The sequence below is a fragment of the Pinus tabuliformis genome, chromosome Q, assembly GCF_031772625.1.
Source record: "Pinus tabuliformis cultivar Carrire ecotype Pingquan chromosome Q, CPIR1, whole genome shotgun sequence".
NCBI lineage: Eukaryota > Viridiplantae > Streptophyta > Pinopsida > Pinales > Pinaceae > Pinus > Pinus tabuliformis.
In genome coordinates, this window is record NC_142296.1 from 1,115,658,803 (window position 1) to 1,115,730,891 (window position 72,089).

The following is a 72,089-nucleotide window of genomic DNA, read 5'->3' on the forward strand; positions in this document are numbered from 1 at the left end:
CAATGCAAATTCTGTAAATACCTTTGTACAACATTACTTGTAAATATCAACACTCAGTTTTTATGTTTGTATAAACAAGCCGATTGTCTAAAGAATGGCAGTAAATTCGGTGAGGACTCAGCCGATGTAAATTTTCCAGTCTCAAGAGTATCAAAACAGAGCAAAAATTTTCAGTTCATATCAGCACCTTGCTCTAAGCAAAAGCAAGGCAAGCACAGCAGTTTGATCCTGTTCCTAAACTGTTTTAAAGGGCATGTTCCAGCAGCATTGTGCATAATTATCAAGCACGCAGAAGAAAGCAGGCGATGCTGTACCATTCACAGAGAGCTCAGGTGAGGAGAGAGTTGTTCATAGTTCAAAGTTTCATATTTTTAACAGCCAGAACAAATGTTTCCAGTCTACAACAACAACAGAAGCTCAAGGCAGTCTGACCTGCTGTTCTTGGCTTTTCACAAGGAAAAGCCATCCCCAAGTGGAGCCACTCTTAGCCTCCTGTTGCAACAGGGTATCATCTTTCATAATTGACATTTTTACATGCCAAATATGTCATACTTTGCAAGCTGCAGTGTTCCATATTTCCAGATGAGACCAAAGAAGAAAGCCATGAAGTGTGCTGGTCCGAATGCCATTGCTGATTCCATTTTTGAGGAGTTGTCCCAGTTTTGAAGAGTTTTCATTTAAGGGAGGTCCAAATAGTCTAATCTTGGTCTCCCTAGGTTTCAATTTCCTGTTGTCGAATATAGAGAATGCATCTGTCCAAACAGTTTAACCTTGGCAGATTTTGTAGATAGGTAGAGAATCAAAGGGACCCAACTGTTTAATCTGGGCCCTGGCAGAAATAAGTGCAGATTTAGATAGAAAACATTCAAAAGAAAAATTGTAATTCTGGGTCTACAATTCTAAGTGCACCCTAATCAGAAAAAAAGAAAATATGTTAGGAAAGTAGGATGGGTAGGTAGCTGTGGTTGCAGAAAGCTGATTCATGATCAATTTTGTGTTTCAAACTGTGTTTTGTCTTTACAGATCACATTGCAGGCATTTTTCATTCAGAAAGAGATCAAAGCTGGACATCACTAACTTCCCCTCCTTCTAATTCCCCAAGTCACTTACTAACTCCCCAAAGAGGACGAGATCTGCTTGAGCCTCTTAGTTTCATCATCATCCATATCAGTTGCCTTGGTGAAGATCTGCTTCACTCAAGGACTTCATCTCTTTGCAAATTCTTTTCCCCAAAATTTAGCCTAAGGTCCCTGAACTTAGCGCTTACCGGTCACTTTCATATTAACTATTAACAGTTTTATATAAACTCCCTAGCAGTTTTCCCCTTCCCCTATTAAAACTATGTACATAAAACTCCCCTATGTAAATATCCCCTCCCTGGCAATATAGCCATATTTTTCTAAGTCTGGGGAAAAATAGTCCATCTGGGGCTGTTTTTAGCCCATCCGAGTCATAACAGGGATTAATCTGACACCTGGTCAGACTAATAACCTCTCCCCTAGCCCTAAAACCCTCAAGAACCCCCTAATTCACCCCCAAACCAAAGTTTTGTGCATAAAATATTAATCCCGCTCGTTTCAAAACCCCAAACTCACTTTCCCTAAGTCATAACCCACCCGCGCGCATATATTAAAAACAGAATATTCCTGCCCTAACTACCCGCCGCCTCGCGTCTGCCGCCAACCGTTGGATTGCCCGCCCCACAGATCAACAGTGGGCGGGCCGCCCCATCCCCGACCTGCCCGAAGGTTAGCGTCCGGGAGATGGGCGGTATTACCGCCGTACCTCCTGCCACACGTCACCTTCTGGGCTGTGGCAGAGGCCCCCCTCACGAAACCACCATCTCCAAAAAGCGGTGCGCCACAATACCGCTTACCACCCCCTGCAAAGTCGTCGCTTACATAACCCCCTTGCCCAGTCACCGCGACACGTCAACCGCCTGCGTGGCCTCCTGCCACCATGTCGCCAAGTCATCTGCCTGCGTGGCCCCTTGCCACGTGTCATGCCACGTCACCGTCCGTACATGATGACGTCATGCTGACGTCATCCTGCCACGTCATCATGCTGACGTCATCGCTGACGTCACCCGCCGTACAACGTCACATCATGCTAACGTCATGTTGACGTCATCAGCACTTTTTTTAGCGCGAAGGAGCAAAAGTCGCACTTCAGAGCCCCGGAATCCAATTCTCATCGCAGGATTTTTTAGGCCGAAATGGAGAATCTTCAGGGAATCTTTTCATCATACGGCCCCAGGAAGCCCAAAAGGCGCAAAAATGACCCGTTTTCTTCGCAGAGCATACCGAAAGGAGCAGAAGACAGTTCCAGAGGATACAAAGGCCGAACAACGACCATTAACTTGTGATTAGACCCGCAGCAAAGAAGAAAAGCAACGCAGTTCATCTGTCAGAGAGTATCAGAGGAAAGAGAAGCAACAAAGTGTACCATTTAAATTGTTTAATGGAAACCTTCAGTTCCCAAAGCACGTTAACATTGAATGGCCACCAATTAAGTCAAATCAAGCGGCGAAAGCCCATCCTTACCTTCAAATCACAATTAAGGCATTCAAAGCCACAGGACAGCAAAGAAGCAGAAACCCATGCACATTTATTTCAGAAGCACCTGCACCAAGCCACCAAGGACTACATAAGTTATTCAGTTTTGATACGGCCGCCCCAGCGCAGCCTGAGATATTTTCATGCATTTATTTCAGATAGGAGTAGGTAAATTAATTATTCTTTATGACCCGATTAGGTCAAGATGTAATAAAGAACTCTGTGGATAGAAAGTTTTGCCCTATATATACCACCCTCTGTATAGTTTTAAGGGTTGGTCGATTGAGAATTTTCACTAGAGACTCGCACTGTATACCTGATTGTTTCTATAATCAAAGATTGCTGAAAGCTTGGAGAGCAAACTGTCTGTTGTGAATGAATGTTTATGGAGATATGAAGATGGAATTCTTGTGCTGCAGCCTGAAGCAATAAGTGCATCTTACCTCTGTTTTATTGTTATCACTATCTAAATAGCAGAAAGAAAGAATAGCCTAGAATTAGTTTAAATACTCTCTATGCTCAATTTCTGCTATTTCTTTATGTTTTCCTCTGATTGAATTGGTTATGAATATGAATTCCTTCTGGCTCATGTTTACCCCGATTCACCTGTGTTTGCCAATTATCTAGGGATTCTTAACTGCCCCTAGGTAGCGCCTTGTCATTTTCCCTTGTTAAGCATAATTGAGAGATTCTTAACTGCCTCTCATTACTTAGCACTTCTTTCCATCCCTTAAACCTGAAATATTGTTTCATGCTCAGTTATCTTGCTCCATTTTCCCTCACTATTACTAAGGAAAAGCACCATCAGTTTTTCTCCTTGACTCCATGCCCAATGGTTTGAAACTTCCAGACTATGCATTGCCTCTCTGTCTGAGAACATCAATTCTCCCACCAAAAACAAAACAAAAACCCTCTTAACTCGAGACCTAGCCTAAAATCCTTTTCAAACAAAGCTAAATCTAAAAGAGAGAGCCCTCTCTGATTGCAGGTTGGCTAGAACCTGCAGTCCAAAGTTGGTCTGTGGTTACCTCGGTCGTATCCTTTCTGGAGCTTAAGGACAACCTGAGTGATAACAAATACAATATATATATATATATATATATATATATATATATATATATATATATATATATATATAAAGACCTATATGTCAACCGTATAATTTAGGTATGAACAATTCCAATCTAGTAATATTCAGCTGGTATGAGTAAACTTGTATTTTAGGATAGCTGGGAAAGTTGTAAAATAATGAATCTACCTCCATGAAAGTCTTTTCATCAAGGGAGTCACCAAAAATTGGTTACAATAGTAGAATAATTGGTGCAAACCACCCACATGGAGGGTTACCAAAGTCAAATAATTGGGAACATGTTCTTGTTTAAAACCAGCGAAATGAAGGTAAATAGTGATAATCTATCATAGTAACTTGTGATGGAATGAAGATTAGTCTCAGAATAGTGAAGTGAGTAGCATATTTGAGATTTTAAGTTGAAAATGACATAATAATAATGTTTTAGTTACCTCAAGGTACTGAATAAACATAAAAGCACCTCAAAATAGTGTTGTTGATACTTAGAAAGATATCAAATTTACATCAAATTTAGTAAATAAGTGAAAGATATCAAATTTACATCAAATTTAGTAAATAAGTATAAAATAAGCAAGATTATAGCCATTTTCAAGGATATGGGGATCTACTAGGAAGTAAATGCAATTTACCCAAAATGGAAAGGAATTTATATAGCTTTCAAATTCCATGTACCTACTAGATGTAGGGCTCAATATTTGTTGTGAGTTACATACGCGTGATACCAAATCGTTTAATAATTTGCTAATTGGTTTATTTTATAACCGCCTCACGATCATAAAGGTTAAATCTGATCGAAATCAACGTGACAAAAGAATTATGATTAATTGAAATAACTATTAATTGTGCTTCCGATAACTAAAGATTTGATCTGAGTTGGTACAACAAGATAAAGAGGAATAAATGTACGCTAGAGTCCATGAGTAATCTGGTCGAACTGTAGAAAATATATGTGTAAGCTAAGGCCAAATGATACAGTCATAAGCTACAAGAGAAACTTAACACAATCATTATTGGTTTGATGATTTCTCTTTAAAGTTTTGAGATATAGCATAAGTTGGAGAAGGACAACATAGGAAATATACTTGATAACATACACATAACAATGAATGTGTACATTTAATACTCTAAAAAGTTTGTGTCCTAATGTGAATTAAAAAAAATATGGGGATACATGGGGGCTTCACTCAATGAACCTCTTGCATATCACGTGCATTTGTGGCATACTAAACAATACCCCTAATTTGACGACATATTGGAAAATACCTCTAAAAACCACATTATTTAACCCCCTACCAATATGAACCCAATATACCTTCCCAATTTAAAAAACCTCTACTTTCATTAGATATTGTAGGTATCAATTTTTTCATTAACATTTTTTATACCCTTTTATATTTTTTGTTAACATTGAGCTCCATTTTTTATACATGTCAATATAAAAACCCTTTACCCCGTATATATCCCCCAATATATTATCATTTTTCCTCAATATATATCCCCCAATATGAACCCACATGGTATGGTATTGCTCCCCTAGTGAAGCCCCTATGTGGGGATATAGGTAAAAACAAAAAATTGTGAGTAGAAACAGGTAGATAGTTGAGTAAGGTAACTAAGAAAATGTAGCATATAACTTTAAGTAAGATTTAAAGTTGTAGTAAAGAGAATGTTGGTAGCATATTGGCACAAGTTTTACTTATTATTGTTGACGTGTGAAGTTCCAACATGGAAAGTGCAGCATGCTACCAGTCAATGGTACCCTAGATAAGTACCTTGAATAACTTCAAATGACTTTTATAGACACAAATGAAGTCTCATTAAAGAAATAATTAGAATGAACATATGCTTACCAAATCATTATGTTAAGATCATCCACACTAACATGATGTGCTGAGGTAGCTGATAGGCACGAAAGATGCAAAGGGAAAGGGACCCCATGTAACCTCCAGATACCTTAATCAATAATTTATAGAATAGAAAGGGATGTAAACCCCAAGAAAAGATTTGAGATAAACTCATGGGTGAGGTGTGTTGGAATATTGTTGTAAGATTGGTGAAGTAAATTTCTTGCAATCTTTTTTTTTTAAGTATGCTCATACTACTCCGCGTTGTGCCCTTGAATAGTCACAATGGTTCCTTTTAATATTACCTTGTGCTTTTAGCCTCGATGGTCTGTTGGGGAAAGATAAAAAGGAAAAGAATAAGATAAAGAAAACCAACTGAACTAAACAACCGACAGATAATTAATGTGGACAAAAATTGTGTCCACTTAAATAAAGGGAAAATATAATATCTATCATGAAGGTGGTGAGTTGAAGTAATTGGTAATGTTTAGTTGTGGCTTATTTGCTATCATGAAAGTATGATGGTTCCTAAAGGGCAAATCATTGGTTGTGAACCATTATAGGGACTACGTAAGGAAATTTTCTTTGAAATTAAAAAAAAAATGGTGATAACAAGTATGATTACTATGTGAATGGTATAATAAGACAATTACTTATTATCATATTAGGATAAAATTGTTGACAACGAGATATTATAGGCCAAAGGTAGTAAAATAACCTACTATTGAATGAAGTGAGTAACATGTTGTGAACTAATATAGAAAAAAATATATATGCTAGAGTAACATAGAGAGTGTGAGTTAGTCAATACGATTACGAGCGCAAAAGGGAGAAATTTTATAACTGCCCATGGAATCAAAATTACGTATTACTTTCATTAATAACCTATAATGAAAGATGAAAAGGGCCAATATTAAAGGAATGTTGCAAAGTGGACTCGTGGTTTTGCGTTAAAAGAAAAAAAGAAAGCAACCCAATATGGGCCTAATTGAGTTAATTTGGATAAATAGACAACAATGTATTCGCCTTGAACAAGGTAGGCAAAAGGAAGATATCCTAAACTTACTTATGCATGACGAATGCATATGTGACATTTTAAATCAAAATGGAAACATAATAATGCTACCAAGCATGACAATACACTAGTTGCAATTTATTATAAGAGAAAAGAACAGTAAATGGTTTCTGAAATATTATTACCTTTATGTGAATAGTGCAAATGGAATTGGTACTTTGATGGTCCAAAATTGACAATAGAACCACACGATGGGATTCTTTTTTATTGACATCATCATTGAGTAAGTAAAAAGGATTTATTGCTATTGTTGATAAGCTTACAATGACGCTGCTAAATCTCATGGAGCGCAGGTTGCTAACCCTTGTTGCGTTGTGATGCATGTTGATGACCCTTGTTGGGTACATAAATAACTGATGTTGCATGTAATAAAGTGTGAAATGACTATGTATATGCTCCTTAAATAATGATTTATGGATAACTAATTACAACTTTGATGATTGTGAATATAGGTCAAACCGAATGGAGAGTTCTTGGGCGAACCTCTAAGTATTCTCAAATGGAGAGAAAAAATGTTACAAAAGAAAGATATCACCTAGGTTAAAGTGTAGAAGAAGCACATTAGGAGGAAAAGGCTACCTAGGAGGATGATAATTGTATGTTTGAAGCATATCTCAAGTTGTTATAGAGGCTAGAAAACACTGAGGACGGTGTTTCACTTGGGGGGGGGGATGTAATACCCCTTGGTAAAAATGTAAATATTTGAATTACCTTTCTGAGTTACTTGGAAGACTATGGGCCATGTTAAAGGGTCTAATGTGAATAAGTTATGAACATGAATGTTCATTTTTATTAATAAAAGTAGTTTAAATAGTCAGCCATAAATTCATGGGGAAAGTAATTCTATAGTGGGTTTTATATTCCAAAACAGTTGAAGAGAATTATGAGTAGAGGTAATTGCATGCCCAAACTCCTCTCCCTAGAGATAAAACATCTCATAAGGGAAAAGGAATCCAAGAGGCGAGAGGGAAGAAAAACCTGAGGCAGCCTTGAGAAGAAGAGACTGTAAGACTAAACCCTCTGGCAGGATGTTGCAGAAAGAGGAAGGACACTTCCAGGACATATATTTCTTGAACTAGTTGGTCAGTGGAACCCTATATGAAGCCTAAGTTCTCAGACTAAAGGTGTTAGATTGTAGCTGGTTGGGGCTAGGTGGTATTGGGTGAACTTGTGAAGGTTCTTGATCTGAAATTGTTATGGATATGAAGCTAGATCGAGGGAAGTTTCAGTAGAGGTATTGATTCTCATGGTTGGGAGGAGCATTCTAAGCCCTATAGTTTGTTGGATGGCTAATCTAATTGAAAGGAACAAAACAAATAAGTGAAGTTACTGTTCTGAAATGTTATTTACTTTGAATTTTTTCTCTATGAGTTTTGTATGTTATATGGTGGATAGTTGTGAAATGTAATTCTATGAAAAGTAAGTACCTTAAGGTCTATTGAAGACCTAGTAATTTCTATCTTATTACATCTAAATATCAAATTAAAATTGTGCATCATGTTTAGTTCCAGGCCAGAGTCGTCTAGGGCCAACTAGCCTATAATAGTCCTCATCATGTTATTTCAACCAGTGAGAGTAGTTTTAGGATGGAGATGGTTGGGTGAGTGAGCCTAGAACATGTCATTTTTAATCTTATTTCTTAAAAAAAAATCCTAAAAAGGAAGGTTATGAAGTATGGATCCCGCAAGCCCAGATATTAAACTCAGTTTAAAGGCAAGAAATGAAGTAACGTAATTTAGTACTATAACTAAATCATGGAAGCATTTCTCTTTTTAAAAATTAAATAATTGATATAATCATTGCACAAAGATCCAATTTATAAAATAGAGTAAGAGTCCCTTTATAATCATCGAGTCTTGGAGATACATAAAGGAAACATTATACTACAGAAATAACTTGACACTGTCTATATACATTGACATAACGTTTATGCTCACAACGTCAAATGATAGCTAACAGAAAGAGATAAGAGGAAAATTCAGAATCCAATCATTGGATCGATTATAGTATTAGCCCTTTATCATGTGCTAGCAACATTTTAAGAATATGTTATCTGGAAACTAGCGTATATGTGTGTTTGTATTGAAATAGAAAGTACAAAAAGGAAGTGTAGGTTCCAAACCCTGGAACAACATAGTTATTGCAGAAAAGAAACCAAGGGATTAACCAAGCTTTTAAAGGAATAATATCTCTCTCTCTCTCTCTCTCTCTCTCTCTCTCTCTATATATATATATATATATATATATATATATATATATATATATATACAAACTAAAAAAAGGGTCTTACATTCATGGGATATAAAATATAAGTTATAGCTATAAATAAACTGACAAATTGAACCTATTCTTGATGGAATGCTTAGGGTGTTTTGTAATACACCCATGATTACTCAAATTCAAATTAAACCCTATCTACAGAATTGTAAGGTAATAGGCCATAAACCATAAGAATTTTTTCGTAAAGAATAGCAACAAATGATGACTCAAATGAAGAATGATAAGTGTTGAGAACCTAGGTAGGGTTTTCTTGCAACTCAGGAACTGAGAATGAATTCATGAGAATCGACCAGATTTAAGGAAGAAATAGGTCACATGCCATGGAAGAATGGAAACAAGGGGAAAATTTGCAACAAAGAGTTGAAGTAGGGTTAGAGAAAATGTTACAGTCATTGAGAAAAACATATGTAAAATGAAAACAAGATGGAGGCACCCAAATGTTACATGTAATAACTTCATAATTTCATGAAATCTTGTAAGAACTCCAAAAGAAAACCCACTGGTTAAACCCAAAGAACTTCATATGACATTTCTACGTATTTATTAATATTTTGAAGAGGAGAAAAACTCAAAGTGACCTGTATTCACCGAAATTAAACTTGCCATTTGTTACACAGTATTTTTTCATACCTCATGTTCACTTCCCGTTCCATATCCCGAAGTGCCAAAACATTGACTACTGTGCAACATATCCATCATGATATACAAACCAAAGCCTCCCTAAATAATCAAAGGAAAACTTCCCTAAATCCATTATGAAGAAGGTTGCCTAAAAACCCAATTTTTGGCATCAACGCATTTTTCTCAACTGTCTACCTGTGATGATGGCAGGTTGCACAATTATACACTAGCATGAACCTCTTCTTGCAAGTTTTCCTAAACTGGAGGAGAAGCTTTGTACACTAGAACCTTAAGGAACAAGGAGATGGATATTGGTTGTTGTTGATATGGTCGAGCTCTCCCATTTTGACCTCTTAATCTTATCATCATGGGCTTTCCCCTTGAGATGTGGACCTTCCTCCCTCTTTTCTGGATCCCTAACTCCCTCTCCCTTCCTATAAATTCACTCCTTTCCATCCCCAAATGGTTGGTCATTTATTGCTACATCCCTATGCTGAGATTATGCTTACATGCTACCCATTATAGCTTGGAGGAGGAGTGCTTGAAGAGTCTTTTCTCGGACTTGGACATCCACCAAAAGGAGGTATCCAACATCAAGGCATAGGTTGTATGCTTCCATTTTTAGCTTATTAATATATACATCTCATGTTCACTTTCCATAATTGTGTAAATGTTTATGCTATTAACTTAATGTTCCTTGATCTACTAAGTAGTTTATGTTTGATGTATGCCATAGATGCTCTTGTATCTTGCATAGCTCTTTGATCTTCGTTGCAGGTACTCAGATGTGAAGAATAAGGAGCGAGGCCTGGAGAGAAATATTCAAAGTCATCTTCAAAGGATTGAGTGATTAGCATCAAAATGAGGTAGGTTTCTCCTCCTCTCTGCATATGTTAAACATAAACTAGGAAAGTGTATGTTAGGTTGTTTAGTTTGTTACTAGACCCACTCATTGGGCTAGAGGGGTCGCCTTTGTCCATAGAGGGTATTTTCCTTCACAACAACATTGCCTCAGAGATGGTGTTGAGACCTCTAGCTAATTCACCTCCATACCTAGAACTCCCTAGTAGTAGAAAAACTCCCCATGTAAAGAAACTTGAAAAGAGTTAACAAGAAGAAAAAAATTGCAAAAACTGATCAAGATTTAAAGATTTAAATATTCAAAGTTAGTTATCTATGGATATATTCGTATGTAAAATCCTACCAAAAATTGTTGCACGACTGCAACCCTCGTGGAAGAATACCTGAATTGCAGAGCAAGTTTTCCAACATGAAAAGTCGCAAATGGCCTACGGTGATGCTAAAGGGAGAGAGAGGTAGTTACCATGGTAAATCCTCCTTCCATCATAAACATCTGATCTCAACCCTAGGAGATCAACCGTTAGATTTTCCAATGCGTGGGACAAGGATAGTACCACCATTAACCCTTTTGTTAAAGTGGACAACTAGAGTTTAAGAGGGTTCGAAGGATCCACACCTTCAATATTAAGGATTATAACAAGTAATTCAAATATTATTTACCAAGAGACTAAAAAAAATAACATTATATCAAATCTAACTATATAATGGCATGAATCAAAAGTAAGTCAAAACATTGAGTTCATATTCCATAGTTTAATAACTTTATAATTCAAATGTTTGGATACCTTTGATGAAAAAGAAATAAGGGGCATAAACTAACATAGTTAGATATGACATAAGATTTTACTGCATGTTCAGTTAGAAACTATATTGAGATCAAAATAATGATGGTGTTAACTCCAATTAACTATAATGCAAAAGTTAAAAAAAAAATTACATTGGTAAGTTGAGATTAGGGAGATGTTATACTTAACAAAAACCAGAATTTACAAAGCATCAAATAACTACATTAAACCATGAGGAATTATTCCTCTGCTTTTCTTTCTAAGTCTCTTGATTAATCATTAAGGAAAGAGGACATGCCCCTTTTTCAACTACCACTAAAGTTCACCTTGATTTAGCCTTAGCCCCAAATAAGCCATGTGACCAACCTTGGAGCTATTTGATATAAGGATGTGGAGACATTTCCTCTTGGGGATAGACTAATACAACAAAGTAATATTTGTTCTTGAAAATATGACTTAAATTTATATCTGAGAGGAGAGATCTTGAATATAAATGGTGAATTATATTCAAGGAATCACCAAAAACAATCACCTCGTAAATTCTTAGATTCACAATTTTCCTCAAACCCAGATATAAGGCATAGGCTTTAGGAACGGTATTGGAAGTGTGACTTAAACCCAAAGCATACATATGTTTTTCTTGATTCTCAAAAAAAAAAAAATCCTCCCTCTTCCTGATTCGGTGATCAAATTTTAGCTCAAAAATGAAAGTGCATATAATGTCTTGAAACTGGCGTCAAGTCAAAGTGTTCATCATTCTGAATCCAATGACGATCGTTTCACATCAATTTGACATCATATGATCAATTTATTTTGTTTTGATAATTTGGCCCAACAACTAAAAAAAATAGCAGGCTTGCTAACTGGGTAATTGACTAGGCTATCGTACTGCTAACATCATCAAGCCCATTACGCAGGTACCGACCAATGATAGCATTACAAGTGGCAACCTCATATTGGTTGAAATGTCACAGTTTGATTGGGTCATGCTTTATGTGGTGGACCAATTAGGGTGTGCCACGTGGCCCAACTAGAGGATTCCACGTGGCACCCCATGGTTGGCCAAAATTATGGTTATGGTCGAACAACTTGGGAAAGATTTGAACCTGTGATCTCGCATCCAATAGCCAAGCTCCTCGCCAATGTGCCAAGCAGGTAGTTCTTACCCCTTATGGCTCTCGGTGCCTTTTATGTTTTAATAAGCGTGCATATGGGAGGAGGGGCTAGGATTCCAACCCCAGCCCCCAATCACCACGAAATCATACATCCAAAACACAAAGGGTTGGGGCCTGGGGACCAACCCCGACCCTTGGTTGCGAACCTCCCACATGACCCATGACATTGGAGTGAAGCACCAGTAGAGAGGGCACCTAGGATGGCCCTATCCCTCGACCATTCGAGCCTACATAGGACTGAGGCCCAAGTGTTTTGGAGTCGATAGGTTAGGGGCCTTGGGTGTAGCCCTAGCCCTAGGCATATGGGTTCCACTGAACCTTGGCAAAGTCCTTGGGCAGAGAGTGTGGTGATAAGCCTTGGGCCTATAGCATATGAATCGTGACATGACCCTGGGCGTGTAAACGAGGGGGTTTTGATGGAAAGGGTGGGCCGTTGGCCCAACCCTCGATCCCATGGATATTAATTTGACCACAACTTGGAGGTTAAGGGACCAAGGTCGGCGGGGGCGTGTGGTTAGCCCTGACGCCTGCATGGCCCATGTGGCCATAGTTTCTAAACTTAAGGGTTATTGGAAAAATAATGTTCCAACATATTACACCTTCAATGGGAAAAAATTTCACCTCTGCAGCAGAAAACGGAGAGGATTTGTCGCTCAGTGAGACTGTTAGTCCGATTTGTAGGACAAATTATAGAGGAGTAGATATATTATGTTGGAGCCATAACTTAGAGAGTATTTGGCCTTTTGGAGCTCAAGAAGAGTCTATCTAGGGGTTTTTGGACATTATGGATCCAATGGTGACCTCTATTTTCTGATTTGATCACAAATGAAGAGACTCTTTTCAGGTTCAAGTCCATGGGTGTATGGATCAATCAGTGTTTTGGAGCAGTTCTTGAAGGTGTTTGAGCATGGAGAAGGCCTTGTAGGGGTTTTCTTACCTTAATATGTTTACTACAACATTTGTTACTTGTAGGTTTCAACGCATTTATTCTTTTCTCACTATGTCTTGTTGAGGAAAGCTTTCTTTTGTATTTCAATGTGGAATTGAAGTACTTGTATGCTCATGTATGCTCATTTTCACATGGAGTATTGAGTCTTTGTAGGAGACACATTTTATTTCTGATGGTTTTATGAATAACTTTCGGTTGTCATGTTGTTTATAGTGAGAGTTATTTGCAGGAGAACGTTTCCTTGAAGGGGAAACTAGCCACTTGTTTTATCAACAAATTTTATGTACTCTCTCACTGAATATATGGAGAGGTCTAGTTATGTTGGTAGGCCCGAACATGTAGCCCAGGAGGGGTGAACTCTATCACCAATTTTTTTCTTGTTCCTCGTCATGAATTCTTGTATGAGTTAAATTATGATATGTTGCTTATGTTTTAAGTTTACATGAAAAACTAACTCATAGTCGTTGAAGAGACCTTTCAAAATTTGTTTTATAATAAGACCCATTTTTCCTTGCAAAGCATCAAGAGAACAATAACTTTTTAGGAAGGAGAAGCTATCCTCCAATTTCAAATCAAATTGGTATCAGATCAAGGCTTGACCAAGTTTCAAGAATGGGAAATAAGATTTTCCAAGATCTTGAGGAGATGAATTTGTCTTTTTGAATGGAGAACATTGAATTAAGAAGAATGCTTGAAATTGCTGAAGAGGCGAAGAAACATATGCGTCTTTAGTTCTAGCATGTGCTTGAGGAACAAGTTGTTGAAAGTTCCACTCCCATGAAAGTAAAGGAAACCTCCAAAGTGAAGCTAATATGGGAGCATGGTTCAAACAGAGGTTATGGACCTTCTAAGGAAAATTATGTATGTGCATTTTTTAAGCATCTCATGGATTCTCATCATATGTTGGTTGGTAAGAGTGGGTGCATAGGGTCATCTATAAATTCATCATCATCATCTGAAGTAGAAAAGTTGGATGGCAAGTTCAAGGAGGTAATAAGCATCTCAAGTTCAAATCCTTCTATTTATGTTCATAATAACTCTTTTGCAGCATTTGAATAACATACTAGAGGCATTAGTATGAAGTTGCTATCTAAAATGGATTATGAAGGAGGAGGCCTTGACATCAATGACCAAGGGATCACCAATCCAATCATGGTACAGGAGAGACCAAAATACCAAGGACTCAGATATGGTCAAAAAGAGTTTGGAGAATGCTCTAAACAGTTTGAGGCAAATTAGTCATCAAAGGAAGATATGTCACACCAAGATGTTGGTGACAATGTTCATTTGTCTCCTAAGAGAGATGAATTCTTTAAAGGATGTTGCATGTCATTGTTCAGTCTATGTCATCAAAGATGCAACCCAAGGGATGGGTATAAATCTCATGGGTGTTTTCCAAATGATGGTAATTTTGACTATTTGTGGAACATGTATCCTTGCACTTTCTGTGATGCATTTGACCATTGTGTGGTTTCTTGTGAGAAATGCATGGTAATGGTCAAAGGAATGGATCAGATTCTTGGCATCAAGCATGATGAATCTCCTTTACATTTGAGGACTTCCTTGTCGACAAGCAAGAGAAAGTACTTTTGTATCCATTGCAAGATGCATGGGCCTGGGAATGATCAATGTTGGAAACTACATCCAAAGCTTCATTCGAAGAAGGGAAAAGAAATTATGCAAACCAATGCAAGGGAAGCAAGAGGTAGAAAAGAGGACTCACAATGTTCCTAAAGCAACCTTCAAAGCAACTTTGATGCAAAAAGAGAACCCATAAGCCTAGGAGAGGCAAATATTGTGTAGACTATTTGTATCGTTTGTTTTTGCTTTGTAAATTGTAAATACTTGTTGTTGTTTACTTTTTTTGTGTGCCTTTGTAAAGTGAACAAGAATAATCACTATGAACAACAATTATGTTTTTTCATTGACATATTATGTAGTTGGCTTGTTTATAAGTCCAAATGTTTGAGGACTTTTAGAATGTATGATGTTTGTCGTCCAAGTTTGTCTATAGTTTGTCATGTACTCACCAATGCAAGTGTTCAAGATGAAACTTGTTGTGAATAGAATATTTGTTTAAGATTGTACAAGATTACGTTTTTGTAGGTAAAGCCAATGGTGTCAATGAAATTTTGCAATAGTGTACTTTTGTGTACAAGCTTAGTTTGAGGACAATAAATCAAGTTTAAATCAGTGCATGATAGGAATTGTATTGCTTTTGATTTCCAAGATGGAAAGTCAAGTTTGTATTCAACAAAAGAACTTCAAGATGAAGTTGTTTGAGTTGTGAAATATGGGTTTAAAGAGAATGTTCAGATTCCAATCATTAGTGTTTTTGTTCCTGCATCAACAATAAGAATTTTGGCTCAATTCTTAACAGGACAGTAGGTATTCACGAACAAGATAGGTGAAGTGCCTTGATTGGAGCTTTAAGGGCACCAATTGAAAACAGAGAAATATGGATTGAGTTTTTGGGAAATTTTGAGTTTCAACCTCATTTTATTTACTAGGAGATGTAAAATTCTGGAGTCCAAAAGTTCCTAGTGGGGAGGTATGATCTAGTGATCAAATTTTAGCTCAAAAATGAAATTGCCCATAATATTTTGAAACCAACGTTAAGACAAATTGTTCATTGTCCTAAATCTAACAACATTCATTTCACCTCAATATGACGTCATATGCTCAAGTTATCGTGTTCTGATCATTTGTCCCAATAGTTAAAAAAATTAAAAGGCAACTGACTCGGCGATTGATTGAGCTACCATACTACTGACATCATTAGGGCCATTGTGCAGGTATGGACCAATGAGAGAATGGTAAGTGGAAACCTCGTATTGGTCAAAATGTCGCAGTTTGATAGGGTCATGTTTTATGTTGTGGACCAATTAAGGTGTTCCACATGGCCCAACCAAAGGCTTCAACTTGGTGCCCCACGGTTGGCCAAAATTGTGGTTATGGTCAAACAACTTGGGCAGGATTCGAACTTGTGACCTCGCATCCAACAACCAAGTTCCTTGCTAATGTTCCAAGAGGGTGGTTCTTACCGCTTATGGATCTCGACGCCTTTTATGTTTTAATAGGAGCACATATGAAAGGAGAGGTCAGGCTACCATTCCTGGCCCTTAGTCACCATGACACCATACACCACAACATAAAGGGTTGGGGCCTAGCGACTAACCCAACTAGAGGCCACCAAAAAGGACCAATGAGAGCATCCTAAGTGAGAGAATGGGTCATATTTTATGTGGTGGACCAATTGAGGTGTGCCACGTGGCCCAACTAAAGGCCCCCACATGGCACCCCACGGTTGGCCAAAATTATGGTTATAGTCAAATAACTTGGGTAGGATTCGAACCTGTGACCTCGCATCCAATAGCCAAACTCCTTTCCAATGTGCCAAGCAGGTGGTTCTTACCCGTTATGGCTCTCGACGCCTTTTATGTTTTAAACAATGTAAACTTTGAAACGGAAACTAATACTGTTACCCGTTTCGTAGAGATAGCAAAAAAGTGAAATGATTTTGAAAATGGGTGATACAGAACACACATATTTTTTTTAGAGCATAGTTTTTAGCACTTCAATTTTTTTTATGTACATTGCATTTTAGAATGGTAGTGATTTTCATGCCGATTTAAAAAAGTGGTAATTTTGCATCAGACCTTTTTTTTAAAAGCCCTATTTTTTGACTTTAAATTTTCTAATGTATGAAATGTAAATAATTATTTTGTAAATTTAATAATTTTTGAAGTGGTCGTTTTCTTCATATTTTTTTGTTTTTATTTTAATTTTAATTTTTTTGTAGTGGTGTTTTTATTGTTTTGCATTTTTAAATTAGAAGGTCGATATTTTGAATTTTCGATATTTTACATATTTATACATCCTTAATTAATTTTTCAATCCACATGAAATAATTGTTTCTAAAAAACAATATTTTTTAACAATGGACATAAAAATAACCATTTTTAACATAAATATAACTAAAAAACTACACGTTTTGATAATTTTTTGCTAGAATTGACATGTCAAAATCACAATTTTTATACGAAAATTTTAACTAAAAATGGGTAAATAATAGTTTCTTTTATGAATTTCATGTCAAAAAAATAATAATAATCACTTTTTTTCAAAAAAAATGATTAACTTAAAAATTAATGCGAAAATCACATATTACAAAAATTGAAAGCGTAACAGCATCAATTCTCGTAATCAGAATCGAATAATTTTTTCAAAAAAACATTAAAATTAAAAAAAGTTAAATATATTTTTGATATTTTTTAAAATAAAATTTAAAATATTTAAAATATATATATTTTAAAAATATATATAAAATTTTAAAAAGCATTTAAAATATATATATATATATATGTAAGTAACAAAATTTATTTTTTATTTAAAAAAAAAAACAATTTTATCGGCCACCGCCCTCATGGGCAGCCGGGTGGTGGCTATTCGATTCTGAGAATCGAATAGCCACTCCCCGCCACCCCCACGGGCGGTTGGGCGATGGCTATCCGATTCTCGGAATCGGATAGCCACCACTCAGCCGCCTATAGGGGTGGTCGGGTGGTGGTTATCTGATTCTCAGAATCAGATATCCACCTCAAGGGCAGTTAGGGGGTGGTTATCTGATTCCGAGAATCAGATAGCCACCTCCTGCCGCCGGTGGGGGTGGTTATCTGATTCTCGGAATCGAATAGCCATCACTTGACTGCCCTTGGGGGTGGCTATCCAATTCTCTGAATCGAAGAGCCATTGCCCGGATGCCCGTGGGGGTGGCTATCCAATTTCAGAATCGAATAACCATTGCCCGATTTCCCATGGGCTTGGCCGGGCGGTGGCTATCTGATTCTCAGAATCGGATAGCCACCGCCTAGCCACCCGTGGGGGTGGCCAGGCGGTGGTTCTTCGATTCTCGAAATCGGATAGCCATTGACCACCCGTGGGGGTGGCTATCCGATTCTCGGAATCGAATAGCCATTGCCCGGATACCCGTGGGGGTGGCTATCCAATTCTCGGATTGGAATAACCATTGCCTGGTTGTCGATAGGGGGTGGTCGGGCGGTGGCTATCTCATTCTCAGAATCGGATAGCCACCGCCTAGCCACTCGTGGGGGTGGCCGGGCGGTGGTTCTCCGATTCTCGGAATCAGAGAGCCACTGCCCAACCACCCGTGGGGGTGATCGGGCAGTGTCTCTCTGATTCTAAGAATCAGATAGCCATTGCCCAGCCACCCCCATGGGCAACCGGGCAATGGTTATTTGATTTTGAGAATTGCATAGCCACCCCCACGGGCATCCGGGCAATGGCTATTCGATTCCAAGAATCGGATAGCCACCCCCACAAGCGGTCAAGTGATGGCTATTCGATTCCGAGAATCAGATAACCACCCCCACCGGCGGCAGGAGGTGGCTATCTGATTCTCAGAATTGGATAACCACCTTCTAACCGCCCTTGAGGTGGAAATCTGATTCTGACAATCAGATAACCATCACTCGGCCACCCCTACAGGGGGCTGAGTGGTGGCTATCTGATTCCGAGAATCGGATAGCCACTACCCAACCGCCCGCGGGGGTGGCCGGGAAGTGGACCACCCGGCTGCCCATGGGGGCGGTGGCCGATAAAATTGTTTTTTTTTAATAAAAAATAAATTTTGTTAAATATGTTTATTGTATATATATATATATATATATATATATATATATATAAATTTTAAATGATTTTTTAAATTTTACATATATTTGTAAAATATACATATTTTAAATATTTTAAATGTTATTTTAAAAAATATCAAAAATATATTTAGCTTTTTCTAATTCTTATGTTTTTTTGAAAATGATGTTTAATTTGAAAATATGTATTTTTTTAAAAAATTAATTGTTTTTCGGGTTTTTATTTTATTTTTAATTTCAGCATATTTTTGTTTTTTAGTGTTTTTTGAAAATGTTTTTAATCTTAAATTTTGTAGTTTTTTAATTTTTTCTCGTTTTTTTTTTAATTTTTCTATTTTTTTAATCTAGTTTGTTTTTAATTTAATTTAATTTTTTTAGTTTTTCTTAATGCTTTTTTAAAATTTCCTATTTTTACTTAATTTTATAGTTTTTTTTTAATTTATGTTTTTGTTTTCCAAATTTTTTTATGGTTTACCACATTAAAAAAAATGTTTTTTTTTTTATTTATTTCTTTAAATTTTTTAAATTCTTAAATTCTTATATTTTATAGGTTAATTTTGTTTTTTTTTTCTTTTTTTTTTACATTTTAATGATTGATTTTTTTTTTGATTTTATGTTTTGTTTTTAATATATATTTTTATTTACGTTTTGGTATTTTTTTTTAACTTTTTTTTTGTGGTTTTTTCATTGTTTTTATTTTTTGTTTTTATTTTTAATTTTATGTTTTCATTATTTTTTTGAAATTTTAATGTTTTTCGGAGTCATAACAAAATCTTTTACACCATTATTTAAAATGTTGAAATTTTACCAAAAAAAAAAAAGTGTTATTCGAATATCAACACTTTTCGTTTTGAGGGTGTTTTTGGCACAATTTTTGCACATAAAAATTTGGTTCTACTAGAATTTTTTTTAAATGTTGAAAATTAATCCTATAAAAAATCCATCGTTCCATTATTAGCACTTTTCATTTTCAGGCTGATTTTTGCATAATTTTTGCACAAAAAATTCGTTCTCACTGCCATTTTTAAAACATATTCAAAATTGACCCTAAAAAAAAACCATCGTTCTAATATACACACTTTTCGTTTTTAGCACTGTTTTTCATGTTTTTTGGGGTTTTTTGGGAAGAGTTCTCGTTTTGAGTTTATAATTCTCGTTTCAAAGTTTACATTGTTTCTAATAGGCGTGCATATGGGAGAATGGGCTAGGATGTCAACCCTGACCTTCGGTCACCACGACACCATACGTCCACAACACTAAGGGTTAGGGTCCGGGGACCAGCTCTGACCCTTGGTCGGGAACCTCCCACATGACCGATAACACTGGAGCGGAGCGTCAGTAGAGAGGGGGCTTAGGGTGGCCCTAGCCCTCGATCATTTGAGTCTGCACATGACTGAGGCCCAAGTGTTTTGGAGCCAACATGTTAGGGGGCTTGGGTACAGCCCTAGCCCTAAGCGTATGGGTGCCGCAAAACCTTGTTGAAGTCTTTCGGTAGAGAGCGTAGCGATAAGCCCTAGGCTTAGAGCATATGAACAATGACATGACCCTGGGTGTCTAGACGACGGAGCTCTAACGGAAAGGGTGGGTCGTTGGCCAGAGCCTCGATCTCATGGATATTAATCTAACCACAACTTAGAGGTTAAGGGGGCAAGACTGAAAAGGGCAGACGGTTAGCCCCGACCCTTGACTGCATTGCCCATGTGGCCATAGTTTTCGCACTTAAGGGTTATTGGACGAATAATGGTCCAACAAATTGCACCTTCAACACGTAAATTTTTCACCTCCACAATGGAAAACAAGGAATATTTGTCGCTCAGTTATACTGTTAGTCCGATTTGTAGGGCGGATTACAAAGGAGTAGACAAAGTTTGTTGGAGCCATAAATTGGAGAGTTTTTGGCCTTTTAGAGCTCAAGAAGAGTCTATCTAGGGGTTTTTGGACATTTTGGATCCAATGGTGACCTCTATTTTCTTATTTGAGCATATTTGAAGAGAATTTTTGCAGGTTCAATTCCATGGGTGTATGGATCAATCAGTGTTTTGGAGCAGTTCTTGAAGGTGTTTGAGCATGGAAAATGCCTTTTAGGGGTTTTGTTACCTTCAGATGTTTACTGCAATAGGTGTTACTTGTAGGGTTCAACTCATTTATTCTTTTCTCACTATCTCTTGTTGAGGAAATCTTTATTTTGTATTTCAATGTGGAATTAAAGTACTTGTATGCTCATGCATTCTCATTTTCAGATGGAGTATTGGGTCTTTGTAGGAGACACCTTTTATTGTTGATGGTTTCATGACTAACTATAGGTTGTCATGCTATTTATAGTGAGAGTTCTTTGTAGGAGAACGTTTCTTTGCAGGGGAAACTAGCCACTTATTTTATTAAGAAACTTTATGTATTCTTTTTCACTGAATATATGGAGTTGTCTAGCTATGTTTGCAGGCTCGGAGATGTAGCCCAAGAGGGGTGAACTCCATCACCAAATTCTTTGTTGTTTCTCTTCATGAATGCTTGTATGAGTTAAATGATGAGATATTTCTTATGTTTTAAGTTTACATGAAAAACTAACTCATAGTCCTTGAAGAGACCTTTAAAAACTTATTTTGCCACAAGATCCATTTTTCCTTACAAAGCGTCAAGAGAATGATCATTTTTTAAGAAAAAAAAATTCCACTGCAATTTCATATCACTTCCAATCTTTCCACCCTTTTTTTATATAATTTTAGTTTCAAAATAAATGAAAATAATAATAATAATAAAATTTAGATAAAAATATTTCTTATTAAATATATATTATAAAACTAAAATCCTAAAAGAAAATATAAATTTAAAATTTAAATAAATTTATAAAGTGGATACAAAGTTAACATCCAATTCATGATATAAAGTACATCAAACCATAATAAAATTATTTATTTAATTTATAACATTGAATAATATCAACCCACCTTTAGCATAATAAAAATTATTAAATATTATTAAATAAATTATACAATTTTCAATATGAAATATTATAAAAACTAAATTAAAATGTAATAATAAAAAAGCACAAATATAGAAAATTTTAATAAATTGTATTGTATTTATTGAAAATTATTATATACTTGTTCATAGCATTGAGAATAGTGAGTGATAAAATGTAATATTAACTTCAAAACATATTAAAATTATTTATTTAATTTATATCGGTTGAATAATATTAACAGGCCTTCAGCACAATAAAAATTATTAAATAATATTAAAATATTATTAAATAGATTACATAAATTAATTATTTATATATATATTTTTTTTTTAATTAGAAAAAAACACAAATATAGAAAAGCTTAATTAATCGTATTGAAATAGCACTAAGAATAGTGAGTACTTGGGAATATGCTTGGTGGTAAAAAAATGTGTGGAGATTGAAGTGTCTTACAAAAACTTGTTTGTTCGAATGGTGTTTGCTAGGAAAAAAAATTTCCAATTAGAGAATCTCATGAAAATATCTAGTGTAAGCTTATTTTGATGTCCTATATGTAAACTTGTGGAAGAGTCTGTAAATCATCTTCTTTCTAAAATGCATTTGGTTTGAAGTCTTCGCAAGGGGAGTCTTACAGTGAGGCATGGCAGTCTTGGTGGATCTCGGCTTCACTCAAAAAATTTAGCAACATTCCCCCTCTCATTAGTTGGGGCATCTGGTTGGGTCGCAACAAGATTATGTTCCTGGAGAAGGAAATCAATCTATATGGCTATACAGCTCAGGTTATTGTTTTATATGAACTAATGGGTAGTTGTAAGTCTTGGGCTTATTTTGATGGATCTTCTTAAAAGAAGGAAATTATGGAGGAGAAGTAATTTTTTAGCTATTAGAAAATCATTCATTCCAATTAAAAAGTAGATTGGGTGAAGGATCCAACAATTATGTTGAATTGTAGAGTCTCAAGCTCTTTTATTTTGCATTAGAGAAAGGGTACCAGCAGCTGCAGGGTTTTCAGGATTCACAAATAGTGGTGGATTGGTTCAATCAAGTTTCTGTTTGTTACATGCACACACTCAGGCCCATATTGGAAGAAATTTTGAGAATCAAAGGACAATTTGATTTTATTACTTGTCATCACATTTACAAGGAAATGAACTACATTTCCAATGGCCTTTCCAAAGAAGATGTGCATCAGGAACAAGGTATATGGTAGATTTTAGAGCAACATGGGAATGAACATTACCAGTACTATCATAGAATTTTTGGAAAGGTAGCAAAAAAGACACTTGAGGGCCTTCCTGGCTAACATACAATGGATATATCATATTGCAGTGCATGGGGCAGCAATGCATGATATATTTCTTGTTTTTTATTTTGCAGATACATATTATATTTTGATCTATACATACTATTGTACTTGGAATAGTTGATAACAACATAGTATATTGATTAGTTTTTTATGTGTTTATGCACCATACAACATGTAATTTTCATTCTCTAATATGGAAATTGTGATTTTTCCTGTCAAGAAAAAAAACAATAGTGAATCATAAAATGTAATATTAAGATACTCTTGTTTAAGGCTTGCTACTTCAAACCTCCTATATGTATAATTATTTTTAAAAAAAATATATTTAAAATCTTTATATATATATATATATATATATGAAAATCAAAACTTTATACACACAAGCAACCTTATCATATATATTTACATTTACGTAATTTTCCTCCTTGGCTTCAATGAATAATACTATTGTATTGAAGGAATATGGAAATAGATAAAAGATACCATTGCATTGAAGAAATATGGAAATAGATAAAACCAGTTTAGATCCATTTAACACTAGATCTATCATGTGTCGAGAGAGAGATCAAATCCCTCGAGGTGCAAACCTTATTTTTGTTGTGTAGAAGTTGAGAAAAGGTTTGCACCTCGAGGGATTTGATCACTTTGGGTGCATGACAGATCCGGTGTTAGTTGGATCTAAGCTGGTTCCAGTTGAGAGAAACAATATCACATTTTTAGATTATCATTATTATGTATATGTTTGAGATAAAATTTAAAATTCACATTAAATTTTCTTTGCTTGACATGACCATATCATTCTCTTCTTTATTTTGGTTTGTGTTGTGTTCCTTGAATGGTTTGTACGTCTATGTTTGGATGCTTTGAGTGGTTTGTATATTTATGTGTTTGGATTTGGATGGTAATGTTTGTGAATGTTATAGTTGTTGTGTCATATTTTTATATGTGTATGTAATTTTTTATTAGTAATTAATTGGTGATGAAGAATGGAGACAATGTTGTCAATAGTTTGCAAGAAGATTGATATTGCACATTTATTTCATTTAATTTTAGGTATCACAACTTTTGACAATTAAATAATTCTAAACAATATTCCTCCAAATATTGCAAAATATATCTTGAAGAGTAGTTTTAATAATTTATGTTTGAAATCATTTATTTCCTTCAAGAATATTTTGATGATTTTTTTTTATCTATAGTCTATTTTGCAAAGTCAAGAAATAATGTATTTTTTATTTATTTTTAATAAGTGGCCAAATTTATAAAATATTTACATTCTTTTCTTCTCCAAACAATTATCACATATCCTTCTATAATAGCTTGATATGTTTTGATGTTTATAAATATACATTTTCCTCTCATAAATATTTTGAATACATTGTTGTATGCAACTACTTTATTAGTAAGTTTGAATATATGTAATTGTCTATTAGTAATTAGTTTGTGATGAAGAAGGGAGACGATCTTGTTGAGGATTGATTTGCACTTTATTGAATTTGCACATATTTTTCATTTTAATTCTAGGTATGGCAACTTTTGATAGCTAATTATTTCTTAATAGTCTTCCTCTACCTATTACTAAATATATCTTGAAAAATATTTTTTAAAATAATCTATAGCCTCAATATTAACATCTAAGACATCTAATGCAAACAATCAAATAGGATTAGAAAACGACATCTACTCTGAAATCAATGCATCTAATGCAAACAATCAAATGAGATTAGAAATCAACATCTACACTGAAATCAATGCATCTCATGCAAGAAATCAAATATGATTTGAAATCCACGTGTACATTGAAATCCATGCATGTAGTGCAAGCAATCAAATAGGATTAGAAATCGACATCTACATTGAAATCGATGCATCTAGTGTAAACAATAAAATAGTATTAGAAATCCACATCTACATTAAAATCAATGCATCTATTGCAAGCAATCAAATATAATTATAAATCAACATCTACACTAAAAGCAATGCATCTAGTGCAAGCAATCAAATAGGATTAGAAATCATCATCTACACTAAAATCAACTAATCCAGTGTAATAAATTTTCTTCCCTCTCTCCCCCATCCATCTAATCTTGAAAAATATTTTTTATAATTTACAGTCTCAAGGTTAACAACATCCAATCCATCTAATGCAAGAAATCAAATATGATTAGAGGACAACATCTACACTGAAATCAATGCATATAATGCAAGCAATCAAATAATATTAGAAACCAACATCTACATTGAAATCAATGCATCTAGTGCAAGTAATCAAATATAATAGAAATCAACATCTGCACTGAAATTAATGCATCTAGTGCAAGAAATCAAATAGGATTAGAAATCATCATCTACATTGAAATCAATGCATATGGTACAAGAAATATTCTTCCTTCTTTCCCCCTCCATATATATATATATATATATATATATATCCCTCCATCTCTCCGTCTTTGTCGCTCTATCTCACCCCCTACAAAACACACACACTCTCTATCCATAACTATATATCTCTCTCTCCCTCTATCTATCTCTCTCTTCTTCCCTCTCTTCACCTCCCATTTATATCTCTGTCCCCCTCCACCTCTCCTTTGTCTCTTTATATCACCCCAAAAACATACACACTCTTTCTCCATATCTATATATCTCTCCCTCCTTCTTCCTATCCCTCTCTCTTCCCCTTCACCCTCTCTCTCTCCCTTCTATCTCTCTTCCCTCCTGCTCTCCTCTCTCCCTCTCTCTCTATCTCCCTTATCACTCACTCTCTTTCTCTCTCTCCACATTTCTCTCTCTACGTACTTCTTCTTACCTCCCTCTCTCTTTCCCTCCAACTATATCTCTCTCTCCCTCCCTCTCTCCTCTCTCTGGCATTATCTCTCTCTTCCTTCCTCTCTCTCCCTTTCTCTCTCACCTCCCTCTATCTCTCTCCCCCTGCTCTCTCTCTCTATTCACCCTCCAACTTTATCACTATCTCCCACCCTATCTCCTTCTATCTCCTTCTCTTCCCCCTTCCTTCCATCTCTCCTTCTTTGTCTCTCTATCTCACCCAAAAACATACACACTCTCTCCATCTCTCCCTTGTCACTCCCTCCCTCTCTCTCTCCACTTTTCTCTCTCTATTTATTTCTTCTCCACTCCCTCACTCCCCCCTTCAACTCCATCTCTTTCTCCCTCCATCTTCGTCCTTACCTCTCCCCCCTTCTCTCTCAATTCCTCTCTCTAGTCCTTCTCCTCTCCCTTTTTCTCTCCCCCCATCTCTCTCGCTCTCTCTCTCTCTCTCTCTCTCTCTCTCTCTTCATTCCTCCTCTCCCCTCTCCTTCATTTGATCTCCACCTCTACCTTGTCACCCTGCTATCTCTCCACCTCTATCACTTTATGTATTTGTTCTTCCCTCCATATATATATATATAGAGTTCATATATATCATGAAATATTAATATATATTATAATATAACAAATTTAATATCATATTAAATTTAATATTGTATTAATCCAAAATTATTAAATTTAATAATATTAATATTAGATTTAATAATAACTTTTATGGCATGATAACAAAATTTATAATAAAACTACATCAAATTAATATTTTTAAATATTATAACTTTGATGTGGAAATATATATGTCTTTAAAGACTTTCATATATCCATAGGATATGGTTTTTCTCTTTAAAGATTCATTTTACAAATATTTAATTAAAATAAATATTAAAACATTCTGATTCTTTGTGTTGAATTAACCGTTTTCCTTTGATTTAATAGATGTTATTGGCTTTAGTAAATGTGAGTAAAGATGTTTAATATTTTACCTATTTGGAGTTTTAATGGGGCAATTTTTTTTGTTAAACCTAAATTTATCGTCCATTGAAATTCACATATATGATAAAAGGAACTATTAAACAAATGCAATAACTTATTATCCATTCAAATTATATATAATAATACATAGTTGTATTTCAATAATTAATCTTAATCCATTAATAAGATTAAAAAGTGATATACAATCTAAAGATTCAAGTTATATATAATTTAAGATTCAAGCTAATGTTTTTGGCCAACATTAATAAAAATTATTTTTATTATTTTTGGAGGATGTGACATACTTACACATAGCGGTCATACTCGGCTTTAAAAAGGGCTTATGAGTGCAACAATAAGCTATCTATGTTGACATGAAGGTATATTTTAAGAGAATCATATTTTGATGCGAGCAAAATTTCTTCTTCATAAAACAATGTCATGTTTGTTGGGAGAATCCTTAAAGAAGAATGGGGTTATTTATAATACTAATCCAATCTTATAAATTAAATAGTTGGAAAATGCTTATAGACATTAATCTATAATAAGCATCAAAACACTTATTTAATAATACATTTCAAATTGTTAAAATTTAAAAAATCATAAAAACTAACTAAATTATAATTTTATTTTAAATTAATATTAATTATAAAAAGATTAATACATAAGTTAAACATATATATTTTTCAAAAAAAACCATAAAAAAAATTGTAAAATGACAATTTGTTAACTTATAATAATAATAACAGTTTAATTGAAATTTTTTTGTGATTTTTAATTTTTGCCTTAATAAACATTATCTTTTTGGAAAAGTGTGGAAATAGATAAAATAAACTTTCTATATTTCCCTGAGGTACATTTTAAGGTAATCACACTTTGTGTTGGTTTTCTCTCATAGGGCAATGCCATATGGCTAGGGAGAATGAGAAATACCATATGGCTTGGAAGAATCACTAAAGAAGATGAGACTAGTTATAATATTATTAGTGAATTGTTGGGGCCCTCCATTATAAGTAGGTGTAAACTAATGACAAAGTCTGCTAAGATGTTAGTGGCAATATAAACATAGAAACAAAACAATTTGTTAACTTAGAGTAGTATTATTAATGAGAAATTTTATGGGATTTTTATCATTTACTTTTAGATCCCATTTAGTTGGAGAAATATGAAAATAGATAAAAATAAGGTAGCCATATAAATTAAACGGTTGGTAAATGTCTATAAAAATTAATTCATAGTAAAGATCAAAACACTTCATTATAAATTTCAAGTTGCTAACATTAAAAAAATCATAAGAATTAACTAAACTATAACTTTATTGAAAATAATAATATTACTATTAATAAACACGATTAATATATAAGTTAAACATATATACATTTGAAAAAATGTAACAAGATTCTTAACCATGGAGATTTACCCTATTTTATCATGGAGATCCCTAATTTGTAAATAGGATCTATTACAATACCATGGGCCAATAACATGACTTATCAATACCACATGCCCAAAAAACCATAACTCATTTCATATGACATTGTTCATATGACATTTTTTAAATTAATGAATTTAATTAAAATGAAAATAAGACATAACTAGTTTGGAAATCAATTTATTCTTTGATTTGTGTAAACTATTAAGAATATTATATGGAGGTTAAATTCTTACCATTCATCTCATAAATTGATAATTAAATTAAAATTGAGGAAATCCTATTCCAAAATAAACATGTATCTTGGCATAATAAGTCCTCTGTGTTGGCATGGAGGATGAGGCTAAGGCTAGATATAATATTAGTAGTTGAATTCTCGGAGTGCTCCGCCCTTCTACTTCTAGAAGGGTGAAAACTAAAACTAATGATGGTCTCTCATTGCATGTTAGTGGCAATGAAAATTGAAAAAATAACAATTTGTTAATTTAGAGGGATTATTCAAAGTATTTCCACATTGAAATAAGAAAATGTAGGAAAATGAATAAGATTTATGAATATATTATTTTACATAAAAGGGTCTCAACATTACCAAATTTTTCTTTTACTTTTTTCAATTGTATATTTTAGGTTGTAGTAGTGCACCATATAGCTCATTTTAACTATTTTAAGAATAGTTAAGTTTAAAAAAGTATAGTGGAAATAAAAGAGGTGCATATAATAATATTTTGATATATGTCTAAGACAAAAATATATAAAAGATTGAAACATTTTTTTTAACTATATATTTAAAAATATGTATAGTCAACTCTATATGCATTTATAGTTTCATTAACAATGAGTTTGTTTAATCTATAAAAAAAATTACATCAAAATAAAGATATTGAGAGGTATTCAATAAAAATGGAAGTTTCAATGTATCTGTAGCCCAAACCATTGGGTTTGTCTTCCCATACATATATGTGAAGCAACTAACTTAAAAAAAAAACGTATGCTAGAATCATCACTCCTTCAAATGTGAATGGGAAAAAATGCACATGTGTTTTAAGAAAACACATGCATTCCAAGAGTGTGTGCACATTATTAAGAATATGCAACCTTTCATGGAATGCGTGAATATTATTAAGAGTGCACATGCATTCCAAATCATATTTAAGCTTTAAACATTTGAATACCCTCTCTCCCCCTTTGCCCCTTTCCGTGCTTCCCTCTCTCTCTCCTACTATTTTTCTATATGTATATCTCTCCCCTCTTTACTGCTTTCTCTCTCTCCCCCTCACCTCTCTCCCCATATCCCTCATTGTCTCTCTCCCTCTTCTCTTGCCCCCACTCTCTCTCCTTCTCCCTTCCTCTCTCAGTCCCTAGCTTCCTCCTACCCTCCCTTTATCCATCTCTCCCTTTGTCCCTATCACTCCCCCTTCTCTCCCCCCCCCCATCTCTCTCTCTCTCTCTTCCCGCACCCTCCTCTTTCTCTCTTTCCCCCTCTATCTCACTCTCTCCCTACCACCCTCCCTCTTACTTTATTTTCCTTTCACTCTCACTATACACTACCGATCCCACTATCACCCTCACCCTCCCATTTTCTCCTTCTCTCTCTTCCCGACAATTCTCTCTCTCTTTACATCCCAATTTCTTCCCCCCTCTCTATCTAAATCTAACACTCTATTGTCCCACCCCCATTTCTATCCCCAATCCTCCCCCCTCTTTGTCTCTCTCATGGTCATGTGCACACTCATTTTCTCAATCTCTCCCCGTCTTTGTCTCCCTCCTTTGTCATTGTCTCTACCCCTCCCCCTCTTTCCCCTTCTTTCTCTATGAATATCCCCCTTCTCGCTTTACGTCTTTCTCTCTCTCACTAGCCCTCCTCTCTCATTCTCTTCCCCCTTTCTCTCCACCTCTTGTTCAATATCTCTCTCTTTCCTATCTTCCTCCCTCCTTTTGTCCCCCTTTCTCTCACTCTCCCCCTATTTGTTTTTTTTTGTTGTAATCTAAAAATTTGTCTATTAGTGCTACTAGTAGTCCATTACACAAAAAAATATAACAATATACTTTACACAAGCACACGCATAAATGTAGTAATGAGACATCCCTTCCCACATCTTCCTCATCTTAAATCCTTCGTTGCAAAAATTCTTATACACATAGGTGTAGTAGTGAGACATCCCTTCCAACATCTTCCTCATCTTAAATCCTTCTTTTTCCGGAAGAAGAAGAAGATTTGGACTTACCAATACAAAATAAAAAAGAACTTGGTTGAAAAAAACCTTATAAAAAAATCATGAAGTCCGAGAATGTAGTGCCTAATGGTTTTTTTTGTTTGATGAGCTTTTGTCAATGTTGATAAGTTCTTCTCTTAATGGTGTTACTAGTTGTTTCACTAATTTTTGTCAATGTTAATAAGATCTTCTCTTAATAGTGTTACTTGTTGAGCTTCATTTGATGCTCGTTGATGTTAAGTTGTATTTGTGTGGGTTGATTGACAAGATCTTTGGGAATAGTTTGTGGCCAAAGATTCAACTAATTGAGGAGCACTTCCTTTTTTGGTACAACGCTGCCATTTCCTATTGGTATCCTTTTGAATGGTCTAATCCATCAACCTTTATTTCTTGAGTTATTGTCAAGGTGATGGTTGTTATTAGAGTGGACTAATAGAAGTTTGATGGATATGAGGTGTAAGGATTAACCTTTATTTCTTGAGTTATTATCAAGGTGATGGTTGTTATTAGAGTGGACTAATAGAAGTTTGATGGATATGAGGTGTAAGTCTTTGCAAGTACTGTTCAAATGTTCTCCATTTGTCAATTGAGTACCAGGCTTGCACACTGAGTGAATTCATTTGAGCTAGGTATTTGAGTTTGTTTGTTACCAGTCCTGGACTCCGACACATTGTTCTCATTATAAGCAAGTACGAATCGTGTATAGTCTATCTTTTTATGAGAACAACAAAAACGGTTCATGTAATTATTCCAATAGCATCTATTCGTCACAATTATTTCAATAGCATCTATTCACCGAAATTTATTCTTTATAAATATTTTAGATTTTCAAATATTCCGTGTAATTTTTTTTACGGCCAGACAGATTCGTTGTATTCCATTTTGCACAGATCATTTCACACTCCCACAAACTGCGTAAACTGTACATATTGCCTATTCATATTTCTTGAAATGATTTCAATAATGCTTATTCATTCATCAAGCTTGTCTTTCAACATTAATTTTAATTTTGAATTATTATTATAGCAACGAGTTGGTGTCTAAAGTTTTGGTATTTGGAATTGATTTACAGGTAGTCCCGTTGGTTGTGATTTTTAATTGGGATTTTTTTAAAATTTATCTGTTTATTTTCGAATCTAATAATTTATGGTGGATTCATTAAAATTACAATTTTTTTTTTTTCAGAGAGAAAATCCACATATGGCCGAAGCCTACAGATATTTTTACAATACGACCGAAGCCAACAGAATACCAGCAGATTAATGGCCGAAGCCAGCAGAATATCGATCAGGGCTGGGGGGTGCGAAAGCCAAAGGCCCCAGCAGTCCTAACATGCACGTCATGTGCCATTAAAATTACAAATTTGACATGTGAACTTTTCACAATGGAAGTGCGTCAGAGATTTCTGAAAATGCTTAATCCATATATACAATTAAAAAAATCAGTTTAATCAACACTAATCAAAATTTAACCACAAACCTTTTTTGGGCCAGATTCCAGACAGAAATCCCTAAAACTTGTAAAATATCACACTTAAAAACTATTCCAATAACTAATAATTATTGAATAATAGCATCGATTCTTCGTAATTCATTCCATTCCATACGAACCATTTTACACTTAATACCTCTGCGTCACAATGCATACGTGATCAGAATTTAAAAAACATCCAATGCTGACTATATTATAGCTGAGTGTAATTGGAATTTAGATTTTGGAATATTTGCGAATTTTGGTAAAACGATCAATCACTGTGTCCATAAATTCTCTCCCTTTCTGCCTTTCTTCTCACAGGTCTCTCCATAAATTCTCTCCCTTTCTGCCTTTCTTCTCACAGGTCTTTCCCGATCTTGTCAGATAGACTCCCCTCCCTATTCTTACAATGCTACTCATCTCGGCGTCTCCGGATCCAGAAAAAGTATGGCAATATGTAGATCTCAAAATGAGGATGGGTAAGAGATTCGGCATTCTGTTGTGTGCTCCAGATCAGCACTATGTGAAGAAAAAATATGGAGGTTATGGTGGTCTCTATAGAAGCTTCTTGGGCGAGGCAGGGGAAACGTGGGATTTTTTTAGAGTTGTAGATGGCCAGTTTCCTGATATGGAGGATCTCTACAGATATGATGGATTTGTGATCACTGGAAGTCGTTATGATGCCTTCGGAAACGATGCATGGATCTCAAAGCTCTGTCATCTGGTGCAGACATTGAATACAATGGGCATTAAAATACTTGGTATTTGCTTCGGTCACCAGGTATTCTAATCCATTTTTCCCTTCTTTATTTTTTTAATTCAATTTTTTTTTTCTTTCTTTATGTTGGATAAGATTATATGTTTTTAAATGGTTCATTGTACCAATCTAATTTCTAATTTCTGATTAGATTAAAAAATATTCTAATCAAATTTTATTTTATTTTTTACATTACAGACAAACGTATCATAACATGAAATTCAAAGAAAACATAGTATCCCACCACATGACCTACACTAACTTGAGTGACAATGTTATATTTATTTACACTAACTTGAGTGACAATGTTATATTTATTTATAGTGGCTTCAACCCTATATTTAATTATTCACAGGTTTCTTGCGCTCTCTCATGTAGATTTTGTGTCGAGCTCTGGGAGGAAACATTGCAAGAAATTCAGCTGGATGGGATATTGGCTCGAGGAAAATTACAGTCTCTGATAACTTGTCCACAAAGTATTCTGGTTTAAAGGTCCCTTCTGTGATTAGTATCATTGAATGCCATCAAGACAAGGTATAGAGAATTTTTTGGCATTTGCAATATGTATGATCAAGTCTTTATCGGTTCTCCAAAGCAAAATGTCATCTTGACAATTATAAATGTCAAGAGGTTGATTGAACTACTATTGAATTCTGGCTAAACAACACTGTTTGAACAGGTGTATGCAGTTCCTTTAGGCGCAGAGATACTGGCTTATTCAGGGAAAACAGAGGTTGAAATGTTTTGTCTGGGTAATAATATACTGGGCATCCAAGGCCATCCGGAATATACCAGTGACATCTTGTTCAGCCTCATAGATGGCCTGTTGGATAAAAATCTTATTCCTGTAAGTAATATTAAGCTGAGCAGTTGTTGATACTTTTGTTACCTCTGATTACTCCTGTTTTTCCTGATTAATTGTAAGATTTATATTAGCACAGAAGAGAAATCTGCAACAAAAACCTTTATGTTAGTCTTGTCACTGGGTCTAGATGAACATAACTGAACAGTTCTCATTTTTTCAGAAAAAGATGAGCGATGAGGCCAAGGCTTCTTTCCGAAAAAGCCAACCTGACTCAAGCTTGTGGCAGAAAATTTGCAAGGCATTTCTGAAGGCATGAGGCAGAGCAAGGAGTATGTGCCAGCACCTAAGGGTGGGATCTGGGTCTTGGGCTTATAGCTGGCACTGTTAAATAAATTGAAACTGAAACTGCTTAGAGTCCGAATCTTTGATGCAGTTTCAAGATAAGAGCTTAAACCCCACATGTAACATAAATAAATATGCCAGGACTCTAACGATATGTTATGTTCCATTCTAGCATATTTCAGAAATTGTTGAAGTTATGTTATGTTGCATTCTGGCATATTTCAGAAATTGTTGAAGGTATTTGCTCTATTTAAAATCAAGATATTATTAGTACTAGATTAACAAACTGTTTCTATTAGTTGTGGTCAAGTGGGAAAATTTACTTTACATTTCTCATGGTCCAAATCCTAGCAAAACTATTTTTTTTCAACAGAAAAAAGCATGATATAATTATATTAAGGTGATATAATTTGTCGAAATACATAAGTTGTCTCCGTGGAGACATAAAACAGAAGGTCGTTCCCCCATGACAGAAAGATTGTTTGCTGTTACAGCATCATACCAATGAGAGCATATGACCTACGATGCTACGCGGAAGTGTGCAGAATACCTGAAATGGTGACCAAAAATAGATTGGAGACAGAAGGCCGTTCCCCCATATCCTAGCAAAACTATATTAAAAAAGTACTACCAAAAATTTACTCGACCATTCATATTGGAGGGAATTTCTCACAAAAGTTCTCCAAAAATATCGAATATCACCTGCAAAATCGACCATTCATATGGGAGGGAATTTCTCACAAAAGTTCTCCAGAAATATCGAATATCACCAGCAAAATTAATCCAAATTTTTGTGTACAACTCGAAGCCGAAACTAATCTAAATGCGAAAGCGAAATTAAAATTATGATAATCACTCTCCAAACTCAAAACAAATATAAATCAAACGTGAAGGCAAAATTATGAAAATTACTGTGCAGAAAGTGCAGCGAAAACTAAAGCTAAGGGCGTAAAATGATATGTGCCCCTCATAATAACTTCGAATATTTTGGTTGTCTTTTTTATTAAGGCTGAAAATTTATTAATAATAACTTCGAATATTTTGGTTGTCTTTTTTATTAAGGCTGAAAATTTATTAAAATTTAGTTGACAAATGGCGAATGCAGTTTGATTTATTATTTTTATTTAATGAAAATTATTTTATTTGGAATGATTTAACTACTCCACTTGATTGGTTGGTGATTTGTAAGAGGATAGACTTTCACTTTTATAAGATATCTAAGGAATAGTATAAATGAAAGATAGAGAGGAAAGGAATAGAGGAAGGGAAGGGTTTGATCAAGGAAAACAAAAACAAAAGCAAAAAAATATCAAATGAGAAATATTAAGTCAAATTTGCTCTTCTTAATCTTCATCTTAATTTTTTCCAAAAACCTAATTTTTGTCCATAGAACCCCTCATAATCTACTGTGGAGTCTACAATCCAAGCATTAAAACAAATTACAAAATCCATTATAACAAATCTCATCAACCACAAATATTAATATGTTTAATATGTTTAATATTAAGTGACTTTTCAAATCTCTATTTGTCTAGACCTATGAAAAGTGTCATTGGACAAGACCTGGTAACATATCTTGCACAGGATCTCGGTGCACCCTTTTGACAATTTATCGGCCTCAACCTTTTGTTCCAGGAATATGTGGGAGACCGAGATCCTAAAAAAAGGCAAAATCAGGGACCTGATCCTATTCAACCAGTGTGAAAGGGATGGAACCTATAAGGTGGGTCGTTGATTTGCCCACTTGAAAATCACCATGGAATCTCCAAACACATCATTCTCAACAATGTCCAGCCACTCCGACAAATAGAGGATATCCCAAAATGCTAGTAACTTTGCTCTCGTATTAGAGTCGTTGCCCTTGCACCATTTAAACATATTGAAAATACCAAACCTCATAACAATCATCATCCCGCTTCCACATCTCCTTGAAGATGATGCCCCGTCAAATAAGCCGACAGAGAACATGTTACAGATATCCTTCATAATAATGCATCTTTTTGGTTCCTTATTTATCACATGGCCCTTCTCTAAAAAGAACGTAGATATCTTAACGCTAGAGACCCTCACGTCTTGCTCCTTTTGGTTAAACATCCTAGCATTTCTTGCTCTCCACATGCCCCATATTATATAAAAGGGAAGAGATCTATATTCCTTGTTCTCCACGAACCACTTTGATAGGAAAGCACCCATCGAGGGTTGATCCCACGTTGCATATATATGGAGAATACCTAGGACCTCCTTCTAGACAACAACCACAAAAGAGCACTTAAGAAATAGGTGGTTTATGTCTTGCCAATATAATTGACATAGAGCACATCTTTTGAGCCCCATAAATCCTCTCTTTAGCAGATTTGTCCGTGTGAGGATTTTATCATGGACCACCAACCAACAAAAACATTTCAACTTTAGTGGGATGTCCTACTTCCATGGTACTTGAAACCAACCAATCTGAGAATCCAATGACTGCTCCTTAGATAAGAATGAGTACATTTCTTTGACTATAAGTTGTCCTTTGACCATATTGTCATTCCATGATAACCAATCTTCCTCCTCAGCTAAAGTAATACCTTTCATCTTAAGGATGAGAATGTATGTGTTCCACTCGTCAGCTAAATCATTAGAGAGACCTATGACTCCTACCTCTCTCCAAGAATTGAGCTATACATCACGACCTCTATCCATGTAAATATCCTTTATTCTGAAATAACCTTTGCAGTGTAAATGGGTCAAAAGGGAAAGTGACAATGTATGATTTATCGGCATAACTTTGTTGGCTTCCAAACTGATCTTTTCCCTCGCTCCATTTCCAATTACCCGTCTTAAGTTACCTAGAAACCATGGATTTGTTTTCATTAAGCTCCTTTAGGACATTGACGCCTCCTTTTTCTTTGAAGCACCTGCCCTTATCGAAGACACCAAAGGCTGGTTCTTCAAGTATTTATCCATGATTAATTAGTGCCAAATGGTGTCACCACTTATGGCCCTCCACAATTTCTTTATCAGTAGTGCGCAGTTGAATCCTTCCAGATCAATGATGCCTCAAATACCTAATGACACTTGTCTGGACAGAGTTTCTAATTTCACAAGGTATATTTTCCTCTTATCCTCTACACTAGCACATAGAAAATTGGCTATGATAGACTTTACTCTCCAAAGGATAGCTTTTGGAAGATTGACAATGTGCATCCACTAAATACCTAGGTTCTGTAGCATTGCCTTAATCATTACTACATGGCCCCCCAATGGCAAACATCTGATTATCCACAATCCTAGCCGCTTCTCGAATTTTTGCACCAACGAATCCCAATCTTTGTTCTCATAATAGTTTGACTTTGTGAAGAAGCCAAGGTATCTAAAGCCTCAATCCAGTGAGTAAGACTTAATCCCAAAGAGGTTTTCAATCTCCTTAATCTAGGCCAATTCCTTGTCTAATGAATACAGAGCAGATTTTCATTTACTCAATATGAGACCCGAAGCTTCCCAAAATCAGATAAGATTTGATAAAATGCCTTCCATTCCAAAATGGCCCCTTGCCCCATCAAAAGAGCATCATCAACAAACATTAAATGAGACAATGTAATATATTTCGATAACTCGCAGCGAAAAATAATCCCCCTGGACCTTGCCTCCCAAATCCTCCTACTAAAATTATCAATCACAATCAGAAACCATAGAGGAGACAGAGCACATCCTTGTCTTAAACCTCTTTTCACCCAGAAGAATTTTTTCGAGAGCCCATTTATGATTATCGCCAAGTGTCCTGATGAGACATATGCCATGATCCAATTTACCATCTGAGATCCAAACCCAATTTTGAGTAGAATCGGCCTAAGGATCTCCCAATCCACACAGTCATAGGATTTGATAAGATCTATCTTCAGTAGACAGTCTCCAAACTAGCTACATTTGATAGAATGTGCACATTCTTGAGCAATAGTGACAATGCCATGGATCTATCTTTATTCCAAGAAGCCAAATTGTTCAGAAGTTGTATGCTTCGATAACACAAGTTTTTTATGGTTAGCTATTAATTCTAAAATCACTTTATATACCAGATATAGGTCGATAGTCAATGAAGGACAAAGGATTTGCAACCTCATAAATGAGAGAAATGAAAGTAGAGTTTATCGATCTTGATACTGTGAAAAAACACCTAGATTCCTTGACAATTGTGTATAAATCCTCAATCATGATGTTCTAAAAGTGTAAGAAGAGCTCCACGAGCCAATCGTTTGGTCCTGGGCTCTTTTCTTTTGCCATAATTTTCATAACCCCCAATACCTCTTCTTTGGTTACTAATACCTCCGCAAGCTCTCTCGCCTCCTCATCAATCATCTGTAGGAAGATATTTACAATAGATATCTAATTGTCAGTAACCTCCCCATCTAGCTCTGTATAGTTGACTGAAATACCAGAGCACCTCCCTTTCAATATCCTCTTGAGTGGATAAGGAATTTTCATCATCATCTCTGATGATCCAAATAATGTTCTTTTTCCTCCTATAGGATGACTAATTATGGAAGAAGCAAGTATTTTTGTCGCCCTCTGTGACCCAAGATGCCTTTCTTTTTACGTGCTAATCTTCTTCTTAGTCCAATAGAATCTTATTATTTCTCCCTTCCAATGCTATAAGCTTATCCTTTGTAGATGTTGATAAGAGATCCAAATTTTTCGGATCAAATAAACGCTTCATTTCCAAGTCCATATCTAATAATTCTTGAATCATTTTCTTTTTATTAACCCTTTCCCAAGGCCTCACTACCCTCTTTAATGTCTTGAGCTTATGACGAATAGATACCATAGTTGAAACCTTGGTCCCTAGATTCAACGAGAGCCAAGTGTTACAAATAAGATCAATGAAAATCATTTCCTTTAACCAGTTATGGTTGAATTTGAAAGAAAGGATCTCCCTTTAATATCTCCCTTCCATTCCAAAAAAATAAGAAAATGAAATCATATCATATAGAGAAGTGTCCATGTTTTCAGATACTCCAGGCAACCTATCAATCCCAATTGCGCAAAAAAAATATATCCAACCTTTTGGAGATCTCGTGCTTCCAGATCTTCCATTACTCCATGTAGGCCCTAGAGAAGCAAGATGAATATACAATAACACCTTTTGGGAGAAAAGATCATTAAGAAAAGTCCCCAAGTGATACTCCTTATTGCTAGTGCCCCCAAGTCTCTTCGTTTTCCAAAGTGAAACTAAAATCCCCAACTACGATCAGAGTGTTAAGATCTAAGCCTCACATACCGAGATTCGCTTCGTGTCCGAATATGGAGCATATATATATTTATAATGTGTATAACCCTCATAACACCTCTCTGATAACCAATCAGTATGTTCCTTGCATCAAAATGAAAAGCTTTTACATTAAGAAAATTTCGGGTTCCACATTGTAGCCACACCTCTTGACAGTCTGGAGGCATTGGTGGCACAAACAACCATTGGGGACATATTTCAATAAAGCATCCCATGCTAATTCCCTAGTAATCATATTTCCCTAAAGAAGAACTATATCTCGGTGGTGAATCTCAATCCAATGTCGGAGGGATCTATGTTTGGAGGCCGATTCGAAACCCCACACATTCAAGGACATAGTAATCATTAAATGGGGTGGTCTTCATCTAGTGTATTGTTGGAATATTAATTCCTACTTGACTTAGTTGTGACATTTTATGTAAAGAGTTTGTTCCTATTCTATACGAGTGGTTTCCCTAGTTTGGTGTGTGGTTGAGATATTCTCTCAACTAACAGATTCTGTGTCCAAGATAGTTTTCCTATAACAATGTAAACTTTGAAACGGAACTGATACTGTTACCCGTTTTGTAGAGGTGGCAAAAAAATGACCCGATTTTCAAAAGTGTTGATGCAGAATACACATGTTTTTTTTAGAACATGGTTTTTGGAACTTTAATTTTTTTCATGTGCATTAAGTTTTAGAATGGTAGTGAATGGTAGTGATTTTCATCCTGATTTTAAAAAGTGAGTATTCTGCATCACACCCTTTTTTTAAAAGACCTATTTTTTGAAAGACCGTTTTTTTAAAAGACCTAATGTCTGAAATGTAAAAAATTATTTTCTAAATTTGATAGTTTTTGAAGTCGTCATTGTATTCATATTTTCTTGTTCTTTATCTTAATTTTTTTTTTTTTTTTAGTGGGGTTTTTATTGTTTTGCGTTTTTAAATTAGAAAGTCGATAGTTTGAATTTTAGATAATCTACATATTTAGACATCCTTAATTAATTTTTCAATCCACATGAAATAATTGTTTCTAAAAAACAAAAATTTTTAACAATGGACATAAAAAATAACCATTTTTAACATAAATATAACAAAAAAACTAAACGTTTTGATAATTTTTTGCTAGAATTAACATGTCAAAATCACAATTTTTATACAAAAATATTAACTAAAAATGGTCAAATAATAGTTTTTTTTATGAATTTCATGTCAAAAAGATAATAATAACTACTTTTTTTTTCAAAAAATAATGATTAACTTAAAAATCAATGCAAAAATCACATATTATCAATATTGAACGTATAACAACCCTAATTGAGTGTTTATTCTTCTCATAAAATGTCAAAGTCAAAACATTGCAAAGCTTGATTTACAAGCATAACTTAAATTTAATCAACAATGTCACGTAATCCAAACTCTTCGTCCTCTAGAGTTTCATCATTGTCCTCTTCCACAATATTTTCTATTTCATTTTGCTCATTTTGCTCATTTTTCTCTTCTAATGGGTCTTTGATGTCTGCAAATCTCCCAATATATGTCTTTCCATACATTCCATGTAATGGTGGTTGGAGTTCCTTTGCCTTTTTTGCCACACGTGATTCACTAAAATCCCCTTTCTTCAACCCAATTTCTTGCATTGCATCTAGAAGAAATTGAAGAGCATTAATTCTTTGCTGAATGAAATTGCATTGTAATGGATCTTTCTCAATTGCAATGCAATTTCTTCCTTTTTGAAGGCAGCATGCTAGTGTTATACCTAATTATCAAGCAAAAAAAAATAATGAAGTAAATTAGTACACCTTGGAGATGTTTCCATTTTCCTAAAAAAAAACACATAAATTAGTAAATAAAAAAACATATTAATATATACCATAAATTTTATATTTGTATAATCAAAATTGCCCTCCCCCCCCCGGGCCGCTCCGCCCCCCTCCCCCTCCGGCCTCCCCCGCCTAGGCCGCGCCGCCCCCTTCCCCCTCCCTCCCCCCCCCCCTGGGCCGCCCCGCCCGACCCGACGGTGGGTCGATTCCAGGAATCATATATCTGATCATATTGAATTACTATATTGCATTTTGTTCACGAGTTAAAAGTGTTTTATAGACTAAGAGTCATTAAGTCAAATATCATGGATTTGAGACTTCTGCGATTTGCAATCTGAGTGGTTGTATCTTCCGGATTCATCGCATTTGTTGTTTTTGTGCATCGACGTTTCGAACCAACCTCTGTGGTTCATCATCAGGATGAGAATAAGCGAAGAAGTCAGAGATGGGAGAGAATGAATAAATAGATGGGGAGAAGGGAAATTGAAGGGTCGACCAGATCTGGAAAAGGTCAATTCATTAGTTTAGGATTGAATTAATTTTATTAGAATTTATTATGATATCATTTTTCTCTTTTATTTTTGTTTTTATTTTTATCATGAATTATTAAATATGCTTAACCTAATCAAGTTCAATTCATTAGTTTAGGATTGAATTAATTTTATTAGAATTTATTATGATATCATTTTTCTCTTTTATTTTTGTTTTTATTTTTATCATGAATTATTAAATATGCTTAACCTAATCAAGTTTTTGGATATGAATTGAAATAATGGTTTATTCTTATATAAATATTTATGTATATTTATATTACTTGTTTTCATATATTAAGTTTTAATATAATATCTATGTAGATTTATATTGTTTGTTTTGATATCATGTATATTTATATTTCTTATTATTTTAATACATTATGTTTTAATATAAATGCCTATGTATTTTTTTTCCTCTATAATATTTATGAATATTTATATGGTTTGTTTTTAATATATTATGTTTTAATATATATAGCCATTTGATTTAGCCACGTAATGATATTTTTTTTTGCTAATTTTGTAATGTACATTGAACAATAGTTATGCTATTGTTTGTTTTTAATATATTATGTTTTAATATATTATGTTTTAATATATATATAGCCATTTGATTTAGCCACGTAATGATATTTTTTTTTGCTAATTTTGTAATGTACACTGAACAATAGTTATGCTTTGGAGAAATTTGGGCAGCCAATTGAGATGGGTGAACACATTTATATTGAAAATACTTTGAATAATTTCTCTCAGTAAATAATTTCTCTCAGTTGGCCCATATGAGCCAAATAAAGTGTTCAATGGACGAAAAGTATAATTTCTCTCAGTTGGCCTATGTGAGCCAAATTAAGTCTTCAACGGACGAAAAAATCAAGAGGAAGCTAAGTACCATGATTTATAAAGGTTGAAAGTTGTCATGTGAAGGCAGCAACTTCTTCTCTGACGATCTCCATATTCCTCTGATTATCGTGCACGTTTTGATTTACAAGTAAAGTAACTGACTTCTACTTGTAGTAAGATTTAGCCACTACTTGTTTTTTTTTATTACTTCACCATCTATTTTGAACTAACACTATTTGTCAATTTTGAATACCTCTTCCAATAGTGAGACAATATCCCTTTCTTTTTTTAATACTCTGCCATCTGTTGTCATTTTTCAAAATTCTGCCTTCTATTTTTGAATATTCTGGCATCTAGTTTAACGATGTTTGTCTTTTTTCTAAATCCTACGGCTATTGGATAATTTTTTTAAAACTCTGTCATATATTTTTGAATTGAACATTGTTTGTCGGCATCATGAATTGTAACAGCTGCTGGGTTTCAACAAAAACCTTTTTTTCTTTAGATCGACTGCTGCATTTTTAGCAGTAACTGTTTCTTGCCATTTCTTGTTCATCTGCAGTGTCTAGATAGGGAAATATAATTGAATAACAAGCACATTGTAAAATATTGGTAGGAGGCGGCCCAGGGGTGGCGCTGCGCCTAAACGATTATGTTAAACATGATATATATCCGAGAAATTTACAATAATGCTTTGTGCAATGAAGAGAACCCGCGTTGGAGCGAAATCGGCGTAAGGGAAGAGAGGTAATGCGACCTATTGAACCTGCAGGATGCGTTAGTGAGGCTGCGAAAAACGTTGATAGCGTACGTTAGAAATTATGGGCCAAAACAACCAGTAGAAGACAATATCTACTCATTTCAAATCCCCAATTCATTACATGTTCCCATCAGAGCTGAGCTTCTTAGGGAATTAGAATCCCTAAATTGTCACATCCACGGAGCAGAGCTGGTACCATGGTGAATTTGAAAGGGATTGAACAAACGATCACAAGATGAACCCGGAAACGAGACCTATTATGTGACCCATGAAAAAATTCGAGGAATAAAGTTGTTTACAGAGACCCATACGACTTACATTGGATTGCACTGTTGTGGGTGATAATAACGACGCAGAATCCGACTCCGATTTGGTCAGAGAACATTTGGTTGTATCGAAAGATCTGCTGCGACTTGCCATGGAGTAACGTAGAAAGGGAGTTATGGAGAGAGAAGTGACTCTGGATTTGTGATGTAAGATGCACTGTAGCCTTTGAATGGCGGATGGAGATCCTCCAATGCACCAACTTCTCATCATCGTCGTGATCAGCATCTTACACACTGCTGCCTTATAGCTTGTGAAAAAATGTGTACCAAACAATGCATTTTTTTTTCCAACTTCTTGTGCTTAGAATTTTATATTTGGAATTTAGTTTGAGGTGCAAAAATATTTGGTTGTTTTTGAAAAATTTTATTTTGAAGCGAGTGCAGTCGTGGCATATGGGTGTGGATAAAATTGCAATTATTCTGTGAGCTGTTGCACGAGAACCTACTACTTCATGATGAAAAGAAAATTATCCTCTACGCAGGGATTGAATGATTGCTGGCTTAATTTATGGCTTTAATAATGACTAGGCATATTGGAACTAGAACTATGAAGACGGCTCAAGTGAGTGTGCAGTCTTAGAGTTTGGCAATGGGTTTAATTGAAATAGGAATTTTGGTTGATGCCTCAGCTCTTACTATGAAAATAAGATTGAATAATTGTTGGGCTGGTTTAAATAATAATTAAGTATATTAGAATTATTTGTGTATTTATAGTTTTAATTTATTAATTTATATCAATTGGTTTTGGATAGATAGTGATCAGTGTTTTGTTAAGGTATTTTTTGATGGAAAGTCACTAGTTTAATTCTTGGACATGATGATGTAGTTCTTTCAAGTTTACAAAAAATATATTAATTTTTGATTAAGTAATTATTTTTCTTAAATTTATTTGAAGTGATTTAAAGAAATATATTATTTTTTAATAATATTTAATATTTGTAGTTTATTGGGTGTAGAATAGACGATGATGGGGTGTATTGTTAAGTCACTCTGTAATGTGAAGGTCGCTAGTGCAAAACTTTGTGGATAAAAATCTATCCATGTTAAGTGCTACTCTTGCGGAGGCTAAGTTCAATGCTCAGGTGATTTTGATAGCTTAGATGTCCCTGGTTCACAGCTTTTCAAGCCATCAGTCAAACTCAAGCAATTTGACAAACAAGCAAACAAAATATATTTAATATTTATAGGGTTTCGTTCTCATAAAATCTTTGGACTTGAGTTAATAAAAGGATTTAGTCTCCATAAGATTTATGGATGGATTTTTCTATACATGCCAACTCCATGTTTAATAGTGAAGCAATTACACATTTTCATCATACTTATTAACACATTATTAAAATATTTTAACCATAAAAAAATACTACACTTCCATATATATATATATATATATATATATATATATATATATATATATATATATATGTCACATGTCAACTCAAGAGAAAAAAATTACACATCTCCATCATACTCATGAACAAATCATTTAAATATTTTATCAATAAAAAACATTCTAGTTGTAGTTCACTTCAAACCTTTGCTCTCTAATCCCTCAATCCAATGTAGAACAATGGGTAAGAATACAATAGCCAACCACAATCACAAACTACCAACAATAGCCAACCACAATCACACACTACCAACATGTCATTGATATTTTTTACTTCTTTTCACCTTTCTTTAATTATAAAAATCCAATCAACAAAGTAAAGTTCCAATTAAGTGTGTCTATCCTCCTCTTCTTCTTCTTTCTTTTTGGTCGACATTTATCAACGTAGGCTTCTCTATCATATGACCTATCCCTATCAACCTAGATTTCTCTATCAAATGACCGATTCCTCTACCCATTGTTTTGACGTTGGTTCATGTTATATGATAAATACTTTGGGCATGTCTCTTGCATCTTGCATGATACACAAACTTGCATCTTGATTCCGGGAATCGACTCGCCGCCGGGTCGGGCGGGGCGGGGCATCCCGGGGGTGGCGAGGGAGGGCGGGGTGGGCCGGGGAGGGGGAGGGAGCGGGGTGGGGCGGCCCGGGTGGGGGGTTTCCGGGGGGGGGAGAGAGGGGGAGGGGGGTGGGGCGGCCCGGGCGGGGGGCTGCGGGGGGAGGGGGCGGCCCAAAATGATATTCTACCATAAACATTAATGTGTTTTTTCCTTAAAATTTAACTTTGTTTGAGACATAAAAAATTGGTTTTATTAGCATTTTTTAAAAAGTATGAAAATTGACCCTAAAAAAAAAATCATTATTCCAGTATCAACACTTTCGTTCTGAAGCTATATTTTGCAGGAAAATTTCGTAGTCACTGCCATTTTTAAAACAGCCGCAAAATTGACACCTAAAAAAAAAATTCATTATTCCAGTATCAACACTTTCGTTCTGAAGCTATATTTTGCAGGAAAATTATGTAGAAAATTTCGTAGTCACTGCCATTTTTAAAACAGCCGCAAAATTGACACCTAAAAAAAAAAAACATCGTTCCAGTATACACACTTTTCGTTTTGAGCACTGTTTTTGTGGTTTTTTTGGGGTTTTTGGGCCAGAGTTCCCGTTTTGAGTTTATAGTTCCCGTTTCAAAGTTTACATTGTTCTATCTTGAGACAATATCCCTGTATATATGTAATATCATATTTCATTAATGTGTGATAGAGATTTCCTTATGAAATCTTGACATGGTATCAGAACTCGTAGGGCTTGGCCCCTCATGGGCTTGGTCCATCTTGGGCTGAGGAAGATTAGCCCATCATGGGCTGAGGGAAATGAAATTAGTATTGTGTAATGTATTTGTGGTAATACTTGTCCATCTATTGTGGATCTCGGGTTTCCGTCAGCACTGATCAGAGAAAAACGTGCCTGTCTGTTTTTGAATACCTATTGACTGTTTTTTGCAATTTCCATGTTTTAGCAGGCAAGTAAACATAAAATCAGAAGAGCCTTCCTCCCGTGTTCTTGAACGAGGTGGTGGACAGCCCGTGTGCATCTGTGGTGTGGTGGACAGTCGTGGAAGCGTGTGGTGGATCGTCGGTGTGTGAGGATCATCGGATCGCTGATGTGGAGTCGTTACAATTCCTCTACAATTCCTCTGTTTATAACATGGTCTGTCAATCGATTGAGATAACAGCTTGGTGCGAGAGTCGTGTTGCATCTTGATTGTGATCAACGGTGGATACGTGCCATCTTAAAGATCACTGCTATGAAAAAATGATACACCAAAGTGGCAGGCCCGGTGGGAGATTCATTGAGATTCACCCAGAGGTATTTATATTATGATTCAGTTTAAATATATACGACTATTGAGGCTATTGATAGACTTGTGGGTGCAAAGAAAGAGGAGCTAGAAAGTAAAGTTTCATCCCTTGCTACATAAGCAGTCACTGTCGTTGATGTATTTTTTGATATGCTACATGATTACGCATAGTGGGTGTGGTTAGGCTACAAATATTTAAATGTTCATGGAGAATCCTTCGACCCTGCTTTCCATGGATTCAAGCACCCACGAAGATTGCGAAACTGCCAGACAAACGGTAGTTTGTAGAGCCCCTGACATTATCGGTGGAGATAATCCCTTTTCCATTTGGCCGAATGATTCCTCTGCGATTGTGTCCTTGGATAAGGATCACTGGTGCCTACCTACGGTTCGTGCCTGCATGAATCTTTAAACGCTGAGACCAGTTTTCTTGAAGTGATCCTGCTACTGGGCTTTGTGAACTGGATCTGCCGACGGTGATTGTGGTGTGTTGTGCACTGCTTGTGCGTTGAGCTGCTGGAACCGTGGATCCGTTGTGTTGATTGGTGTAGCCATTTGAAGTTTTGCGGACCATAAGGTACCACTAGACTAGCCTTCAATCGTTGAGGAACATACACACTATTTTTTGATCCACTGAAGAGTTAGTGTGGGTAGCGTCTCCTTATAAGAGTTGCCTCACTATTTGGACTTCCACTATGCCACGAATTAGTATATGCTTGGTAAAATGAATTTTTTCTTGAATTACCTTTAGGTTTTATCACATAGACATGTTGAACCTGATCAACTTAACATGTAAATGTTAGTTGTTAGAACTGATCACTCTAATAATTGTGATTTAAAGCTGGAAAGATTCAATATGAAGATACCAAGTTTGGATATGTTTTTTTTTAATAAATTGGTGAAGTGTGACCATGGGAGTGGATATTAGTTGGGTGATGCATCAATAGAAGGACAAACAAGGTAAAATATTGTGTTGAAATAAAGAAAACTCATAGTATATGTCACATACATTAGTAAGAAAGTCTAGGATTTTTTGTAGTGGTCGGTATGTACCCAGTAAGTCCAAGAGTTGGAGTTGTGTTGTAAGCGTTGTAAGGCATGTGTATCCCCATACAGTTCGTGGTAATCTAAAAACCACTTTGTATTTGCATTGTTAGTTTGTGGTAAGCCAGAAACCACATGTAAGAGTGAAGTGGGACAAAGATTCCTATTTCCATGGTTTAGGGTTAGCCGAGAAAACCCTCGGCCTGGTTGAGTCGAGTCTTTGGTGAGCCTTAGTGGCTGGAGTACCGTAGTGGGAGGTTTGTGGTCTAGAGTGGCTGGAGTGCCTTAATGACAGATTTGTGGCCCAGAGCGGCTGAAGAGCCTTCGTGGCTGTGTTGAGCCTTCATGGCTGAGTTTAGCCTTGGTGGCTAAGAGCCCTTAGTGGCATGGTTGGGGGTGATCTGATAAAACCCAAAGGATGGTTACGGGTAATCCGATAAAACCCATGATGATGATATTGGAGGGGGATTTACATGTAGTGGCATTTATTTTGGTTAACTATTGTCACACATTTGAGTCTGTGTTGGAACTGGCCATTCCAACAATAGACAAATTGATTTACAGGTATAGGTACATGTATGCGATTATAATGGTTGACAGAACCATGTATGAGAAGGACATCCTACAAGACTGGCGGTTGCAGCAGTTGGCACCCATGCATTCCAGTGGATGGTTGCTCCTTTATATGGACATCAACATATTCTTTTATGTTTGACCACAACTAGACTTTGTAGATTGATATTGAGACAAGTACTCATTAAGGGGGTGTGTTGGAATATTAATTCCTACTTGTCTCAGTTGTGACTTTCTATGTGGTTGAGATATTCTCTCAACCAACAGATTGTGTGTCCAAGATAGTTTTCCTATCTTGAGACAATATCCCTGTATATATGTAATATTATATTTCATTAATGCGTGATAGGGATTTCCTTATGAAATCTTGACATGGTAATCTTTTATGTTAGACTACAACTAGACTTTGCAGATCGATATTGAGACAAGTACTCATTAAGGGGGTGTGTTGGAATATTAATTCCTACTTGTCTCAGTTGTGACTTTCTATGTAAAGAGACTGTTCCTATTCTATAGGAGTGGTTTCCCTAGTTTGGTGTGTGGTTGAGATATTCTCTCAACAAACAGATTGTGTGTCTAAGATAGTTTTTCTATCTTGAGACAATATCCCTGTATATATGTAATATCATATTTCATCAATGTGTGATACAGATTTCCTTATGAAATCTTGACATGTATTTTCTCTTAGGACCCGGATATCAAGAAGAGCCATGTCAATGTGCCTGACCTTAATTCAAGCAAGCTCTTTTTTATTTGGGAGTGGCTCCAAGTGGTTATCTAAACAGGAAACGACATGGATAATCAAATAGGAGGTGTCAAGTTTCATGGCAGCATAGACAGTGGAAAGGAACAACCAAATAATCTACGCATTGTCGGAAAGAATATGGTCCCCAATAAAGATCTATCTCAGTTGGCAACCCTCCGGAAAATACTAGCCAATCGAATATGAAAACATAACACTACAACATGGGAATTGAAGCAAACTATATCGACACCCCAACTCCTGACACTTCACCTGCCCCAATAACCAATGGACCCAAACAAACAAGGACTCATAATCTGCATAAAGATGATGAATACATTGATGCATTCAAGTAATTATGCTTAATTTTCTTTGGCATTCAAAATTTGATGATGAGGATTAAAAGTGTATACAAAGATTGAAAGCATTTAAATTGTTCAAGTTGGAATTTCCTTCTTATCAACATAAATACTAGTGCAACCATATGAATTAAATGGCTCTCAATGACGAATAGGCATCAAAACACTTATCTTATGACATATATCACTTTACCAAAATTAATAATTAACTAAATTATAACTTTATTTTAAATTATTTCTACTATTATTATTATTATTATTAATTAAAAAATAATAATATATTAATTAAAGATAAATACATTTGAAAAACATATAACATGATGTTTGACCATGTAGATTGACCCTCACTATATCGTGAAGATTCTTAATTTGTAAATAGGCTTTGTCACAATACCATGACTTACTATTAGCACATGACCAAAAATCATAACTCATGTTCATATGACCATTTTTTAACTAGTGCAGCCATATAAGTTAAATAATTTGTAAATGTAGATAGGCACAATCCATAATAAGCATAAGAATTAACTAAAACGTAACTTTATTATTATTATTATTATTATTATTATTTAAAGGAAATGGTTATGTATTGCATTAAAAGAATCTAGTTTGAAGACCAAAACCTTGTACATCATAAGCCAAAAATTCTTCTTCTAATGTCCAAAAGCTCCAAGAAGAGTTGACACAATTTACCCTTGACCACATAAAGTTATTCTAAATTGATTTTCTTCATACATTCTCTAAAAGGAACCTACAAACACTACATATTCGCAAAGCATAAAAAAAAAAACTAACAATTGGGTAAATCACTATATGTTCTCCATAAAATAACCAACTCGGGCTTCATTTTCTTCACGATCAAGCTGAGAAGAAATGACATCCTAACCGTCGATGGAGTCAAGGCTACTCTCCTCATGTTGCTTAGGAATCTTGTGTTTCTCCATGATATCCTCAGTTACTCCATCACAAACCCCATTGACATTGGTATCCTCTGCCTGTGCTAGGTTTCCCACACAAAAGCTCAACATTTTATTTTCCAATTGCAGATTATCCATCTTGACCCCCAAAATTCCCATTCTCTGATTTAAGAGTTCACACTGAGCCCATGATTCAGTTAAGATCATCTCTTCATGCCTTGACATCAATGCAATGAGAAATTCCAGAGCACCCGCCATTTTAACTAGCGATATGCCAATCTCTTCCTCTATAATTTCAAAATCGCATTCAATAAACTTGAAGTTGTGCCAAACCTATTAACAAACTTGACAAATTATGGCTCTAATCCCTAACTCAATGCTTCCATTCTCATTCTGGTGTTCTATATATACCGTCAAGCTAACTTTCATTGATTTGAATCCTTTGCATTCGTCACTAATTTCATCTCGAGCCCCAAATACCAATCATTTAGGGAAATCAAAGGCAATAATGGAAAGATTGCAATTGGTTGGAAAATTCCAATACGAGCATAAATATCACACATGCAAACTGTGTCTCGAATCTAGGAATAAGGGCCTCCCACATTCGAAAGGTTTTATTTACTGTAATTTCTCTTCTTTGTCTATCCTTTACCCCACGTAGCATGACGAACACTGCCCAAGTGGTCGCACAAGAACATCCCTTCATGATAGTTAGAGGTCGCCACAATGCTGAGGATATTAAGGTGGTTTCGAAAAAATGCTTGCTTGGTATTGCTTTTGTATGCAAATCTCCTTCATTTATCTTAAACACACCTTTTTCTAAAAGTGATCCTTGATTAGCCAATGAATTTTCCACCGTGTTAAGGTTTCTCTTAAAATGGAAGAGTTTAATTAGATCACATTTATCCAATAATTATCTAATTCATGTTGGAAATAATACTGAGAGGGGGGGGGGTGAATCAGTATTATCACATTAATAAGACTTTTTCATTTCCATAATCAGATTCATATATCCTACTACCACAACTTCTTATGATTAAGTTAATCGATCTTCAATGAGTGCATTAGAGCATTATCAACCATATTATCAGTTAACAGATGCAGTAACATAAAGTAGATCATCACACATAAGGCACACACATGAACACAATGATATAAGGTGGAAACCCAATGCGGGAGAAAACAACCTGCCGCAAGTCATCTCAATCTTCTTCTTAATAAGAAAAATTCTTTTACAATATTTGTACTGGTGCAGCCTTATACCAGTACGGGAGCTACAACCCCCTTTGCTCTTGTACTAGCCAATCCATTTACTAGTACGCAGGCTACAACCTGCTATAATGCTCCAAAGATTTTCTTTAGCTCTTGTACTAGCTTAGATACTAGTACGTAGGCACCGGCCTACAATCTTCTTTCCTTCAAGTACCACGTTTCATCAATTTTCATACTGGATACACTAAAGCACAACCCATAAACTGAAGGGCCACATTTCATCCAATTTTCATACTGGACCCAACAACAACATTGAAGCTCAAACAACCTTCTGAAACACCCAATCAACTGAAATAACCAGATCAACAATAATAGGACCAAACCCAGAATACAACAATGATAAACAAAGATTTTAAGAGAAGGAAGCACCCTGCTCAACTGCTAGCCTGAGTCCGGACTCACCCTGCTCAACTGCTAGCCTGAGTCCCGGACTCACCCTGCTCAACTGCTGGCCTGAGTCCCTGGACGCACTCTGCTAAACTGCTAGCCTGCGTCCCTCGCACTGAGTCTACTGAACTGCCTGCGTCCCGGCGCACCTGAACCCTTCTGCGCCTGCGTCCGGCGCACCTGAAACTCTTCGCTCCTGCGTCCCGGGCGCACCTGAACCCTTACTGCACCTGCGTCCCTCCAGGCATAGATGATTTCAAGACTTTAGAAGTAACTCAGACAATCAGATCCACAGATCTGAACATGCGCCAAGAGATCTCGGTCCATTAATAGATTCGCCTTCATTAGATCTAGACCAGATCTTACCTCATAAGATATTCAACAAAAGACATACCCAAACCAAATGATCTCCTTTGCTTTATATAGGCAATCTCCTCCTCAAATCAAGGAACAATACCACGAGCCGACACCATAGAAACACAAAACCGTCGGCTAGATACCACACAAGAAACCCCCACGTGCTTTTCTCTGCCTTGAAATGTGTGCACTGGGTGGACGCACCCCCTGAACGGCTGGCCTGCGTCCCTGGACGCAGTTTCTGCATGGTGTACCTGCGGGTACGCACCTTCTGAACTGGCTTCCTGCGTCCTTCATAATTTTTCAATAAAATGAGAGCTGATCATCAACTTCTGCTGCTGACTTGAAGAATAGTGAACTACCATCTGAATGGGTTGCCATCAAGGACAACACTTTAGCCATAATGCCAACAATCTCCCCCTTTGGACTTGATGGCAAAACTTGCCATTTGATTCATTTGAGCTGTCCTGCATCTATGTATTATGTTACATATGATATCTCTTCTGAATGTATATAAGTGAGATGGTCTTCTATGAGGGGGGTTGCCATCAAGTACAACACATGCATCATAATGCCAACAATCTCCCCCTTTGGACTTGATGGCAACAACACCAGATCACTCTCCCCCTTTGACATCAAGGGCAAAGGGGTATGCTCCCCCTAAGAACATGCTCCCTTTGACTATAAACCAGATCTGCTGAAGTCTCTGAATGAGCTCCGCCTTTGAATATGACATGGTGCTCCAATCTGATAATGGTCTTTCTGAGAACAAGCTGAGATGTCTGCTCTGCTATATAGTGCTGTTCATGCTCAAGCTCCCCCTGACTGTAAGCAAGGTCTGCAAAAAGATGTTCTACAAGAAGAACATGACTCTATAAAATACATACATCCATCACCCATCACAATAAGGATCATCCATCCAACCAAGTGGGAATACATCAGAAATATGAAAACCAAATACATTACATCTTCATCCTATGCATAGTGGGGGGACATAGGCCGTTACATGACCTGAAGAGATGACGATAATAGATAGACTATTACAACATGAGTCTTGCTACGACCTTCCAAACATCTAAAGATGATGACAAACAACAGCACTGTATAATCTGCTCCATAGTATCTATCAACATCAACTCATAACCATCCAGATCTACATGAATCAAGAGCCATCAAATGAAAACATCATCATCAATCAACATATGTATGAATAATCATCCCTGTATCCAGCCAACAATCCTCATCCATTTGTGCTAAGAAAGAAATCATGCATCTTGCTCATGTCAACATCATCATGAAATGCATATGAGTAACTCATCATCATCATGTCTCCAACAATGCGACTTTGAATAATCATCCACGAAATCAGCCAACCTCATCCATATATGTGCCAAGGATAATAAAGACTTCATGCAAGCATCATTAGAGAATCAACCATACATCTGATCATGTGACCAACTCATAATAGCAAGATGAATCATAAGCATTGTCACCAAAGACCATAATGCCAACAATGAATTTAGGACATATGCTCCCCCTGAACCAGTGCCATCTGTTAAATCTGATCATGCATATCAAGAAGAATCAGCCAATAAATGCTTTGAGACAGGTACGCACTTCATCTTCTGCTGCGCTGCGTCCTGTTGCTGCAGGGACGCACCCAAAAACACTATCGCGCCGCGTACTTTTACTCAGGGACGCACCCAAAATTACTATCGCGCCGCGTCCTTTTGCTTCAGGGACGCACCTTATCCTCAGTCGCTCTGCATCCCCATGCAGATCTTCAGTTACTGAACTGCGTCCTGGACGCACCTGGACTTGGTCTGGCCTGCGTCCGCACGCAGGTCTCCTGTTACTGCACTGCGTCCTGTACTTTCAGCTTCCTCTGATTCTGGTATGTCTGTACATTGTACTGTGCCATCCTTTTCTGACTGTACTTCCTTTTTCCTCCATATCTTCAAGCGTGATGATGACATTTTCTCCTTTTGATATGGTGCCCAAACTTTGCTCCTGCATTCCTTGGCTATATGTCCAAGCTTGTTACATGCATAACATCTTACATGTTTCATATTCCTCCTGTAACAATCAGTAGCTTTGTGACCAAACATATTGCAAGCAAAGCAATATCCATAAAAGTACCTTGATTGAGATGACCTTTCTGCATAATGGTATTGAACTCTTCTTCTTCTACATCTAGCTGCAACATGTCCAAGATTATGACATACATAACATTCAACATTATTCATAGGAGGAGTAAAGGATTTTCTTTGAGGAATCTCTTTCCTTGGTTGATGATGAGATTGATCTTTCACTTCTTCGTTGATCACTTTAGATTTCCTTTTAGAGTTTCTTGCCTCACCTTGTGAACTAGATTCACCTTCAACAGATTCATGGAAACCAAGACCAGTCTTTATAGCAGGGGACCTTTGACTACTAAGAATATCATCCAATACTTTAGAGCTATCTTGAAATCGTAAAATTTTATCCTTTTCTTCTAGTTTACCTTTCAAGATATTTACCTCAACCTGAAGCTGTTCTTCCTTTTCAAGAGATTTCTTTTTCAAAACATCTTCAGCTTTCCTTCCTTCTTCTATTTGTTCCCTTAGTTTGAGAATTTCTTTTTCTTGTTCTTCATACAGATCCTGCTGCATTTGACGAACTCGGAAGGCACATTCCAGTTGAGATTTTAAGCTGGTGACTTCGTTTTCTTGTTTTGCAACAGCTTGGAGTAGATCTGTATTCTGCTTCTTTGATTCTTCAAGATCTCCTTTTAGTGAGAGGATTGTAGCTTCAAGATTTTCATAGTAGCTGGATCTATCTTTGAGTTTCTTAATGGTTGTGCTTCTTTCGTTGACTTCTTTTCTTAATGATGTCACTTCATGCTGCAATTTTTGACATTGGTCTTCCTTGTCCTTGAGTAGCTTTCTTACCTTGTTTCCTTCTTCTAGTTGTGTCCTTAGTTTGGTAGCTTCTTCTTTGAAATCACATTCCTTTTTTTTTTAATAGATCTTGTTGATCTCTAATTTTGTCTGTCAGCCTTTTAAATTCTGCCTCTATTTGATATCTTTCTTGTTCACCCATAAGAGCAAATTCAGTAGTTTCGCTATCACTTTCATCTCTTTCACAAGGAAATATAGCTGGAACATCAGAGGATAACACATTCATACCTGATAATGACTCTGAATCTGATTCTGAATCTGAAGAGCTTCTTATGCCTAATCCCCAATCGATTCTTCCACTGTCATAGTTCTTCTGAGATGACTTCTTTTTCTTATTAGCTTTCTTCTTAAGCTTCTTTCCCATTGTTCCACGGATCTCCTTCAAGCGATCAAGCTTCTATCAAAGGACCTGCTCTGATACCAATTGTTGGAAATAATACTGAGAGGGGGGGGGGGGGTGAATCAGTATTATCACATTAATAAGACTTTTTCATTTCCATAATCAGATTCATATATCCTACTACCACAACTTCTTATGATTAAGTTAATCGATCTTCAATGAGTGCATTAGAGCATTATCAACCATATTATCAGTTAACAGATGCAGTAACATAAAGTAGATCATCACACATAAGGCACACACATGAACACAATGATATAAGGTGGAAACCCAATGCGGGAGAAAACAACCTGCCGCAAGTCATCTCAATCTTCTTCTTAATAAGAAAAATTCTTTTACAATATTTGTACTGGTGCAACCTTATACCAGTACGGGAGCTACAACCCCCTTTGCTCTTGTACTAGCCGATCCATTTACTAGTACGCAGGCTACAACCTGCTATAATGCTCCAAAGATTTTCTTTAGCTCTTGTACTAGCTTAGATACTAGTACGTAGGCGCCGGCCTACAATCTTCTTTCCTTCAAGTACCACGTTTCATCAATTTTCATACTGGATACACTAAAGCACAACCCATAAACTGAAAGGCCACATTTCATCCAATTTTCATACTGGACCCAACAACAACATTGAAGCTCAAACAACCTTCTGAAACACCCAATCAACTGAAATAACCAGATCAACAATAATAGGACCAAACCCAGAATACAACAATGATAAACAAAGATTTTAAGAGAAGGAAGCACCCTGCTCAACTGCTAGCCTGAGTCCGGACTCACCCTGCTCAACTGCTAGCCTGAGTCCCGGACTCACCCTGCTCAACTGCTGGCCTGAGTCCCTGGACGCACTCTGCTAAACTGCCAGCCTGCGTCCCTCGCACTGAGTCTACTGAACTGCCTGCGTCCCAGCGCACCTGAACCCTTCTGCGCCTGCGTCCGGCGCACCTGAAACTCTTCGCTCCTGCGTCCCGGGCGCACCTGAACCCTTACTGCACCTGCGTCCCTCCAGGCATAGATGATTTCAAGACTTTAGAAGTAACCCAGACAATCAGATCCACAGATCTGAACATGCGCCAAGAGATCTCGGTCCATTAATAGATTCGCCTTCATTAGATCTAGACCAGATCTTACCTCATAAGATATTCAACAAAAGACATACCCAAACCAAATGATCTCCTTTGCTTTATATAGGCAATCTCCTCCTCAAATCAAGGAACAATACCACGAGCCGACACCATAGAAACACAAAACCGTCGGCTAGATACCACACAAGAAACCCCCACGTGCTTTTCTCTGCCTTGAAATGTGTGCACTGGGTGGACGCACCCCCTGAACGGCTGGCCTGCGTCCCTGGACGCGGTTTCTGCATGGTGTACCTGCGGGTACGCACCTTCTGAACTGGCTTCCTGTGTCCTTCATAATTTTTCAATAAAATGAGAGCTGATCATCAACTTCTGCTGCTGACTTGAAGAATAGTGAACTACCATCTGAATGGGTTGCCATCAAGGACAACACTTTAGCCATAATGCCAACAATCTCCCCCTTTGGACTTGATGGCAAAACTTGCCATTTGATTCATTTGAGCTGTCCTGCATCTATGTATTATGTTACATCTGATATCTCTTCTGAATGTATATAAGTGAGATGGTCTTCTATGAGGGGGGTTGCCATCAAGTACAACACATGCATCATAATGCCAACAATTCAATGCAGAATAGAAACTAAGGTTTCTAATCATTTTCTTTAACTTATTCACTTTCTGGATCACAATCATTGATTTGTTGAAAACCATCAATTAGAAATGTCCCTTAGAGTAAGCATTTCCAAGCCTTGTCACGGAGTTAAATATTCAGCCTATTTGTTTGTAGAAATCCCTAATCGTCAAGAAAATTAAATCTCAATTTCCTTGTCGGGGTGAAAGATAACCCCTCTCACTCTTAGGCTCATAAGCTTATTATTATTATTATCATTATTAATGATAAAAATAATTAATATATAAGTTAAACATATATACATTTACAAAAAACATGTAATAAAATTCTTAACCATAGAGATTCATACACACTTCATCATGGATATTTTTAATTTATAAATAGGATTTATTACATTGACATTGGCCAATTCCATGGCTTATCAATACCACATGCCCAAAAACCCATAATTCATTTCATGTGACACTTGTTCATCTGACATTTTTGTAATTAATAAATTTAATTAAAAAGGGAAAAATGCATAATTATTTTGGATGAACATTTTTTTAACTAGTGAGGCCATATAAATTAAATGGTTGGTAAATGTTGATAGACATCAATCCATAATAAGGATCATAACACTTACTTCATCATACATCTCAAGTTGCTACAAAGAAAACAAAAAAACAAAAAAACAAAAAAAAAAAACTAAACTATAAATTTAGCCTACGGGGCAACTTAATTGATAATCGAAGTATTATGTAAACCATAAATTCAAGGTCCAAATCCTTGAGGGTAAAAAAATAAATTAATTAAAATATAACTTTATTATTATTATTATTATTATTATTATTATTATATATAGTTAAACGTATATACATTTTAAAAAAGCATGTAACAAGTTGCTTGGAGTTTCATCCCCACTTGATCATGGAGATTTTTAATTTAAAGATAAGATTTTTTACAGTTCAATGGGCCAATACCATGGCTTATCAATATCACATGCTCAAAAAATCATAACTCATTTCATATGACATTTTTTTTAATTAATTAATTTAATTAAAAGGGAAAAAACATAACTACGTTGGAAATAAATTTCAACTTTTGATTTGTATATACTACTAAGGATATTTTAGAATATTCTATGGAGGGTAAATCCCTACCATCCACCTAATAATTATTGATAATTAAATTAACGTTCTAGAAGCCCAATTCTAAAATAGATAGGTCTATTAGCATAATTAATCAAATTAATTAAAAGTAAAAAGAAAAGCATAACTACTTTTGAGATAAATCCCAGCCTTTTATTTGTGACTACTACTAAAAATATTCTAAAATATTTAGTGTAGTATAAATCCTACCATCCACATAATAATTATTGGTAATTAAATTACAATTCTAAAATCCCCATGTAGTTCAATTCTTGGAACACTTTATTTACTCATGACATGTTAGAGGCAATTCAAACATAGAAATACAACAATCCACTAAAAACTAAAAATAATAATGATTTAATTAAAGTATGGAAATAAATAAAACTCAAGCATACATATAATTTAAATGGATAGTGAATACCTATAGGCATCAATATATGATAAGCATTAAGACACTTACCTCATGATACATCTCACATTACCAAGACTAAAAAATTTATAAAACTTAACAAAATTATAACTTTTTTTTGTAAATCAACATTTTTCTATTAATTCATGTCAATGTTACATCGTGAGGAGCTCCATAACAAAAATATACAAGCCTCAATTCTACCAGATTTCTTGGCCTAGAGATAGAAACAAAACCATATTACAAATAAATAGATAACTATATAATTGCAAATGGATTTCCCAAAATGACCAAAAAATCCCAAGAACATGACAACACCAAATTTTCATCCCTGATCAAGAAGGAGAGATGAAGTTGGGTTGCCTTTCCCATTACCTAGTGATGGAGGAGGGAAAAAAGCATGATGGACATGAGCTTCCATGTGCTTTAATCTACCTTCCATTTTGGCAAACCATTCATTGATCATTTTTTCCCCGTGATAGAGGGAGGCCAAATTGTCCAACATTTGACACTGATTTTGCTGGAGGTCATTCAAAAATCCAATAACCTCGTTCCTATCCTAATGCCAGACCTAAACTAACTGATCCAACAATGATGAAATCTGTTGTAGGCGTTCGTCCAAAGAATCGAAAGGGGGAGGCATCTCTATTCTTCTTGGAAAATGCACCTATGGAGGAACAACCTCTTCTTCTGAGTCTCCAATATCTCCACAATGGACTTCCCTGTGGCCTCGAGGTCTAACTCCTGCTGGGTGCATCCTCTCTACCAAAGCATGGATTTGGGATAATACGAATTGCATCGACTATCCAAAATATACCTCCCTAGATGCACCCTCTAGGTTACCACACCAATCCCGCCCCCAACACACCTAGGACAGAGCACACAAAAATGAGGTCCAATACCTTGCAGATGACAACCCATGACCAGAGACCAAGTATATTCTTTATAAAAATCCTACACCTGTCACAACTATGGGAAACACCAAAAAGAAGACCATTTTCCACAACCAAGACACTCGTAGGATCCCACCTTTGACAATAGGCTTAGTTCCTAGAGATACCAACAACATATACAATCTTCGCACCTTGTCAAAAGTATCTCCTATGAAACACCTATGAAATTCAACAAGCCAAACATGCAATTGACCACTTCAACGTAAAGAACATACAAAAACTTTCCTTAAATCAGGAGAGATGAAGCTTACCAAAGAGAAATTTCTCAGGGAATCTTCAAATTCATCCCTTTTTCCATCCTTACTCTACCACTGCCAATCCAACCAAGAAACTGCAACACCCCGAGTAGAAGAAGGTCGCCACCTCGAGCCTGGATACCACACTTTCTCACAATGAGCCTCACCATTGACATTAATAGTTACACTAGTACCATCTTGAGCTGCATCATAGTTCTTTGCAGCTTGGCACATAGGGGAGGGCACAGTCAGAATGCCACCCTGCAGACTATAAATTTATTATTATTATTAATATATATTTAAACATATATACATTTAAAAAATGGACAAATAAGTTTAGCTTGGGTGATTGGGTGGAATAATTGTTATCCTCCCCACTTAGGTTCAAGTCTCATAAAATGACATGTTGACGCTATAGAATAGAGTAATTGTGTTGTGCTCTTAAGTGATTCTATATTGAGGCATGGCCTGGTACAAACAAGTTCTCTCTTGCCTTTGGGTTCAGAGGGAGGTTGACCTTCCAAAATTCTAAAATCATATTAGCTACCCAACAACCTCCCCTTACATTCCTCGAATGAAATGGGTTCGTCCTTTTATTTTTCTTGCTATTTTAAGATATATTGATTTTCCTTAATGACCTGAAATGATGACTCACTTCTTTTGCAAGAAGAGATTTTATTCCTATATGATGATTGTGCTAATTTTGTTTTAAACTTTTACTTAGGGCCTCTATTCATTAGCTCTAATATTTTTTTGGTTGATGCATGTCTTTTATTGCTTGGAAAATACAAAATCCTCCTCATACAATTTTAGATATCACATTCCTTTTGTTTTTATAAGCAAACTTGATAACATTGCAGATCGATTTGGCCAAGTTCACATATAAACCTTGTGCTTTGATTTCCTCTCTTACATAGTCCTTTTTTCTTAGTTATGGATTGAAATTGTGCTTATAACACGGTGTTTTTATATGCTATATGATTTTGGAATATGAATTATTTAATATATTTTTGGACCTTGTTATATTATGTAACCATGCATTTTATATTCCATACTATGTCAAAATAGTTTGGCCTTAAATTATTTAAAATCACCTAGAATTATTGATCTAGATACTTATGTTTTGGATGGTTGTTATTATAACTTAAGGTGGTATAACCTAAAAGTAAGTACATCATGTCTTTTCATAATTAAATTTGTGATGAGATAAATCATGATGCACCTATGCGATGGATAGGTTATAATTCAAATAGTTGACACTTAACAACAATAGGTCATGTGACAAGGTATGGTGTTGAATGTCATAAGCCTATGTGATGATATGGACTCACTCATCCGAGTTGGAATTTGCATGTTTTAACACTTGGAAATTTGTTATGTGATCGAAACATCTCAAGGCCATGTGGTTTTATTACTGTTTTGAAGTGTTATCAATACAATCCAGTAACATCAATATTGGCTACCAGTGAATCATTTCGAATTAGGGTTCTATTTCTGCATACTCCATATTCGAATATGGAATTTTCACTTTTTCATTTTGTTGCGTGAGATTAGGGTTTATTCCTTGAAACCCTACCTTGTTTGTGTTACCTTCCTGTCTAGTCAATTTAATGTCTTAAATTGCTCTACATAAATTATCAATCCGGGTATCGTAAACTGATGAAGTGTGGTGCACTATATGTGCTTAGTTAACCTTTCTCTTACTTCGTTGTTTTATATTTTATTTTCTTTTTGGGGTTTTGTTCTTGTTGGTTTTCTAAGGTCTTAATAATACTTTTAAAGGACAAGTATGGATAAAGATTTCAAGACAAGGCCTATGTCCTTAATGGTAACTTCCAAAACTTAGCACTTCAAAAGAACTTAAAACATGTTATTGATGGAGTTAGTATTTAAACAAAAGTGTAAATATACAACTAGTTCAATCAAAATAAAATGCAATAATCAAATAATGAGAGAATGACTATGAGACCCAGTATCCTTGCTGCTTCAGCAAAAGGACAAGATGATTCTATCACGTCATTAGTTCATTAAAAGGCTATGTGCATCACTAATCTACAATCAACTTAAAAGCAATTTATGTACAATAATATACATGTTAAAAAGAAAATAAAATGCAGTAATTCAAACTATACATTAATATACATGAAAATCAGAAAAAGAAATACAAGAAATTAAAGTGACAACTATACAAGGCAGGGGCCCCCTACCACCTATGAAATCAAATGCTTAAAGGAAAATAAAGACATCAAATAAAGAACTAATGACATCGGCTCAGTATCTATGCTGCTGATTTAAAATGAAAATGAAATGTGAAATCTAAGTGACACTACATAAAGGAGACAAATCACACTACTTTAACCTTTTCTTAACCTTTTTGCCTTTCAGCTAGATTTATCATGTGATAACAGTTATGAACAAGTCAACAATGTGAGTCTTAAAGCAAACTAAACCAAGCTGTACTAAGTGATATTTTGGCTCCAATAAAGTTATTTGATTATGGAAAAAGAACCATCAATAGATGAACAACTTGTTATCTAAGAGCAGAAAGTAAAGTGCAAGTTAAAGAAATGATACTAATGAAAATCAAACTAGAAAATAAAGGTCAGCAACATAGACAAGATGATCACATATGCCATTAATCATGAAATCAAAGCAAAATCAAACACATTTGCATGAATTAAAATTGCATGAATGAAAAATCTAATCTACCTTACATTCTACAAAACAATATTTACAAAATGAAATCTACTCTACTTACATCCTAATATGCTCCATGACATCTACTTCATATCTCCTTCCATGTTGAGAACATCAAAGCTTTATTCAATTTCTTCAAAAGTACAAAGTACAAAAGCTTTCAAAAGCCATGGGACTAACAAGCTAAAAGGACTAAGAAAAGACTAAAAGGAAAGACTAGTTAATGAAGGAGAGAGATCTCCTATTTATACAAAAAGATGAAAGCCATCTCATTAATGAGAATCCATGAATCTCTCCCTCTTCCTCTAGAGTCCTAATCAAAATAGGAACTGATAAGACACATGTCTTCTTAGAGTTACAATACAATTAGGAGATGTGACACATATCCTCATGATCCCATGATTCTTTCCAACCAAATTCGAATTTGGCCTTGGGGTGCCACATAAGGGTCTTCTAGAAGTCTCCTTTCAACCTACACATGTCAACAACCTCAACCCATTTGTTAGGTATAAGCATATGCACATTATTTTCTAATGTTTAACCACAAATTCACTTAAAAGGCTTAGAAATAATAAAGATTGGAAAAACATAAAGGTGGCCCAATGATAATGAAAGTGGGATGAATGTGGTGACATAGTAGTGAAATGGAGGTGAAATGGAGGTGATATAATGGACATAATAGTGAAAGTATAATGCAAATGAATGAAATTTTCAAGACTCAACATACCCCCCAACTGAAGCTATTGCATGTCCTCATGTAATATATATTACATTAACTCTTTTGATCCTTGAGCTTTGGCTTAACTTTGCATGATATCATTTGATAACTTCATATTTCTGCAAAGTGTTTCACTTGAATTGCAACATGGTTGGTTCTTGTGTTACAACCATTTTTTGTTGCCTTCTATTTTGATCTTTGAACTTTACATAATGATATTTTGATTATTGTTGCAAAGTATATCTTTATTGGATTGCATGATGGTTGGTTCTTGTGTGACAACCATGATTTTGTTTGTATCCAATTTATCCTTTAAGCACTTTTTCAAAAGCCATTGTATGCTCATAATAGCAATGTAATAATTAATATATGTTGGAAGTATGTGAGCTCTTGAATATGATATGGACATGGAAAGATATGAATATGAATGTATCCCCCCCCCCAACTGATGGTATTGGCAATTTTATGAAATGAGGAAGAGAAATGTTTTTCCAACAATTATCATTCTAGCTTTTTGTGGAATTCTATGGTTAAAAGTTAGAATATTCCGTACCTTCACTTACCCTTTGGAATGGATGAGTTGTATGTGTGGTGGCTGAAAACTTCTGATCATTTTCTTCTTCAAGTGGCTGATCAAGAGGAGTCATGGATAGAGAGATAAGATGACTTTTTATTGCTTCTACTAAAACTTGCTGAATCTGCTCCAAAATGCTAAAAATAATAGTCTTCATGTCTTCAAAACTCATTGGCACAATTCCTACTACGTGAAAAGATGTTCTGATGTCGAACATAGTAGGAAATTGTTGGCTTAGTGGCCATTAATGGATGCCACTAGTCAACACGAGAACGCTCACCATTGATGACAATGAGAGTCAAGATGCCCAAACACATCTTGCTAGGTACGAATGAATTTGCTGATGTCGAGTCACCTAGAAGATCTAACGAACAAGGGACATTAATGTATTCTCATTGTTTGTCAGCATGAGTACTTGCCATTAAGGCATGCACGCCTCAAGGTGTCTTTACAAAGAACTTAGACTCAAAGGACTATGGACTCAATAATTTGCATTGAAGCAGGGCTTATTTGCGGAATGAAAATGACAAGGAATGGAAAATGAAAATGGAAAATGGCAATGGAGAACAGAAATGGCAATGGCAATAAGCATGTGAATGAGCCTCTTGCTTTTATTTGTGGGTTATGAATGAACAAAAAGGAGATGGAAGTGTATGTGAATATAAATGGAAAATATGGAGTGGAATGAGGTGAATGGTTTATTATGAAGTATGGATGTGATGGATGGATGTGATGGAGACAATAGTATCTAAAAGTTTTTCAAGTGTTTGGATCTGATTTTACATCAGCATATTTCCTCTTTGTTGCTGATCATCCTCTTATGAAACAAATTGGTCTCTTAGAGAGACACCATTCTCTTGTAGTCATTTGTCCTTCCTCCTGGAACCTGCAAAAAAAACTAATACTTCTTCTGCAATGGAATGTAAGTTTATCAAAGGAGAGAGGTGATCAATCTCTCTAGTTATGATATTTACACACACAACTAAGAATTTGTATTAATGAAACAAGTTCTCAAAGGAAAAATCAAAAGAATTTATACCTGCTTTGGAATTAGTGCCTCAAGTTGATGTTGCTTCTTTTCAGCAATTTATTTCATTATTTGTCATTTCAAACTCTAATGATATATTTCTCACTGTATAGATCTTGTTGAGATCTTTCCAATGGTACTTAAATCATCAAAATCTGATTTTGTATGAGAAAGATAGGCTGATTTGAACAATGAGGTTTTTCTGGCTGCGGAATTGGGGAACAGCTCTGTAGCTAAAAATCTTGAATAAAAAGTTAGACATTCATCTTTCATTATCAGTCCAAAATTAATCAATACCTTCAGAAAAGTGAGAAAATAACGTGTTTATTTCATTGATTCAAAATTATTATTTTTTCTTGACATGCAGCGACTCAGTGTGGCGACTCAGTGTGGCGACTTTGTGATAACACACAATTTGACTTCCCTTTGACCGGGGTCCTTTTCATCAAATTTGATCGAATGAATAGGACACCATCTATGTACTGACATTTCCCTAGCTACCCATGTGACTTGTTTTGCCTGATGACACCTGCAACCTAGAGTTTAACAAAACAGCTGCGGAATCTGGGATTGGCTGCGGAAAGTGCAGAGTGTAGAAAGTGCTGTGAAATGGAGTGGCTGTGTGCGTGGAAGAGAAAAAAATGTGCCCCTTCAAGACAACTAACTTTACTAGTGCAATTCACGGTTCAAGCTGTCAGTGGAATAGCCGCACTGTAATACGAGGTAATAACAACACTGCTTACATCTATGACTGTCATACTCTTAATAACTTGCCCATTTCGGTTACCAGCTCTCTTGCTGTTCTGACAACGCTGTTTGAATACTGGAGGAGAGAGCTATATGGGAAAACAGTGCTCAGCAGTGGGTATTACGGCTACAACAGAATGGCCGTGATGCAATTACAAGACTGGTGGTCAGGGTTTTGAGTGGAGAGGTGAGGAAAATAGAACAGAGAATGTTTACGGTGAAACAGAGTAGTGAATGAAACCGAGAGTGAAAAACGGTGGAATGAGGGAGTGAACAGCAATAGAAATGGGGTTATGCATGCGTAGAAGGATGTTATGAATAAAGAATGAAACGGCTGAATCCCATGGACGTCGGGTGGCTGTGTACACCTGGCTGCGGAATGATCAATTGGAGAGTCGTGGTACAACAGTACACGTCACTCTGGTACGAAGAATTAATGAGAGAGCGGGCCGTATTAAGTTTGAATCAACAGCAATTAGGGAACCGTTAGGAAGGTGGTGAGGTAGATTAGGTGCCAGCGCAGAGCCGAATTAAATCACTATCCGCTCATTTAATTGAAAGTTCTGTTTTTTTTCACGCGCGGTAGTCAAAAATGGGCTCCAAAGAACCGAGGATTTCTCCCAGACCGCAACGAATTTTCTCAAACGGTTTCTGGGTTATCTAATTAACCTAACTGGAAAAAAAACCCATGTTTTAGTTTTTCGAAATTCGTCTCTGTTTGGGAGAATCAAAGGTGTGAAGTTTGACATTTTTTTGTTGTTTACGCATTTTTCTGAGTTAACTGTTCTCTATTCCGCCTTTTATGAATTTGCATTCGGCCTATATGGAGTCACAGAAGGAAGGCTAGGATCCTGATTAGTCGCAGTAGCCTGCTGGGTATTCTTTGAAGATGGAGCAAATCTGGATCCTATGTCAATCCACCTACAGTTTTTTCAGTATCGGGTGGCAGGCATTGGGTGAGGCTTTACTTCTACCCATCTTCTTATAATGGTCTTGCCCCTGAAGATGCCTTCTTCACTGTTCGTGCCAGAGGCTACACCATGCTGAAGAATTTCAGTGCATCGATCACTGCTCAAGCCCTTACCCAAGCATACATCATTAAGGAGTTTTCCTTCGCTAATTCTCTAGGTCTGCTTAACACCACCTTTGTTCCATAGAAGGGCAACAAATCTTATGCATTTGTGAATGGGATTGAGATTGTATCTATTCCTGACCTGATCAACATGACGCAGCCAATGCTTGCTGGACTGAATGTACCATACAATATTGACTCGAGCATCACATTGAAGACCATGATTAGATTGAATGTAGGAGGACAATCTCTTTCACCAGTTGAAGATTCAGATCTCAGCAGAACTTGGTATGATGATACACCATGGCAGAGACACTTAATACCCCTTTGAAGCATGACACTAGATTTTTCTAAAAAGTCCTTGCTTCAATCTAATTTTTTCATATATACAATGCAAATTTTTTTTTTATTTTTTTCTTTTTTTATTTTTTATTTTATTTTTTTATGTTGCAGGTTTGTTTCAGGCCAAAGCTTGATCAGGGAGGCAGATTTTTTTATTGAAGCCATAGCGAAAACTAGGAATGGAGATAGCCATAGATTGCTTTTCTCTTCTTCTTTTTTTCTCTGAAATTGTAAAATTTTATAAAAGGATTAATGATTTTCAATTTCAGGCAGCAAATACTTCAAGAAAAACATGCTAAAAACAAGACTTTGACTGAGGTCCTAGGCTAGTTTTTCATTGATCTGAGCTGGGTGACTAGGATAGGATCCATGTCGGGACAATTCTGGAGATGCCCATGTAGTCGGTTTTTTCATTGGATGCCTGTAACCTGCTAAACCTTGAAACAGCTGCGGAATTCTCAGCTAGCTGCGGAATCAGGGCAGTTTCTGCAGCTAAGTTGCAAAACCTTATTAAAACATGATACAGTGTTTTGAAGACCACTACAAACCATAACCAGACAATTTTGGACAATTTGAACCTATCAAAGCAGTTGAGTTTCATTTTTTTTTCATCATTTTTTTTTTTATTGAATCAATTGAAATGTTGAAGTTTATTTTGTCTCCTATTTTTTCTTAACAATTCTTTTTCTGATCCTCCAGATCACACAAAGTGCAGGAGGAGAGCATACTCAAGAATTATTATTTTTTTTTTACTTAACAATCCTTTTTCTGATCCTCTAGATCACACAAAGTGCAGGAGGAGAGCATACTCAAGAATTGTTATTTTTTTTTTCAGATGTAAGAAATAAGGTCTCATAATTACACTTCCCCTGCAACGGCGCCAAAATGTCTAGTCAATTTAATGTCTTAAATTGCTCTACATAAATTATCAATCCGGGTATCGTAAACTGATGAAGTGAGGTGCACTATATGTGCTTAGTTAACCTTTCTCTTACTTCGTTGTTTTATATTTTATTTTTTTTTTGGGGTTTTGTTCTTGTTGGTTTTCTAAGGTCTTAAGAATACTTTTAAAGGACAAGTATGGATAAAGATTTCAAGACAAGGCCTATGTCCTTAATGGTAACTTCCAAAACTTAGCACTTCAAAAGAACTTAAAACATGTTATTGATGGAGTTAGTATTTAAACAAAAGTGTAAATATACAACTAGTTCAATCAAAATAAAATGCAATAATCAAATAATGAGAGAATGACTATGAGACCCAGTATCCTTGTTGCTTCAGCAAAAGGACAAGATGATTCTATCACGTCATTAGTTCATTAAAAGGCTATGTGCATCACTAATCTACAATCAACTTGAAAGCAATTTATGTACAATAATATACATGTTAAAAAGAAAATAAAATGCAGTAATTCAAACTGTACATTAATATACATGAAAATCAGAAAAAGAAATACAAGAAATTAAAGTGACAACTATACAAGGCAGGGGCCCCCTACCACCTATGAAATCAAATGCTTAAAGGAAAATAAATACATCAAATAAAGAACTAATGACATCGGCCCAGTATCTATGTTGCTGATTTAAAATGAAAATGAAATGTGAAATCTAAGTGACACTACATAAAGGAGACAAATCACACTACTTTAACATTTTCTTAACCTTTTTGCCTTTCAGCTAGATTTATCATGTGATAACAGTTATGAACAAGTCAACAATGTGAGTCTTAAAGAAAACTAAACCAAGCTGTACTAAATGATATTTTGGCTCCAATAAAGTTATTTGATTATGGAAAAAGAACCATCAATAGATGAACAACTTGATATCTAAGAGCAGAAAGTAAAGTGCAAGTTAAAGAAATGATACTAATGAAAATCAAACTAGAAAATAAAGGTCAGCAACATAGACAAGATGATCACATATGCCATTAGTCATGAAATCAAAGCAAAATTAAACACACTTGCATGGATTAAAATTGCATGAATGAAAAATCTAATCTACCTTACATTCTACAAAACAATATTTACAAAATGAAATCTACTCTACTTACATCCTAATATGCTCCATGACATCTACTTCACATCTCCTTCCATGTTGAGAACATCAAAGCTTTATTCAATTTCTTCAAAAGTACAAAGTACAAAAGCTTTCAAAAGCCATGGGACTAACAAGCTAAAAGGACTAAGAAAAAACTAAAAGGAAAGACTAGCTAATGAAGGAGAGAGATCTCCTATTTATACAAAAAGATGAGAGCCATCTCATTAATGAGAATCCATGAATCTCTCCCTCTTCCTCTAGAGTCCTAATCAAAATAGGAACTGATAAGACACATGTCTTCTTAGAGTTACAATACAATTAGGAGATGTGACACATATCCTCATGATCCCATGATTCTTTCCAACCAAATTCGAATTTGGCCTTGGGGTGCCACATAAGGGTCTTCTAGAAGGCTCCTTTCAACCTACACATGTCAACAACCTCAACCCATTTGTTAGGTATAAGCATATGCACATTATTTTCTAATGTTTAACCACAAATTCACTTAAAAGGCTTAGAAATAATAAAGATTGGAAAAACATAAAGGTGGCCCAATGATAATCAAGGATAATTTTAGGGGCGAATGTTCGCCCTTTGGCGAAATTAAGGGGTTTTAAATTTTTAGTGGGCGAATATTTTGTATCATAGTACATTTTTACAAATCACCTCAAATAGCCCACCTTATTTTAAGGGAGAGGGTAAAAAAGGTAAATTTAGCCCTTGAAATTAGGACTTACAACCTTCCATTCGCCCATTTTCAAGAATAGGTTTTATTTAAGTGAATCCATTCGCCCATTTTCAAGAATAGGTTTTATTTAAGTGAATCCTATGGGCCAAATACCATATTTATAAAAGAGGTATGGTAAATTAATAAAAATATAAATAAATGAGAGGTATGGTAAATAAATACAACATTTTTTATATTTACTCCATAAGTCACCTTATATACATGTAAGGGTGTAAACAAATAAAAATATAAGTAAAGTGGAGGTATGGTAAATACATAAAACGGGTTTTAATACTTACTCAAAAGGTATGGTAAATAAATAAAAATATAAATAAACTAGACGTATAGTAAATAAATAAAACCTCTTTTTATATTTAGTCCATAACCCTCGTTCTATTTATGAAGGCTCAAGAAAGAGGTTTTATTTAAGTGAATCCTATGGGCCAAATACCATATTTGTAAAAGAGGTATGGTAAATTAATAAAAATATAAATAAACGAGAGGTATGGTAAACAAATAAAACATTTTTTTATATTTACTCCATAAGTCACCTTATATTTACGAACACTCAAAAAATGGGTTATATTTAGGTGAAACCTATGGCCAAAATACTATGGGACAAATACCATGGACTAGATTGTTATTAATACCATGCAAAAAACCATTATTAACCCTAATATTAGAATTAATAAAAATAAAAATGGCACATGGTATTGACCCATGGTATTCACCTGGAATGTAGCCTATTTAAATGGGGGAATTAAACCAGCGTGTAGCCTATGCTAAGATTCACTAGGACTTTACAAAGTTTTATTATTTAGTGAAAGACTCGCCAAGATCTTACAAGATTTTATAATTGAGTAAATATTCACCATGCCTGGTGAGAGATTCGCCAAAAAATTATATATACATATTATATTATTGATAAAATCGCCTTTCATTTTTCCTATATACCATGGAGATTCGCCCATTTATTATATTTATAAATTTAGGGGGGGTTCTTAAAATTTTCCCTGATGATAATGAAAGTGGGATGAATGTGGTGACATAGTAGTGAAATGGAGGTGATATAATGGACATAATAGTGAAAGTATAATGCAAATGAATGACATTTTCAAGACTCAACACTTCCTTATGCACAAAACCACTATTGAGTCCTCTGGGATATCCTACAATGGCCCCTGTGGTTCTAACATAGCTTCTTGGAGGAAAAATTATTGAGCCTTAGAAGGGTACATTTCTCTGTTCCAAGAATCCATATAGTGGGATTTTATTCATATTTTTCAGGGTCATAATGAAGATGTAGTGAATGGTTTTTCCTCAGCTTATAATGGTTATAAATCCAAATTTGCAGATATTGAAATGCTAGTTGATGAAATCTTCATCTCCGAGGAAACTCATCTTTCCACCGAGGGAGAAAATTGGTCCAAAAACTATACATTACAAGCTATTCCCTGGCGAGAATTTCTGGTCTTGAAGGATTACACCTATAGTGTGAAAGGTATTCATGTTCACTTCCTAAAAATGAAATGGGAGGATTTACTATATTTCATTAGGCATTTTATTACCTACAAGAGCGTATATGGACTCATCATTTTGTATCATATATGTCTTTTCATGGTATTTCTAGGTTTTAAGTTGAACATTCCATTTTATCTACACAAAATCCTTCCTTAAATGGCCAAGTTTTATCAAAGGGGTAGAAAAAATCTTAAGCATAACGTGTTTCATCATGTGTCAATATGTATTCTTTTCAAACACCATTTAGATAAGTATGGGGATTCATGGGATTTGTTCCTTTGTCGAAATGGTTTTGAAAACACTCATGCTAGTGATAGACATGAAATCCCACCTAGGGTTTCCCCTGATTCCTGAGAAACTACTCCAAAACCATCTATTTCTTATGGTCGTGATAATTCAAGACCTGAAAAACCTATGTCATTGAGGTGAATC

General features: G+C 35.5%; 1 protein-coding gene across 1 annotated transcript; it reads left to right on the forward strand.

Moving 5' to 3' along the window:
* The first annotated feature begins 32,541 nt into the window (after positions 1-32,541).
* LOC149223420 (gamma-glutamyl peptidase 5-like) lies at positions 32,542-34,040 on the forward strand. The gene is made up of 4 exons (XM_089383287.1): positions 32,542-32,866; positions 33,221-33,376; positions 33,522-33,689; positions 33,868-34,040. The coding sequence occupies exons 1-4, from the start codon at positions 32,555-32,557 to the stop codon at positions 33,961-33,963; spliced, it is 732 nt and encodes a 243-aa protein (XP_089239413.1). The 5' UTR covers positions 32,542-32,554; the 3' UTR covers positions 33,964-34,040.
* Positions 34,041-72,089: the final 38,049 nt, after the last annotated feature.

Excerpts from the sequence above, each read along its gene's own strand:
- LOC149223420 (XM_089383287.1), top strand. The coding sequence starts at position 32,555 with ATGAGGATGGGTAAGAGATTCGGCATTCTGTTGTGTGCTCCAGATCAG. Across the intron at positions 32,867-33,220 it reads GTATTTGCTTCGGTCACCAG|ATTTTGTGTCGAGCTCTGGG; the intron begins GTATTCTAATCC and ends TCTCTCATGTAG. Across the intron at positions 33,690-33,867 it reads TGGATAAAAATCTTATTCCT|AAAAAGATGAGCGATGAGGC; the intron begins GTAAGTAATATT and ends TCATTTTTTCAG.